The sequence below is a fragment of the Homalodisca vitripennis genome, chromosome 5 (genome assembly GCF_021130785.1).
Source record: "Homalodisca vitripennis isolate AUS2020 chromosome 5, UT_GWSS_2.1, whole genome shotgun sequence".
In the NCBI taxonomy this organism is placed as follows: domain Eukaryota; kingdom Metazoa; phylum Arthropoda; class Insecta; order Hemiptera; family Cicadellidae; genus Homalodisca; species Homalodisca vitripennis.
The window spans coordinates 149,611,106-149,683,194 of record NC_060211.1 but is presented as its reverse complement, the minus strand read 5'-3'; the positions used below and the strand labels follow the sequence as shown (position 1 = coordinate 149,683,194).

General features: G+C 34.3%; 1 protein-coding gene and 1 long non-coding RNA gene across 2 annotated transcripts; both read left to right on the top strand.

The window, feature by feature from the left end:
- The first annotated feature begins 20,332 nt into the window (after window positions 1–20,332).
- On the top strand, window positions 20,333–37,624 carry LOC124363657. The gene is made up of 6 exons (XM_046818918.1): window positions 20,333–20,506; window positions 21,614–23,518; window positions 25,540–25,729; window positions 26,144–26,298; window positions 34,404–34,511; window positions 37,304–37,624. The coding sequence occupies exons 1-6, from the start codon at window positions 20,333–20,335 to the stop codon at window positions 37,622–37,624; spliced, it is 2,853 nt and encodes a 950-aa protein (XP_046674874.1).
- A 109-nt stretch (window positions 37,625–37,733) lies between these two features.
- Window positions 37,734–38,560, top strand: LOC124363017. The gene is made up of 3 exons (XR_006922514.1): window positions 37,734–38,051; window positions 38,246–38,326; window positions 38,436–38,560. It is a non-coding gene; the product is annotated as an uncharacterized LOC124363017 (long non-coding RNA).
- Window positions 38,561–72,089: the final 33,529 nt, after the last annotated feature.

Below are 72,089 nucleotides of genomic sequence, written 5' to 3'. Positions count from 1 at the left end.
AAAGGTTTTTGAAATTAGTTCATGAAGGTGTTGATAAGCGCTATTTACATTATTAAATCTATAGATTAAGCTTAATTTCTTTAAGAACTCATCTGTGATCTTCATTCTTCGTGAGGGTTGCGATGACGTGGTTGGAGGGTGCAGAAAGGGGTCGAGTGATGAAACAAGGTGTTGCGGAGTGTTGAGGCAGTGTAGCCAGATGTTCAGAGTGTGAGGCTGCGGTTGATAACAAGTCCTTGACCGTCGGCTGCTTCAGGATGTTGCACAACACTGCAGATCACGTCATGGTGATAACACGTCCGCTGCTTCGAGATGTTGCACAACGCAGATCAGTGACTGTAGACCACATCATAGTGTCGCTTGAAGTAATGAAATAGGCATGATTAGAAAATGTCTTGATGAACTGAATGATTCACACTGTCTTGAAGGAAGAGATGTTATGATGGATGAGTCTTAAAGATGGTGTAACGTGGTTAAAATTGTAGAATATAAAGCACTGAACTTGTCACTACGGATTAATTTCACTAAGTCTTGTTCCAAATAGAGCTGAAGATGAAGAGAATGCGATATTAAACCAGTAAACAGTGAACTTTTAACATTCCTGGATCAAAAGTATAGAGTAAAATTTAAATATGACTGACTAGTGTGAGGTCTGGACGGGAAAGGCTGTTCTCCTGTGTGCCGCGCAGTGCTACCAACATTTCTCGCTCAACGGTAATGCCAACATATTCTAAATTCAACATTCGAGTATTATAAATTCCACAATTTATGTTGTCATACTGTCATGAAAAATTGCTTGAATACAGTTTACCATAGTTTATTTAAGTAAATTGTATTGTGAATTGTTTTTACATATTTATGGTGTATTGAACAGTATTTGTATTGATTTTTGGGCTGTCCCAAAAGTGGTCCAGAACCGCCATATTATTATCTTGTTTTTACATATTTATGGTGTATTGAACAGTATTTGTATTGATTTTTGGGCTGTCCCAAAAGTGGTCCAGAACCGCCATATTCATATCTACTTATATATATATATATATATATATATATATATATATATATATATAAATATATTATATATGAAATATATTTATTTAATAATATTATATATTATTAATATTTATTTATAAATATAAATAAATAAATATATATATATATATATATTTTAGGAGATCGGTCTCTCCTTTTTAAAAAAAAAATAAAATAAAATAAAAAAAAAATAGTCATGGATACGAAAGTTATTAAGACAAAAATAATTTTAATAAAGCTATATAAAATATTATGACTCGGAAAGCACAACGCTGTGTTGACAATATTACAGTAGTGTCTTGGAGGCTGTTTGATAAAATGGGCAATAAATACAGCAAACCCGCCAAGTGGACACCGGAGGATAACCGCTTGATATATGGAACAACCCTTCCTGAGACTACGACGCTTCCTATTTCACGGTTTCAGTTGCCTTTGACATTTCTGGAATAGTACTACGTTAGTATAACTATCATGGCGTACACATTAAAGTAATACCAATTTTAATAAAATTTAATGAATTTATTTCTCCACACTTTTATATACCATTTATATACAGCAAGTAACAATCTGTTTCCGCTAATATCTTGAAAACAGTTAGACATATAAAAAAACGATACATTTTGTATCCCTTAAATTTAACCAATCCCAATTTTGTATCAATGAAAACCATACTTAAATTAAAAAAGGAAAAAGAAAATAATATTTCCTTCCGTATACTTTTATTATAATTCAAATTAATTTAACATACACAAAATACAAACCAACTAGGTATACATTTAAATAAATTTAAAATGTCTCCAGACATAGTTAAAAATGAAAATAAAATTGTATGCAGTCTAAATGTTTTAACGCCAATAACTCTCTAAGATTTGGTTAAAAAATTCTTTAAAATAAAATCAACATAAAGGGAAAAATAATGGTATTGAGTTTATAATAAGTGTAAACAATGTTTAATTTAAATTATAGATTGAAGTATGTAATATAAATGCAGATAAATTCATTACAACCGTACTAGAGTTAGAATTTTTTTATAGAAATAAACGTATATTTAAATTAATTATAAGTCCTATATCAGACAAAGAAGGCAAAAGTGACTAAAAGGTTAAACAATCAAACTTTGAATAAATAAGATAAAATCTTTACATTCAAATGTTTTTAAACAATTGAATGTAATAGATTCTGCTAAGAAATACATCTGTAGTGAGTTTTCACTTATTATGAAAATATTCTAAAATGTTGTAGGCTATATAACATATATTCTTATTAATTGTAATAGATATTGACAAGGTCAAGTTCTACCTACATTCGGCTTAAAGTTTGAAACAATTGAAATAATAATTTAGATTTGGATTTAAATGATTGTCAAGCAATCAGTTCTGGGCTCAAGCCTCTGTAAAACCTGCTCCATAAAGCTACAAATTCTATTACTCTGGTAATAATTTTTCTCAGTTACATAACTATTGTGTAATGATCATATATATTCAAATTTAATTCATCCCATAAAGGTTAAATTACCAACATTTCCAACTATTCAATTTGACTGATTAGGTTGATATAAGATAACAAATTTAACAAAAGGTATAGTAACTTGTTAATACACACCATATTGCACAAAATAAGCTTTGTATGCTAGCATATTCATACAAATTGTATGCTAGCAGGTTTCTTTGCTGCAAAATTACAACTACAGGTATGTCGTTTGTGAGAGCAATTCATTGTAAATAATGAGCGCGTTGAATATAATGACGTCAGCCAACCCTCGTTATTCAAGTCTACCTCTCCTCTTTCTTTGAATATCTTCAGCCCTTCGATGTCTGATCTGATAAAGATGACGTTCTCGTCTTTAAACTCCTTTCTAAAAGAGTACGAACGTTGTAATAGCAACATTGAAAATACTTATAGATGTTAAATAATTACAATTGTTTTTATAACAATAATTTTAATGAACAGAGTTTTTAATGAATACACCACTCTGAAGTGCCTCTTGATATATCAGGTGTTTTAAGTCTATAAATTCACTAACGAAGCTGAACTATAATAAAATCCAGACTATCAAATATCTAGCAAATATAATAATTACAGCTAGAAGTAAAATTTAGCACAAAATTTCAAACAGCTATCTCAACTCGTCTTTTCAATCTACTGCCTGCAGGACTGATTGTACTGAAATACGTAGACAGGATTATTTGGAATAGTATTTAAAAATAATATGCTCGTGGTTTCCTAGTTTCTCTAAATAGATTGCGTGCATAGCTCTGGGTAACTGCTTGTTTTTATAGTGACATTAAATGAAATGAAACAACTTTAAAGATCACATCTCCCAAACCCATCTTGTAACGAGGACCCTTAAAAGTAATATTGTATGGGTTACCGCCGTGAGGGAAGAACCTGAATTAACGAGTGGAGCGAACGAAGTGAAGTAGGAACACTAGGAATGGGAATATTATGAACAAAGAAAGTACGGCCATGTAACAGGTCCTCAGAATACATTAACTTACTTATATATATATATATATATATATATATATATATATATATATATATTGAAATACTATCGGTAGATTAAATAAATGAATCAATGTACTTACAATAAACTTCCTAAAATTTTTCTAGAGAGATGGTCTATTAAAAACTGATTTAAAATTGACGTAAAGAACCAATACCTAGTAATTTTGGATTAGAAATAGCTAAAATATAACTAAATGATTACGCCTATGAGTCAAAATAAATCTAACGTGAACAGAAAATGTATCAAACTAAAGAAATACCTACTGCTTATAATGACTGACCATATGAAATTGATGAAATGAACAAGTTCTTTTCCTGAATATAATTGTATGTTGGCGTAGAACTTATTGCATTACGATGAGCACATACATTTATTAAAATACTCTCATAGTCGATCGAAAATGTATTAAGTATGTTATCACTGCTCCACACTCACTGATACTTCTTATATCTTGTTTAAGTGAATTAAATTTGAAAACTTAAAGTATCCTATACGTAGTTCATGGTTTTATGTCCAACGTATTGTACTTTCAGTACTTTGATGGTTCTGTACTTGTACGTATCTCCTAGTTGATACTTTCTGTAGATTGGTTGGTATTATTAAAATTACTGTGAAAATTTACGTGTAAATTGTTAGTATAAAAGTGAAACTTTGAAATTAAAATTTGTCTCTTTTCAAATTTTAAAATCTCTTTTTTCAAAAGATGTGAAAACCTAAAAAGTCTAGGAATGCAACCCTAAAGCGCTCTAAATTTAAAAGGTTTCCAGTCAAACTTACTTTTTACAGGACTTTTTTTAACCTGGATAAGATTCTATCCGAATAAAACTATTAGTGTTTCATTTAAACGGTAGAAAGCAATGGAACGTCACATTTCTAACACTATTAAAGCAAGCTAGTTTCTTTGATAAATTATGAAACTAATGACATCTTTTACTTTAAGTAACAGTTTCAGTTTAATAATACCATCTAAATCCAAATTAATTTTCCAGTACCTTTAATGAAAGATTTAGGATGCCTACTGATATGTATCTTTGTTTGATAGCAAGTTAGATATTGTTCAGTTGCGACAGATTAGAGCAAAATTCTCATGTTAAGTAAAATATTACCTCGTAAAGGAATATTGGATATTAGAGTTAGTTATGCAAGTATAATAAACAATGTTTTGTGATGTGAAAATTAAAAAATAAAATCTTTATTCTGGGAGGGTGACTACGGCGATGGGCAATACTCGTCATTTTTAAGAGCTAAGATAATGTTTTGTGAAGAAAATTACAAAGAATAATGATTTAAATTATCCGAGGAAATTTGTATTAGTATTGATTGGCACAATTACTTATCGCAATAGTTGACAATGGTAGTGAGTTTTCTGTAATAATTATAGCCCGTTTTTGAAAATATGAAACCACAAACAAAGCTCATGTAAAATTATTTATTCACGGCCACTAAAACATCTGTACATAAAGTAGTGTTTATTGTACACCATTGTAATTAATTTGCTGATTGTTTTCTCTCTATTGGTTTAGCTACTTTTGTACTGTGCAACTTCTCAATTTATTAATCATCTTCAATCTAAAACTTTCGCATAATATAAAAAGTGCACTTTGATCATGTCCATATTAATTTCTTTTAGAGGTGTTATTTTGTACAGCCCACAGAGTAAAAAAATGTATAAGTGCATACACGGACTTTGCACTTTATAGTTGTTGGTCAATGATTTCAGCGTTCAAACATTTAACTGAGTTTAGAGCTTAAGCATTCACGAGAGTTAATCACGTTTTCGTACGTTATATTTATAGGTCGTATAGTGTTATGCTAATAATAACGGGTTTAAAATGGCTTTTATTCCAATAATCTCTATTGAATTCAGTAGCTTTAGAACTAAGGAATTATGGATCAAACTACATTTTCGCCTTCTTTCCTCTTGCTAGCTGCGCAAAAATAAATGTTTCCTCATTTTTATCGATTGAAATGAGTAGAAGCAGAACTAGAGACCACTATGTCGAAAGAATCATGAATGAAAATTCGGCGTAGTTGTGAGGTCCTATTAGGAGAAGATTTCTCAGATATGTAGGAAACACGATAGGGGGAAAAAAAACAAGTTTATACTTGGTTCTTTCTGCCTCAAGAAAGTGTTTAAGTTATTAAAATAATTTTATTAGGTAAGTTAAATCTAGCTGTCATTAAAATAAATGGCTATAATTCTATAAGCATTGAAATAAAAAATCTATTAAAAATTCTAAGAAATTCTTATACCCAACTCGTACTCAAATTATATAAACATTATTTATTATTTTAGCAAATTTTTCGATGTGTTTTGAATATGAAAAAATAGTCATCCTCATAAAACCGGTTACACAGTCCTAAGAACTGAGATGATCAAGTATATAGATTATGACTTTAATAACTTTATCACACTGAGTATCAACTCACAAAAAATATATATTAACGTCGACATAAATACACTATGACTAATACATAGCAACTGCTATGTCTGATTAGAATGGAACAGGGTAACAGAATTTCGGACATTTGCAATTATTATGGTTACAAAAGGTATAACGCAACGTTTAGAAGATTGGAAACTATCCTCTTCGTCAGGTGGCGGAGGTATTAGTACAGGTACATAAAAAAATAATGAACATAAAAAAGAAAAGAAGGGAAAGAAAAAGGTTCAAACATAACCCAAAAGCTGCGTGGAGTCTAGTCCTGTTGTTGTCACTGCACTACTCGTGACTTTTGCTCAGAACTTGCATTCTATGCATAATAATACCTTTTGTAACCATAACGAGAGCAAATGTATAAAATCCTGTTATAATGTCAAACCCTCCATCGTCAACAACAAACTTTAAACATAGAATAGAACGTTGAAGTACTCACCAGTGGGTCTTTAGTATACGAGGCAGGAATACACCGCGTGTCGCTTAACGAGCTCTGCTTAGGTTCCATGATTTATAAGTCATTTCATTATAATAAGTAGCCTACAAGTGTCTCTAAGTCATACCTTGATAATACTGCCATAAAAACCTTTTGAGTTGGTTTACAAATTATTTCTCTGTAATTTTCTTTTTGACATCATGGTTACCCATAAGACAAATTAAAACATTTATAGTTCTTGAAATGATTTTCACGATCGTTGAACTTGATATTGCTAGGAAACATAATACATATTTTAACACTTTTGTAGTTTTGATATTTACGATGCATATTTTTTTACATTGTTTATATTAAATAGTAGAAATAGAACTTTAACGATTTTAAGATTTAACAGGTGTATTATTCAAGACTTATAATAAAAACTTTTCAAGGTTACATTAATAATATCAATACTGCTTTTATAGAATTGAATCTTTACGCTTAATTTTCGTTGGGACATACAGACAGACAGATAGACACAGAAATGAGACATTTCCAGCTTAGAAGGGGTTTTCAAATTCTAGGTAGTAAGTAAATATTTACTGAATTTTAAAAACATCTATTTCACGAGCAACTCTATGTCTCCAATAAGTAATGCCAGGGTTTTAGAATACAATGGCTTATCTAGCCAGACTCTTGGAGGTAATGGGTGTATATTGGATCTGTAGCTAATTGATGCCAGCTGTATGATCATATGTCCAACTGTAACATAAGGTGGAAGGAATAAAAAATTGACATGTGTTGACAAAATAAAAATATTACATTCTGCGCTCCTCATTCTGGTAATTTCATTGATTAATAACAGATTTACAGTTGGAATTATAATTAAAATAATTATAATTTATATAGTGTTTGGTCACACAACAATCCAGCACATTCAAAGGTGGGTAATCTACCTCAATAACAATACGGATATTATCATATAAGGTCCTGTTACAATCGATGACATTTATAAATTAATATATGCATATTTAATTGAATGCTTAACCTTTCCATGATCTGATATATTGCAATTCTGTTAACTTATAAAAATTAATATAATCTACTTTTAAAATATCGTTTTTAGATTTAATGCGAAGTAGCTTGTCATTTGATGATTGTTTAATGTGTTATTTCATAAACACAGATGAAAATGTAAAGCCGCAAATTGAAATGAAAGTGAGCTTGCTATCTCTTTTTCATGTAGGTTGTGTTTTATAAATATTTATGATGTTTGAAAAATAATGCCAAACAGAATACTCTTCTCTTTGTACTGTTTATTTAAACAAACAATACACAAAAGGGGGAGGGATGAATGTTTCCGTTGGATATATCGACTGTGTTGAACTTCCGGTTGCGGTTCAGAGATTCAGTTACAGTAACCAATGTTCCGCGTTCTCTACATAAAGACCTTTTGTATTTTTCAAACCACTATTAGCTCTTTCATTTGGAATGTGACCAATACTATAGAAACCTTCATCAGTGTTAGTAAATATGTAAATTATTGTTCAGTGGAATAGTATGATATAAAAACAAAACTATTCTACTTATGGGACAAACAGTGTAAGCTGCTTATAAAGGCTTAAACAATTTTTATTGCTATAACATCTTGTAGTCAAGACCGTGCATTCATAATTATTGAAAAATCACCTATGATGCTAAAAAGATTTAACAAAAACAAACATAAGGGTTAATTATATTTCCAAAGCAAATAAAGGCTTTTCTACCAATCTGTGTAATAAGTTATCATGTAGTATTTAAAACTGTTAACAATTAACAAAATACAAACGGCAGGACTCAGAATTACTTTCTACTCCCTATTTATAGTAAGATTTATTGTTAGTAAAATATGAAATTATCTGAAAAATACAGAATTTTAAAATGAAGTTTTTTCACTCTTTACACAAATTAAAATGATATTTTCAAAATTAGTACAGTGTAACAATTTTAAGTCCAAGACAATGTTAGTTGACTTTATATCAGTATTCTTGCGCTGGGAAGATGGCTATAACAAATAAAGCCAGGGCTGTTAAGATTGGCCAGGGGATCCCTCTTATGTCATTTTGAGAAAGAAGAATTAAGCTGTATACAATATAGTAACTTAATATTTAAGTAGTAGCTTATGTATCTAAACTATTATTTTACTAACTATTTCATGAATAAACAAGTACTTAGATAATAAATACTGCATGAGCAATATGTTTTCCATATCAATTATTCCATATGAGGCTTGCTATAAAATTCCCTGAACAACGACCTTTTAGAATAACCCCATGAATTAGAACATACAGCACAAGAGGAAAACGTATCTTCTAACATACTAGTCTTAAATATGAACTACAATATTACATAACGACCTTTACCTACAACTTAGAGAACATCTCGTAAACTCAGCTACATAGGACAACGACAATAACAACTAATAGAAAGGCAGAGTGCAATAGCCAGAGGTTAGAGTGTCGGGCGATCTCTCCCCTGAGGGATAACCTGGTCAGGGAGACCGGCAACAGGCCTACCAACTGTAGAGTGTGAAGAAGTATAGGTGAGAACACGTACATGACTAGGTGCAGGTCACTGTGTACCCCTCGATAGGTCAATGACAAGGCAAGTATTTAATAACTTAATCCGTGTATATCGCTTTGCCAATCTTGTCGTTGCAGAAGTATCTTTGCAAACCTATTTCGTTCACCAGGAACAATTTTACTTTTACGTTTGTTTGTTCTTATATGTTTTAAGTAAAGTTTTTCGTAAATGTTTCTTTCAATACCAAAAATACGTTTAACAATAATACCAACCATACCTTCAATTATCAGCTCCTGGGGTTTTTTTATCACATTAGGATTTGGGATCGAATAGACCAGTTATTCTCCGATCCTGGAGTTTTTTTGGAATAACCTGTAACAACATACCCGTTATTGTTATTGGCCACTCCTCATGCGCGTAATGTCTCATCAACCCGGATCTAACTCAAGGTAACAAAACTGATTGGACGTTCACTGTAATCTTGCAGTGATGTATTAGTTGTGTGAATGTTACAGAAGCTGTTCTACCATCTCTCTACAAGGGTAATTCTTACCTATTCATACTGAATCTCCTTACATATTCTGTAATGAGATGAATATTACGTGTGATATATCTGTTAAACTCTTTGGCAACCGTCTTTGTACCATTATTCGTCTTGTACCTGTTTCCCCAATTTTGAGTTAGATGTTTTTGAAATTTGATTATTTTTGATGATGTCACACTCTGTTAGAAACATATATGAAGAGAGAGCGTTTTTGAAGACATCATATGCTTTCGCAACTTAGATAAATTTTCTGTAACTCTTTTCATAATTTCAGAAATCAATTTTAAAATTTTAATTTTAGTGCTTTTGTATATTTCAGATGAAACCTTTGGTTTAGAAAGGCCTCGTCCAAAAAACAAACTATATTTGAAAAGTATAGTTTTAATAACATTTAGTACTATTTAAATTTTTTCAAGTTGCTCCAAGAATCTTCATGCTTAGTAATTTAACAACAAAAATTATGTAGTAATTTTTATTAATTTAAAATCCAACAATAAATAAAACAAATAGCTCTAAATAAATACAACAGGAAGAACCGACAACAATTTAACAATAATGACACGTATAAAATATAACATATAAATATTATTTAATAGTATACTGAGTTATTACTTAGTGACAAAAATGTAGTAGGAATTGACCTTTTTCAATTAATCGCAATATATAAAGCGCAGTGTTCCTTAATTGCGTTAAAAAAGTACTGATTACATAGACACTAGTACAACCTTGTTTATTTGGTATGTTAGCTGTTCTGCATTACTCACACATACATCTATTGCTTGTGCTTCATTGATTAACACGGTCTAAAATTTAATTAATTACAAGAGTTACAGATAATTAAAGTTCTGAAACACATAAAATTAATTTTAAACTACGGATCGTAGTGGACAGTGAGTCTGCAGGATAGGTCTAGGGCAGCCAACCGACAGTAACTATGGTTGTAGTAATAATTATTTAGGTTAGGCTTATTTTTTAATAAACAAGTTGGTATAAAAAATGTAATTCATGAATTAAACTAAAAGACTTATAAGTTTATCGTAACATCCAAATCCAAATTAAAGATGATTGTAGGTGATGTTGGGCGATTCATAAGACCAAGATTTCTTTCTTCCCGCCGATCCTTCTATGAGTCAACTTGGAAGAATGAAATCGTGTAGTATTGAGGAATTGTGTTTCCTGGGCAATGTTGTAACTTGATGTAGATGTTAAAGTTCTTGTAATTTGTAGGGAAATTTGGAATCAGCACTTCCAGCACAGAATCAAAGCTCAACAATAAATTATACAGCGCTAAACAGGCTTAACAGCTTCCCCGGAGTTTATGAATCGCACGCTTTCAGTTTATCAGGTTCTATGAATATTAACGTGGGATTACTCTGTTCCCGGGTTGCCTTCTCTGGCCGAGACTGTTAACTTTGCGCGTAAGTAAGATAGCGTTACTTGGATTGATTCTCATAATTTATATAAAAATAAAGCAACTCTATTTTAAGCACGGCCTAAATAATGAAGCAATTATGAATGTTTTACTTTTTAGTTATATATCTCAATTATTATTAACTAGATACGGATGTGTTAGGTGTTCCATCAAATTCATACAATACAAATACGAGCAATACAACAAAATAATGTCTTGTCTGCATTCTTATTGGAACAATAAGTCAAGAAAATCAGTTTTTTTTTATTTTGTTTTAGTTGCATGCTCTAACAAGTATTAGTTCATATTAGATTTACGTTCGAATCACGCTCAGTATATACTCTTACTAGACTCATCATTACGGCTATGGTACTTCGGCATGCATTGTGTCAGTTGGGTAGATAATTATTTACCACTTTACATCCGAATATTATTTGGATTCATGCAGGTCAGCACTATTATTATATAGCATGCCTTTTCTGTGTTTGCTAAATTTCATGCCTCAAAACTTTTTTGGCACTATAGAATGCAATTCTCGAATAGTAATGCAATATTTTGAATACAATATACAATGATGGAAATGTTTCCGAAAACCTGTTTCTCTCTTTATTTTTGATATAATCGTATAGTTGTAATAGTCTATTGGTAAGTTTTTAAACCATTCGTCTTTTAATATTCACTTTCGTATTTACTTTGTTTGTTTCAATGCTCGCTATCTTATTTCTTTAGATTCTGTATTAATATTTTTGATCAATTATGCCATTGTTATTTACTGATAAAAGATAGGCTGTCCATTTTTAAAACATAATATATCCATTCACTATAATACTATATGTCTGTGCAGGAAATTGAAAAACAAACGTGTTAAGAGGATAAACCGAATACTAAAAAGTCGTCAGTGCTAAACAAGTGATACGGATAAGGTAGGTTATAACTTGGAAGTCTAGCGTGATCTAATCAAAATAAAAAATTGATACTTTCGTCTTTAAATAAAATTGTTTATTTGAGATCCCGTTAGTTAAATAAAGTTTTTGAAAAATCCAAATTTTGTATGTTATGCGCGCGCATTTAAAAATATAATTTATGTGACCCAACAAATGAAACTAATCGTAATTGTTGTGTAGATGTACTATTTAAATACCTTAAAAATATTTATTCGTATATACATTGTCGTTAAACCTTACTTTAAAAAAGTAATAATGAATAAAAACGCAACAATTATTTTGATATAGTTCTACCATTTATAAGGTAATAAAACATTTACAATATGTCATAAACTATGTTTCATATGTGATCTATAATTGACTGGCTACTACAAGCTTTGGACTATTTATATAGTCGGGGCAGGTCTTTAGATGGCATTATAGTTCAATAATCTGGACCTATCGAACCCGTTATTTCTGAAGAATGTGATAGGATCATACTGTATAGTATTGTCCACACCCCATATGATACAACCTCTAATCAATCTGTGTGTAACTCGAGACTGATTGAACGCTCGTTCTAACCTTGCAGTAACGTATTAGTTTTATGAATTCTACAGAGGCAAGTACTGTGGTTCTATCTACTCTCAAAAAGAGCTTTTCATACAGTACTTCTCCACAGTGAAGTAAGCCTACATACTCTGAGAGGAGTTGATGTCATTTGTAGATTCAAATTTTTTTGAACTTGAGTTAAATTATTGTTATTGGACTGGTTATTTGTAGCCATTTTTTTGTTATAAATTTACTATTTAACAAGAATAATTGGACGTTCATTATATTTCATTTGTTTGTATAGTTATATAAAGCCCATTATTAACTTATTCAAAATATTATAATAGGAATATATCAAAACGAATAAAATATTTCTCAAAATACATACATGACTTTCGTAATGAGCGGAATTTAGCGCTGTCACTTTTGAGTCAGTATTTTTTATACGAGCGTACAAATTACTTACGGAACAATCAATATCGTAATAGTAGCAAGTTCCCAGTACACGGCAGCCTGAGGCGGCTACGGGGCTGTTACATTGTCAAAGTTTAAAATTGCCGTCAGCGCTTCTGTTACAGAACTTCGACTGTGGCTGTAGCCTTTATGTTGAGTACCGCGTTGCAGCACAAAGTTGTATAAAACCTTTTACAACGTCAAAGTTTTATTTATGGAAAGGTTTAAGATTTATTTGAAAATGTTCTTACAAAACGTGAACAAAAGTTGTTTTTTTTATTAAAATTAAGGGTGAAAAGGGGGAGTAAGCCGGGTGATTATGTTTGAGTAGATTTAAATAGTGATACAATACTTGAAAATACAACGTTAGCAATCGCATTAGATAAATAAAACATCTACCTTTTTCTGTGTAAACCGTTGTAAAAGAACACAGTTTTACAAATCAATTCACATAATTGATTTTCACTAAATGGTTTCCAATAGAATTCTGTTTGTTTTCAGTGTTTGAATCCAACCATACGAGATATTTCTAGTGTTTGGCAATTGCTATGAAAAGGAAATCGATTTTGTAGAAAATATACTTAACATGCTGTATTAATAAATTTTAATTAATTTATCAGTAAGGCTGATATCACTATCAACAATGTGTTTTACAATTGTTTTTATGGTATCGAGCATAGAAATGCCTGATCTAAAAATAATATTGTTGGTTATTGTTCTATCCCTAACGGAGCCCTTATATTTCAAACCCACCAAAAATATGGTGGGCAATCAAGTTCTTTCTTAGGTAAAAATCCTTTATGGGTTTCACGAAAACTAGGTCATGCGCTCATACAATGCAAATCGACTTCAGCTTCTAAACTACATAGTCTACAAAGGAACAACAAATTGTAATAGAACTGTTTCTGGTCAACGAGATGGATTTGTAAACACTCTCCTACAATGTCAAGATTGGCAATTCGATCTACATGTACCAAATGAACAAATACTTGCCTTGCCTTTGATCTGTCGAGGAATACACAGTGACCTGCACCTAGTCATGTACGTGTTCTCACCTATACTCACTCACACTCTACAGTTAGTTCACTTTTGCCATGTTTGTAGGAGCAATTTTCACTTAAAAAGAAATCGATCATCACCAATAATAGTTGTGGTGCGCGTTGAAATTGGAATTATAGGGAAAGATCAAAAGTTTTAGACCGTATGATTGCCACAATGTATTTCCAAGTAATTTATAGTAATAATGAGGACAAAACTAACCATGCCTTAGCACAGCGGCAGAGTTATTAACACAAACCAATTTGTGATTCTGGTGCCTTACTCAGAAAGGTGGTAAACATAATTTCTCTTTTGTCTGAGGGGAGAATGTTACAATTTCTTTTCTGTACCATAGTCTCTTTGTCTATCTACCCGTAGGACAAATAGAGAATAAAATGAGCTATTGACGTGAAATTTAATATGCAATCCTAGCGAAGCCTGTTACGTGATACATGGTGTGGCGTATTCCTACCTTGTGAACCTACATCGCAATTAAGATACATTGTTACGCAATCAAACATTTTTTCTAGATTATATCGGTGTTTTTTAGTTGTAAGTTTCTGGGTAAATTGAATTCAATCACTTTCAAGTGGCGAGAAAAGTCCTATGCAAGTTTTCATGAAATTGAAGTAGTGTAGATTCCGAGTAGTTTTGAGATTTCCGAGTAAGTTAAATATATTTCAAATAATTAATCAATTAGCTCACAACATATTACAACAAATTTAGTGATGTATGCGTATTTTATTATAGGCGCAAATAGTTACAACTCTGATAATATATGAGCTGATAGTAATTGATGAAGTAGCGCTACGTATCAATCAATGCGTCCAGCCAATCAATAAAGTACGAAAAAATTAGTGTTCCATCAAACAATATGATGAGCTTGAGCCCAATACTATTTAAATTTTCTGCAATTTCTGTGTTTGAATGTTTTAGATTCTGTCCAAGTTTGAGTTGTCTGGTCATAGAGGTGAAAGGGTTGATCAATATGTTTGGTTTGCTTCGGATGAATGTTGAATTGACGTTTTTTTTTTAAGAAGAAGCCTATCCCCTTTTAAGCCTTATTCTGCCCGTCCTCATGGGCCACTGGTTTGTACGAGGATCTTATCAAACAGAATAAGGGGGAGAGTCGATATAGTACAAGGTTGATGGTATTGATAAAAAGTGCAAGAGTCACAGCAGGATTCGGACCTGCGCTATCTCTAACTCAGACTCAAAGTCCAACGTCTTAGACCACTCGGCCATCGGTACTTCCAACCACCGATTCAAAATGAGAAGGTACTTTATAAAATCCCCAACTCGTATAACTATTAATTAAAATTATTATGCAATTTAAAAATTTTATTTTATATCGCATTTTTATTTATTTTTTTTTAAATAATAGACCAATAATAAGTTTCAATTAGTTTATGCTAAGGTTTAATACATTCAAGTAAAGAAACAGCAATTTTCTTAAACTCAACGCTTGTAGCAAGACTTATGATAATGCGTTATGTTAATTTACGCACGGGATTGAGCAGAATTACGGAATGCATTTTTGAGAGCCCTAGAAATTGTGTGATCAGTTTGGTACATGACTGTATTTATGACTATACCATATATAATGTCAACCTAATGACAACTACCTGCATACTATTACAATAATTGTATTGGATTAAATTTAAAACAATGAAGAACTATATTTATATCATTACAATATTGTTTAAATGAGAAGAGCAATATTTTACCTTCAATGAAGTATTATAAATAGTTTCAGAAAATGTGGGCATGTCACTGAAAACACACAGCTGTAGAGACTTTCAAACATAATAAAAAAACGTATAGATGTAAATGAAAAACAGGTATAGATGATCTATCCAAATAATGTAGTCAATCTAAAATATTTAAAATTATGATGTTTTAGATTGTGGAAGCGACGTACATTAAGTCTTTTCTTTCTTGGGTTTACCCGGCAGGTTTTATGTGATTGTTCACTAAGACGTGCACATATTTTACGTTTTATTTATACGGTGTAGACTGAGTGACACCTATATGAAACTATTTAGATTCCAAGCATGTGTAAGGGAATCGTGTCCTTTATTAGGCAATAAGGTTATGCAGGTATTAACAGGCATCGATATTGATGCCAAACAACATTAAAACAGTATATTTATCAAAGAAATATTGCTTTGATTTACTAAAATATTCTACCTATCGTATCAGTTGTTACTTGCATTTATGGAATATATACCAGATTAGGATATTATTCACTTTTACTTGATTTAATTTCTGCTTAATCAATAAATTGAAAACTTATTAGTAGGATTGAAATTAACTGAAGCACTATTTTAATCTTTCCGTTTTGGGGTTTGAATAATGGAAAACCTTGAATATTTGGTTATTATATAATTTAAATTTACATTTTATTTTAAACCTAGATTTGATATAAATGATAAATGTTTGTATACAATTATTTATTATTAATTATTTGACGTATATAATTTATTGAACGTTACTATTCCTATGCTGATACTTTTTTAATAGGGAAGTAGAATTTTTGTTTATACTCATCACCAATAGATACTTAGATAATATCAATTAGTGTTATTACATAAGACATCGAAAGACTGTAGATTTTCAGAGAATCATGAGAGATAACACAGTTGGATGACGTCGTTATATTCATCGTATATAGAGAGTTAGATGAAAAAAAATGTCATATCGTTACCAGATCAGACAGTGAAAGACAGCAAATGTTAAAGAAAAGATGGGAAATAAACTGGAATAACAAGGGATGGCTGACATAATTATATTCAACACGCTATCATTGTAAGACGTCATTATTTACATTGAGTTGCTCTTACAAATGACACAGTTATAATTCTCAGAACAAGATCGAACACATTTATATTTTACCTAACATGCATTTCAATAGAAATGGGTGTTAAAAAAACAACAAGTGTTGTAAATTCTAATCTTTATTGCTTACATTGTTTTAAATCGATCATACATTAGTATGTAGATCTTAGAACATATTTTCTTGACTCATTTATCGCTACAGGGTTTATAAGAGGATAATGACTTGTGATTAAATTTACATTGAAATTGTGTATTTCATATTAGATTAATACCACTTAAATTACATTCTTAAGCTTAGACAAAAGACTGTTTAATTGCAAAGCTTATCATTATAGACTATAAGGTATACTTGAACGTTAAGAAAGCATTATATAGCTAGTTATATAATGAAGATTATAGCTTAACGAGATGGGATACTGATATAAGGCAGTGGTGTGTATCTTACACTCTATAATTTAAACAGGTTTAACGAGAATACTGGAATTTTGCAATAACACCTGTTTTAATAATAAAATGGCATATATTTATTTAGGCTATTTTGAATTTAAAGAATACACAGTTTTCGTTTCAGAGTTTGCGTAGGGAATTGAGTACATATATTGAAGTTTAGATTTGCGAAATAATTATTTTTTTGCGTTGATAAATGCCAAACTTTCTGCCCGTTTTACAGTAAGAAAATGTTAAACAACATAGTAGTTTTAAGAATACCATAAAAAATGTTTTACAAAAATTGAATTCTTTCAACTTATTCAATAGCAAAGAAATATTTAAAAAACGAATTTATAGTTTAGTTACAACTAGTTCAATCTCTGTATTCGTTTTACATATTTTATTTACAGTATAATAGATTACCTTGGCACTTAGTTTTCTGCTTGTCGCATCAAGTATTCAACAGATCCACCTAGCTGTCAAGGATTCTTAAAACATTACGGTGTCAGTAAATAATGTTTTGGAAGATTTTATGTTCCTTATCCTATCCCAACTTACTTCTTCAAGACTGCAACCTTACAGGAATAGAGAAACAGCCTAGTCATATGGTTCCGTATCCTATTCAACGTTACTACTTCACGACTGCATGCAACTGTCAACCTTACTGGAATAAAGAAATAGCTCTAAACAGCCTTCATTTCATGGTCGTTGAGAGAAATCCTCCTTTCCATATTTTATCCCTTGTGACTGAAATACAATTAGAAACTTTACAGCATTAGCGGAGGGACCATCAGAAATCCCCTTACTTTTACAAAACATTTCAGTTATTATTTCTGAGTCAAGATGACTTACATATGAAAGTCAAGTGCCTCCAGAAAGTGGTGAAACTTCAGTACAGTATTGACATTATGGTTTATAGATAACAATACATACTATTTATACGTGTTTGTTGTATGACCATAAGAAAATCAATGGAAGTATGTACTGTTATTTAAATATGAACTTATGAACTTAATATATTATGTGTATTATATTGTGTTATAATCTGGGTAATATGTATTACCTGCCGAATTAATGGTAACATTGTAACTTGTCTTCTTAGACTAGAATACTTGCATCAAAAGTAGTGTGATAGGTTTGTAAAGGGAACATTAATTTTTTCGGACATCGCTCAGCGACACAAATTATCTGGATTGTTTGGTTTATTAATTATCCTCTTGTGGAAATATTGGATTGCAAAGGTAGAAATGTAGCGTTAATGGCTTATTATATAACTGAGCAATGGAAAATGTTTCAGTTATCCTAGCTTCTTAAAAAGTACTTACAGATACTAAATAAAGTATTGCAGCATAAAAATCATTTACTGCATATATTGCGATTGTAAAATGATGAAATTCACTAAAGATAGTGAATACGATAACGTAGACGGCAGATGGTTAGATAGTGTAATAAGGTGAACTATTGTAGTGAAACAACATGCACTGGTGTTGGGGTACTGTAGTAAAGTATACTACTGATAGTGAGGTACTTCAGTATAATAACGCGTACTACAGATATTAAAGTTGTATAACAAACTGGGAAATTTATCCAAACAAACATTCCTAAATACAATTCCACCTGTAAGTTCATGATTGAAATATAAACTAGATTTCTGAGTTTTTAAAATAAACTAGCATAATTATCATCTCGAAACTTTTTCCATAGTTTTTATTCGCATTTAATGATTCCGACTTTTACATAAATTTCGTATGATAATTATGATCATATTTAAAAATGATGTTTTATATAAATATTAGACTACAGTACTTATTTTCGTTGTCTCCGCGAAGAAATAAAATTATAGTGTGAATTATAAATTAATACAATTTTAATTTACAAAACAATCAGTAACTAACAATTTATTGTGTATTCCGTCAATCGATCAGGTAAAAGTATCTTAACTTTTTCCTATTGCTCAAAAATTCGTTAAAGTTATCTTTTGACATGCATAAGAAAAATGTACATGAACGATAAAAATTAAACTTTTACTTAAAAAATTAATTTTATATGTAGAGTCTAGGTTAATACAAAAATATAAATTTCATAGTATTCCGGCTTGTATGGCCTACATTGACTAGATTACATACTTAATAATTTTCTGAAAGGGAGTGTCATTAGGAATTCTAGAATATTATTTTACCAAATAGAAAGAATTATAAATAAATAGTAACACTGTTTAAACGTTTGGTACACATTAAAAGTGGGAGTAGTTTCAAACCTTTAAGTAGAAGTACCGCCACTATAGCCCAAGCCTCTGATTGGCCGAGAGCTCCGTGACGGCGACCAATGGGAGAGCAGCAAGCCCCCTCCCTGACTCCTCCCACACTCCAGAGCGATGGCGGATGGTGACATGTGGTGGTGGCATACGACTCCTCCCACACTCCCTTCCCTAGTAGATAAAGAGCGATGGCGGATGGTGACATGTGGTGGTGGCGTGCGGCGCGGCGCGCCATACGACTCCTCCCACACTCCCTTCCCTAGTAGAGCGATGGCGACAGTCATGACGGATAGTGACAGATGTGGTTCACTCGAAGGGTCATGGCGCGATGGCGATTAGTGACATGTGGTAGGGAGCTGCGCTCCAGATGACTCTTCCCACACTCCCCTTCCCTACTAGAGCGATGGCGGTAGTCATGGCGGATGGTGACAGATGTGGTTCCCTCGGAGGTTCATGGCGCGATGGCGGATAGTGACATGTGGCGGTGGTCTGGAAGGTAGGGACACTAAGTGACGGTAGCGATGGCCGATGGTGACATGGCGGCGGTCCGCCAGCTGGAGAGTGGATGCATTCCAAAAGAGCAGTGTGGTTGATTGCATCACCTCGTGCTATAAATAGTCATGCGTGCATTCCGGGGAGGCTTGATATAGCAGTTGCAACTGTTGGCTAGTTATATATAGATGCCAGATGGATTGATGTGGGCGATGGTATAAAAAGAGCACCACAACCTCTGTGCTGTAGCATTCTTGTTTTGGCTGCTTTTCGCATAGGTAATTTTTCTCTATCTCTAGTTGGCTAACAAATACTCACCTGCAAGCTGTATAAATACCACGGCTTCGTTAACCGCGTTAACCGGTATAGAATTGCGTTTAGTCCCAAAATAATTTAATAACATATCAGTTTTACAGAACTAAGCATTCCGGATTCCATTATGTCGGTAAATAATGTAGAGCCTGTACATATTGTAAACACCAATCAAACTTACGTCAGAAAGTTCAGGTTGTACGGCATGAAAACTACGTTCAAGTTTAACAGACCCCCTGTCGGTACGACCGAGTTAGATTGGATCAAGCGAGGGTTTGAAGAAGTTGTAGATCGTATGAAGGTGAACGCTTCAGACACAGACTATCTAGGTTTCACACTGACCAGTTTAAATTTCAAAAATAAAGAACCGGGCTATGTAGCCTTTAGACCAGCCGCTGACGTAACACTTGATATATTATGGCAGATATTTGGTGGGATAGTCCAGAGTAATGCCGAATCCATTACGTCTAGTGACACATTCCAGGTGACCTGTACTGTTGTCAGCCTTCCTATCGGTAGAGGTAGAAATAGACCCGGTAAGTACAGCAACTATAGCGAAGAATGCAAAAATCGAAAGGGTATTGTCGTTGTAGAAAATAAAGACAATCTATGTTTACCCAGAGCTCTAGTCGTAGGCAAAGCCCATGTAAAGAAGGATCCGGAGTATAAAGCTATACGTCAAGACAGACGTCAGAGGCAAACACTAAAAGCTCAAAAATTAATGGCAAAAGCTCGAGTTAATATCGCTGAAGAAGAAGGGGCTGGAATAGCAGAACTCGAAAAATTTCAAGACCACTTAAAGAAATACAAGATAACAGTTTATAGTTATAATACAAAAGGCCGTGATGTATACTTTAGTGGAAATAATAATGACGCATTGTACAACATCAACTTGTTGTTTCACGACGGTCACTACAATGTAATTACCAACTTGACCGCAGCTTTTTCATGTCATTTTTACTGTGAAGCCTGCCATGTGCCGTATGAACATAAAGGAGAACACAGATGCTCAACAATTTGCTCTGCTTGTAGCACAATCTCACCCCCCTGCAAGCTCGAGCATGCGGGAATAACTTGTCCTGAGTGTAATCGTCACTTTAAAAACCAACGCTGCTTCATCGCTCATCAAAGTGACCTATGTAGAAACGTGAAAATGTGTCTAGACTGCGGTAAACTCATAAACAAAAGACTAAGGAAAACAAGCCACGAATGCGGTGAGGTGTATTGCAGCGTTTGCACTGCTTTCAAACCCTCAAACCACCAATGTTATATGCGTCAAAATAAAGCATCCGCTAAAACCGACAATTTTTTATACATATTCTTTGACTTGGAGACTCGTCAGGATGATTGCCTCGAGAGTGACCCCAACGTCAAGGTACACAAAGTTAATTTGTGTGTCTCTGAACAGTATTGTAACCGGTGCATACACAGCAACGAGTCTTGTGACAGCTGCGTGCAGCGTAGAAAAATCTTTGAACAAGACCCAATATCTAATTTTATGCACTACGTAATGGAAGTGCGCAAACCGTACAAAGACGTTTGCGTTATTGCCCACAATGGACAAGGGTTCGACTTCCAGTTTGTCTTGAAATACGTGTTAGAACAAACAAAGTTTACTCCAGAAGTCATCACACGGGGGACTAAAGTGATATTGATGGAGCTTGACAATGTACGTTTTATAGACTCCCTCAACTACTTTCCAATGGCTTTGTCTGCCCTACCTAAAGCCTTCGACTTAGGCCCTGAAAAGAAAAAAGGCTACTTTCCGCATCTCTTCAATACACTCGCGAACCAGAACTACACAGGACCTATACCTGCAAAAGAGTACTACTGTCCTGATTCAATGTTTGAGAAAAACAACAAGGACTTTGAAAAGTGGCACAACGAGCAGGTATGCAATAACTATGTATTTGACTTCCAGAAGGAATTAATTGAATATTGTATATCTGATGTTGACATCTTGGCTAAAGCTTGTATTAAATTTAGATCACTCTTTATATCCGAATGCAATGTTGACCCATTTTTAGAGGCTGTCACTATAGCTAGCGCGTGTAACCTGGCATTTAGACGTAATTTCTTGAAGCCAGAGACAATAGGCATAATACCGAAGAAAGGATACAGGTTGGTGGATACCCAGTCGTCTGCTGCACTCCAGTGGTTAGCTTATGAGGAAGAGCAGCGGGGTGTGAGGATCCAGCATGCTGGTCGAGAGCGGGAGGTTAAAATCGAGGGGATGAAGGTGGATGGTTTTGATGGGGCGCGAATATATGAGTTTCAAGGTTGCTACTACCACGGTTGCCCAAAGTGCTTTCCGTACAAAAGAGAAGAGCCTCTGAAAGAAGACCCATCTGACACCCTCGAATTGAGATACGAGAGGACAAAAGCCAAAATGGAAAAACTCTCTCGAACCCCCTACGAACTAGTAGAGATGTGGCAATGCGGATTTAACAATCTGAAAAGAGATCGAGATCTCACACATTTGGAAAATCATCCCGTGTTGACAACCTTACCGCTCAATCCCCGAGACGCTTTCTTCGGAGGAAGGACGGGGAATGCGATGACATACCACAGGTGTACGGAAGATGAGCAAATACACTACGTAGACGTATGTTCCCTCTATCCCTACGTCTGTAAACGGGGCAAATATGCGATTTCCCATCCTACCATCTACATTGGTGACAAAGAGTGCAGGGAAAGGGGAATGCAAGCTGAGGGTCTTCTAAAGTGCAAAGTGCTTCCTCCAAAAGATCTGTACCACCCAGTGCTTCCAGCTCGAATGAATGACAAATTAATGTTCGTACTGTGCAATGATTGCGGCGAAGAGCTCAACAGCGGAGAATGTCAACATAGCGACGACGAAAGGGCGTTGATTGGCACATGGACGATGGATGAAATACGCAGAGCAGTTGAAAAAAGCTACAAAGTTGTCGAAATGTACGAGTTGTGGGAGTACAAGATGGCCACCTTCGAAGAAGGTGGACTGTTCACTGAATTTATAGATAAATTCTTAAAGATAAAACAAGAAGCATCTGGCTATCCCTCCTGGTGCGTCACAGATGAGGATAGAGAGAGGTATGTTCAAGACTACTTCGAGCACGAAGGAATCAGACTAGATCCAGTTAAAATAGAGAAAAACGAAGGTCTCCGTTCTCTCGCAAAACTAATGCTTAACTCGTTTTGGGGCAAGTTTGGTCAAAGGGAAAACCAAACAAAGACTCTCATCACAAGGGATCCTGAAGAACTCTTTAGACTATGCATGGACTCAGGAGTTATCGTCAACACAATACAGGAAGTCAGTGAAGACGTTGTTCTGGTCAGTTGGCAACATCTAGAGGAGGTTGGCGAATCATTAAGTACGGTAAACGTTGTCCTAGCAGCCTACACTACAAGTCAAGCCCGATTAAAGCTTTATGATCACCTGGAAGCACTGGGTAAACAAGTATTGTACTACGATACAGATAGCGTTGTGTACCTATACAAAAATGGTTTATACAGAGTAAATACCGGTGACTATCTAGGGCAGATGACAGACGAGCTGGCTAAAGACTACGGTCCCGGTTCATATATTATCGAATTCGTTTCCGGTGGTCCAAAGACGTACGCTTACCGTGTTTTTTCTACAAACAAAAATGATTTTGTATGTGTCTGCAAAATTAAGGGCTTGACTCTTAACTTGAAAACTTCCAAAAATTTAAATTTTGAAAAACTTAAAGAAATGGTTCTTAGTGAAACCTGGGTAACGCTTGATATTGAAGAAAACAGAATTAGGAGAACAAAGTCTAGACAGATAGTGACCGTCAAAGAAACAAAGGTTTTCAAAATTACTGGCCCAAAACGCAAGCGTGAAGGTGAATATGGTACTTTACCGTACGGTTATTGTAAAAAATCTAAAACCAGCTAGAGTTGGAATCTTCAGCTGTCTAAAGGAGGTATTTGGTGTACTAGAGACGGAAACATTATCACAGTGAAATGTAGTGATCTGTTAATGATAATCGGAGACAACAATAAAAATAACTCACCCTTTTGGAAGTCTAGTAGCCGTTATCCTAGTACTCTCTCCAGCCGTTCCAGTCACCGCCATCACGCAAATCGAATTCGTCTTCTTCTTCTTCTTCCTGTATTGAATATCCACTCTCGGATTCTGAGTCCTGAATCAAAAACTCCCATCCACTACTAACACTACCCCAGGAAACTGTTGAAGAGGTGAATGAGGACGATCTCGAAAGGGGACACGGTGGTTGTGATGGAGTCGACAACAGGTCAATAACACTTAAATACAAAGAATAAGCAGCAATAATTACTGATATCATCTCGAGTTGGCGCGAACACAGTACTGAGTGAGACGACCCACAATTATAAACACCAGCAACTGCATGTGGTCACCACATGTGGCGGTGCATCTCCTGCATAGATGCACTATCTAAATATAGACTCCAGAGCCGGGGTGATGAGGAGGTTGGTCTAAACACTGTAGAAACAAACTTTTCCTTCGGTCTCTGTGAGATGTGACCATATAAGGTGGGAGGACTCACGCATGTAGATGTGTGAAAACTTCACTGGACGGTTATCTCGAGTGACCACCACCTCTTAAAAGTGCTCCGGTAGATCTAGATGTGGGGAATTATTATTATTATTGTACATGTGTTCACGTCAGTATATGTTTCAAAAGCATTGTTTCATCCTGCAGTCGTATCTCGACTCGCAGTCTTCAGAATATGCAATAGTTTTGTCCATGGACACGTATTTAAGACCCTGCTGAATCCAACCTTACCCAAGCTCTGCAGTGTAAAAACTGCATCCTAATCGTTCTCAGCTACTACTTCCACGAGGGAAATGAAGTAATTCAAACCGTTGAGCTTTTCCAAATTCTAATGTCATCTCCTGTCACGCTATCTAGTACTTCAATATCGGTCATGTTCCGTACCTGATTGAAGGTGTAAATGTGATGAAATACCCTTGTAACACGGTAGCAACCGTGATGCAAGGAAGGGAGGTGGGAACTCGGCTGCCCACCACAGCATACAGCGTTGGATGGAGCTGTATGGGTATTTCCGGTCGAATTGTTTACAGTCTATATGCTGATTGTGAACAACCGAAACGGTAATACTAGGGGGATAAATCGGAGGCATGAACTAGCGTCTTTTGGAGCATGCCACGGTCTACAGCGGTGGAGGGGCTGTAGAATTTGGGGGTTAAATATAAAAGTCCTGCCACATTCTTCTCATTTTCAAAATGGAGAGACGTCAAGCAATAGCTAACGAGCTACATAGGCCAGTTCGTCGTAATTTCAGGAGACGAAGTGTCACTCTGAAAGGTAAGGACGATCTTTACCAGGCAGATCTCGTGGAGATGATACCGTACGCTGGTGAAAACAAGGGGATGAAGTATATACTGACAATTATAAACTGTCTGACAAAATTCGCAATAGCTGTACCGTTAAAAAGTAAAGCAGCAGTGGAGGTAGCTAAAGCGCTGGAACCCATTCTACAAAAACACAAGATGAAGAACTTCCAGACTGATCAGGGTAAAGAATGGTTCAACGGTCACATTAATAAATTGATGATGCATTACGGGATCAATCACTTCAATACATATTCCGAACTCAAGGCTAGCATAGTTGAACGCCTCAACCGAACATTAAAAGAGAAAATGTGGAAAATATTCACTGCTCGAGGTAGTTACGAATGGGTTAGTCTTTTGCCGAAAATAGTTAAGGGTTACAATGCTACTATTCACAGAACCATCGGTATGAAACCGAAAGATGTACGACAAAAACATGTGAAAACCATTCTGGAGCGCATAAATCGTGCAAAAAAACCCAGAGAACAAGAACACCTAAAGGCCAAATTTAGTGTGAACGATAAAGTGAGAATAAGTAAGTACAAACGTGTTTTTCAAAAAGGTTATTTACCTAATTGGACAAATGAAATATTTACAGTGTACGCTGTAAAACCGACAAATCCCAAGACTTATATCCTGCAAGACTCACAAGGAACCATCTTGAAAGGTGGATTTTATGAGCCTGAACTGGCCAAGGCGAACACGGGAAACGTTTATTTAATTGAAAAAGTGTTGAGAAGAAAGAAAGACAAGGTACTAGTTAGATGGGCAGGATTTGATAAAACAAGTGACACATGGATTGACAGAAAGGACATTCTTTGAGAGAGAGAGAGAGAGAGAGAGCGGTGACTATATTTAAATTTAGCCATTCCTGTGATGCATTCAGTATCTGTTGCAATGCGTGTAGTAAAACAATCCGTGGAGCTTCCCGTGTCTAATTTTGATCGGTTTGTTACTGGGGGAGGTGACATGACCAAAATAGGTAGTAAGCACGGTCCCCTGTTGCCAAACTCGATACGATGTATTATTGCCGGACCTTCCAACTGTGGCAAAACTAACGTGCTGTTCAACCTCTTGTTTGATCCCAATGGATTGGTTTATGAGAACATATACGTTTTTTCTAAATCACTGTATCAGCCTAAATATAAATTCCTTGCAAAAGTGTTACCTAAAGAGATCGGGTACTTTCCATCGGACGATAACAGCACTGTGATAAACCCTAGTGACGCCAAAAAAAACTCAATCATGGTGTTTGATGACATAGCCTGTGAAAAGCATGACAACATTAGAGCCTATTTCACTATGGGCAGACACAACAATATTGATGTGTTCTATCTCGGTCAGACCTACAGTCGTATTCCTAAGCAGTTGATACGTGATAACACTAATTTTATAATTATATTTAAGCAGGACGATATGAATCTGAAACATGTTTACGCCGATCACGTCAATACAGATATGCCTTTCGACTCATTTAAAAAGGTGTGCGCTAAAGCTTGGAACGACAGTAACCACGGGTTTCTAGTCATTGACAAAGACCGTGACATTTATAAAGGGCGGTACCGTATTGGTGTTGACACTTTTCTTGAGTCACTATGAGTGCGCGGATCTATTATTACAATGATATTGGAAAATATACAGGCGTCAATAGCGACGGAGTCAGGAGACCGGCAAAAGTCCGCTCGAATCTCTGTACATGGTATTATGAGGATAAGAAAGGATTTTGCGGGAACTATTGCAGTAGACGTGGTAAACACGGTGATGCTTATAACAGGAGGTGTTGGCGTCACAAGAGACAGGGTGTCTACAGTCGCAGTTTACCACCGATAGTATTGTTAATGATTTCGTCGGACGAGCGTATATACAACCGTGAAAAATGGATATCGTTCATCGTCGAATGTCAGGAGAGGGGTGTTCCAATAGAATTAGTAATTTACCACGAAGACATGCTAAACGGTACTGTGCGTGAACCCATGAACTTATTGTCTCGGTTCAGACCGTTTCCAGACCTATTTGGCAAACCGATATTGAAACTTAGTAACGCTCACGGTAGTTTAAACTTTACTCAGATATACTTGAGAATGTTGAAGTATGGGTGTAGTATTCCTTACGCAGCCAAGTGTATAGTGTTAACGGGTCGCAGCATTCCGATTAGATCACCTGTAACAGTGTACAGACGCGCGCTACGTTCACAGTGTTACATAGACGTTAGCTACAACGTACACTACGGGCCAACTCCTGGTAGTATACAGGGAAAACGGGGGAAGACGTTTGCTGCAGTGAATAACTTATGTCAAGGACTGTACACAACAGAGTTCATAAGACGTGCTCTACCCACGGTACCTTTGGAGTGTAAAAAATTCGGTCTCTCTCTAGTAGAGGGATCCGGTGAGTACAGAATAACACGACCAGAACTATTTAGTAGTTGGCACGAATTTACCGGTGCAAACTCAGATGAGTTTCTGCTCCTAAATTCATACCTATTGCACAATACTGACGTGGAAAGACCTATTCAGGATCTGAAGAGGTATATGGACAAAACGATAGCGAACGACCAGTACACTGTTGCTGAAATACCCCAATGGCGAGGCGGTATAAAAAGGACTTTTATCTTCAAAGACCTATCACGACGTGAACGTATTCCTAGATTCAGTCGTGAAAGTGACAGATACTATTCTGGCCTACCACTGTCCTCAGGTGTTTCACTTAAAGAAGTGATTCGTTACATTAGAAAACACAAGAAGCGGGCATTATTTTTTAGACAGGTAGAACTACCATGAAGAGACTAGAGTGCAGATTGATCGATACTTCTCATTATTTGCATATGAGGAAATCCTATATAAATAAACAGATAACAGGCTGTGGGTTCAGTGTCAATCATGACGCGAAACAAGAAGCAGCTTATGACGGAGATATCAAAATTAAAGAAATCTATAAAACAAAAGTATAATCGGTTTAAGCGGGGTGAATTGGAGTCCGAGGAGATGTTTGAAAAGCAATACCAGCCGTTGATCAAGGAATTGCGTGACACCAAGGAGACACGCACTTTACACACCGATGTCAAGAAGGAAATCAAGAAAGAGGAAGATAATGCAGATGATGACGATGATGAAAACTCAGAGTTTCTACCAAATGTATTTTCTTCGCCTAATCTTCCTCATTTAAAACCATCGGTCTCCACTAGACTTGATTCTGGAGCAGAAGAAGTGTTTGAGACAGACGACAAAGGTGATGGTGGAAACAACGAAATTACAAAAATGCTTTCAACACCTACGGGTCTACAGACGGCGTCCCAATATATCGCTGATAGCTTTGCTCATCCGTTGACCAGAAAGTACATGCAAGAGCTTATGAAGGATTTGGGTGGGCGTTCATCTAAAATTGACCATCTTTACGGTCCTCGTTACGAAAAAAATACTTTAATGGTTGGCAATAAGGAATTGCAGTTTGATGAGGACGGTAGTATTCGAATAGATGATGTGGCGTATAAGCCACAAGAGGGTCTGTACGAGTTGATTTTCAAGCGAATACCGGATGATGAAATCTACAATGACGAAGACAAAATCGCTTACAAAGATATACTGAAGAAAACTAGCGCTCATAAAAGAAACTATAACCCAAATGGAGTTATCAATCGCAACACGTCGCTAAAGTATAAGTATGTAATTTCAGACTTATTTCCAAAAGTAGTTAAGGGTTCTGGAGCTGACAGGAAAGCTCATAGTGTGACTAAATCACTATCAGATCCCGATACGGTTTACTGGAACGATCCAAATGAGTTGTGCGACCGTCTTAGGCTGTTGGTGGCATCCGCTGAAGCTGGAAACACGAACCACAAGAACGAGATTATAAATATCCTTGAAGAATTGAAAGAATCAAAGACTATATCAGGTGATGGTAACGCGAGATTCAGATCATTGATGAGATGACCGTCAATAAGTTTGGTCAGAGACCACAATATCTGAAGAAGCAAGACATCCAGAGAGTTATGAATACTGTAAACAAAAAGCTAAAGAAAGATGTAAGAAGACTGTACTCTCAAATTTCAACCCTTCAAAATCAAGCGCTTATTCAGCAGGATCAAATAAACAGCTTACAAAATAGAAATGAAGAAGCTATAAGACGTCTAGCAGTTCAACTATTTCACTGGATCAACAAGATACACACTACCGTACCTCCAGCTCGCTTCCACACCGCCTTAGATGCTGATGAAAACACATATATTGACTGGGATAAGATATTTATAAAGAGCAATGTACAGGAAGAGTCTTCATCACTTGTAAAATGAGTGTGGACAAGTTTGGACGACGCTTCAAGCGTACAAAGGCTAAACAAGGTCCGAAAGGCGAGGGATTCAATGTGACTGCCGAAGGTGACTATGACGTGCAGAGAAAACGTCTAAGAAATCTAGGGAACCCGGAAAATGAACTAGACGCTGTTAATCTACAGACGTTGATCAGTAAGTTAGGAGCTCTGCAAACCGAAATGATTACTTTAACCGACAAGTTAAACAGCTTGAAAGATTCACAAGAAAATTCTATGAAACTTTTAGCGGTTCAATTGTTCCATTGGATCAATAGAGTACACAGTACCGTAGCTGTTGGTAGGTTTCAAGCACACTTTAACGTTGATGCACATACATATATCGACTGGGATAAGATATTTATAAAGAGTAAAATTCGTGACTCGTCATCACTTGCACAATGAGTGTTGACAAGTTTGGACGGCGATCCAGGCAGTTTGGAAAAGGCGGGTTAAGAGGACCGAAAGGAGATGGATTCAAGCTGACGACCGAAGGTGACTACGACATTAACGGGAAGCGGCTAAGACATGTAAAAAGTCCAGAAGATGATCTCGACGCCGTAAATCTACAAACGCTGACCAGTAAATCGGTGATAATCGGGAAAGATGGAATTGACTGTCGGAAACAGAGATTGAGCAATATAAGTAAAGCTACAAGGCCATATGACGCTCTACCACTCGCTCAACTGGCCGAACACATACCGTCAAAAGATTTAAAGGATAAATCTTACAAGTTTCATCGCTTTAGATTACATCAAATTGGGGAGCCTAAACAAAACGATGACGCGTTAACACTCGGTTACTTCAAAAATAACACAATAAAAAAAAAGCAGGATGGTTGGGAGCTTGGAAACAAAAGGCTAAAGCTAGTGGCCGATCCTGTCGAGCTTCGTGACGCTGTGACGCTCAACTATTTCAACGCAAACACAGTTACAAAGAAGCAAGACGGTTGGGAGTTTGCAAACAAAAAGTTAGGGTTAGTTGCAGACCCTACCGAAATGCAAGATGCTGTGACAATGAACTATCTCGTTCGTGTCTTAAGTGAAGTGTTTTACAGTTTCTATATACGTCTCGCTCCTCCTGGTGATAGTGTTAGATCGGTCGCTAAAGACCAGTGGATTCGTTCAAACGTTGTTGATGATCCGTTTTTCTTAAACTCCAAAACGAAAATAATGAGATCGGAAGACTAATTATATAAACTGTGATTGCAAGGCATACACTGCAGTCTGGTTTTAGCCACGGCGCGGATAAAATGGCAAAGCGCAAGGGGTCGTCCGTCAGACGAAAGCGAACCATCGGAGGAGCAGGAGGTGTTATCTCTAGTGTTATTAACAAGGCGATTGACCTTCTACCTTTTGAAGCACACATCCCCAGCTATTCCTTCTGCGGACCTGGCACATTTTTGAAAAAAAGAATCGCTAGGGGTGAGAAGGGGGTGAATTTATTGGATGATGCCTGCCGTATTCACGATATAGCTTACGATAAATACAGTGACTCGGAGCATCGCAATCAAGCAGACAAAGAGTTGGCAAAGCGGGCTTGGGATAGAGTAAAATCGTCAGACGCGACTTTAGGTGAAAGAGCAGCTGCTTTAGCTGTAACTGGTGCGATGAAAGCTAAAACGGCTTTCGGTGGTGGAAAAAGACGAAGGAAAGTTGTTAAGAAGAGCGGAAAGACGAAAGGTAGGGGCCTTTACCTAAAACCGTATCCAAAGAGGGGGGCTGGTGTTAGAAAAAAGAAGAGGAGTTGTTGTAAAAAAAAAATCTCGATCCCGATAAGACCGTTGACAAATTTCGAGTTGATCCACTACGCTAAACAACTAAGCATTCCCAATTTTAGAGGGGTGTTTATGCGTGACACGTTACCTCAAACAGGGCCTAGAAAATACGAGTCAGCTATAGTTAATCTGGACTCAAGTTACGGTGACGGTACTCATTGGGTTTGCTACAGAAAACGCCGGCATAACGTGAGCTATTTTGACAGTTTCGGAAATCTTCGCCCTCCTTGGGAACTCATATACTATTTCGGACCCACCGCTGATATACAGTATAATTATCAAAGTCGTCAGGGGATTGATTCAGTTGTATGTGGACATCTGTGCTTAGAGTTTCTCAGCGGAAAGAATGTTTTGCCTGAGCGGGAAAGGTTCAAGAATAACTTGTGACGTATTTCCTCCATACGACACCAGTGATGGCGATTACGTAATTGGATTGATAGATCTGAGCACATTCAATTCCATTCCCAATATTGAAAAGAATGTAAACGATAAATTTTATTACGGAAACCATGATGAAGTGATAATGTTTGAGGAAGGTTCTTACGAAGTAGAAGATATTGCGAATTATATACAGGGGAGACTACCGGAGGGGATCACAGTCCGCTTGAATGCAAATAACAATACTCTTAAGACCGAGATTAAAAGCAACGTGCAGATTGATTTCAGCAAGAAAGGCACAATTGCATCGATATTGGGCTTCAGCAAAAAGGTGCTGCAAGCTAATAAAGTACACACTTCAGACCTGCCTGTGAATATTCTCAAGGTGAACAGCATAAGAGTTGAGTGCAACGTTGTTCGCGGCTCGTTTGATAACGGTGTAGAGAGTCACGTTATTCACGAGTTCTTTCCACAAGTAGAGCCGGGGTATAAAATAGTCGAGACACCTGGTACAGTGATTTATTTACCACTCAACGTTCAGAAGGTGCACACCATAACTGTCGAGCTTAAAGATCAAGACAACAATCCTGTGAATCTCAGAGGTGAAACGTTATCTTTGAGGTTGCATGTAAAGAAAGTGGGTGCTCATGGGTCTAGTATTTAAGGAGGGTGTGAACATAATTAAGGTCATTAGACCGCCGCGCCTGATAGTGGTAACTTCTGCTAACGCAAATTTATTGCGCTCTCTTGGCTTTAAAGTTAACACCGGCGCAATTCGTGGAAATGCTCGATATAGAGAGTCCCGCTGAGTACAATGAAATCATTACCGGACTGGAATATCACACACATAATCCGTATGCTTCAACCACGTTTAATAATAACGATGAAATACGGATACCAATCAGTTATCAGGACTTAATAACAGCTCCTTTCGAAAGTACACTACACGTTATGGGTACAGTAAGCGGTAAGAAAGCAGACGGTACAACAGATGCTAAAGTGTCTTTGGTTAACAATGCTATCGCTTTTCTCTTTGATGATATCCGATACGAGATTGGCGGTGTGGAAATTGATCGCACAAAGAATTTAGGTATAGCCAGTTCCTTAAAAAATATATTATCAGCTCGTGCAGAAGACGAAAAGAATCTGGAAAATGCATGCTGGTTCGGCCCCGGTGGAAAGAGAGAAATGGACAAATTCTCGTTTTCTGTACCTTTAAGATTGTTGTTGGGATTCGCAGAGGATTACAAGCGAATAATTGTGAATGTAAAACAAGAGTTGATACTGCTGCGGTCGGCGACAGATGCCAACGCTATTATTAGCGAGGATGCAGTGACTCACGCGTTGAAGATCACCAATCTGTACTGGCGGGTGCCTCACATCTCTGTATCCGACTTGTTTCGTGCTAAAATCCTACATCTAGTTGAAAAAGATACTCCAATACATATACCGTTTAGATCGTGGGAGTTGCATGAATACCCTGTACTGCCGCAAACTGAACGTCAATCATGGACTATAAAAACCTCTTCTCAATTGGAGAAACCACGATACGTGATTGTAGCTTTCCAGACAGAAAGGAAAAACAACTTAAAGAAAGACATGTCATGTTTTGACAGTTGTAAGTTATCGAACATCCGTCTATATTTAAATACACAATATTTCCCTTATGACAACATTCACGGAGACGCAGCTATATTCTACGAAATGTTTGTAAGATTTCAAAACTCCTATTATGGCGATTTAGGTGGTCGTCGGTGGCCTGACGTCAGTCTGGACACGTTTAAAAATAAAACACCTCTGTATGTGATTGATTGTTCACGCCAAAATGATTCGGTCAAGTCTGGACCTGTCGATGTGCGGATAGAATTTGAGGCTACGGAAGCGTTCAAGGCCAACACCACAGCCTACTGTCTACTGCTTCATGACTCGTATTTCGTTTACACAATGCTCAAGGGCACGGTAAAGAAGATGATGTAACGTGAATAAAACACGATTCAAATGACAGAATCTTTCAGTTTCAAATTGGACGCCACGATGGAAGGTTCACGGAAGATAAATATCGTCCTTGATTTGGTCGGTGAAATCCGTAGACTAATCCAGAATCACCAGTTAACAACAATGAAACGAACAAGTGACGGCTACATGCATTATTGCGAATGTGCATATACCACACCGGATTGTCAAGATGTACCAGACACTTGTGTATGTGTAATGATTGACAGGCGGAAAGATGAAATATTCAGACTGTTAAATGAAATTTACGATAACACTGTGCAAAACGACGACGATGTCATAGAAGATGATAGTGACTATACGGTATCGTCTATGGAAGAGGGAGAGGGGGAGAAGGAGGAGATATGTAATTGTATAAGTCAGTGACTAATACGTCAGGTACTTAAAGGTTTGCTCAAAGTGTACAGAGTCATTCGTGATCATGGAGCGAAAGAGTGAAGACATACAGGCTACTGTCGCTGCTGCTGTGTTGAAGGAGGAGGAGGAGAAGCAGCTGGTGAGTCAACCGATGGAAATAGACAAGATTAAATCAATCCGTAAAAGCTCAAAACGAAATCTCCCGAATCTAGTTACCGGAGTGTTTCTAAAGTCTCTTTACTTTTTGAATCCTGATTGTTCCAAATACTTGATTGTAGGATTGTTTGTTGATCACGACAATGGTGTCGGTATCTTGATGAAGGGTAAAAGGGGAACGTTTGCGTTTTGGAAACCGGAAATGTTCAACATTTTATTAGGGTGCGCGAACCAAATCACTGGTCTCTTGGAATCGACAGGCGTGCATAGATTCAGGAGTTCTAAAAGCGAAAGTGGAGAAAATATGGTAGTACGCAGGGTGTTTGGTCAGCAGTACGTTGTACTGTACGACGGAAAGAATACATTAACTCTGTCCGTAGACGAGTGGACACAGTTCACCAACTGTCTGCCCTGCATAACACGTCAAATCAACGAGCTGTTTTTAACGGAGGATCTATTGAGATCTTACGTCAGTGATGTGTTAGCTCTGACTAGTAACGGAAGTCCGGACGAGGGTTACGTTGATCCGCCTGAGGCTTTACCACGTCACCTTTGCGATAGACTTTTTGATGACGTCCAGTGCTACAAACGTTGGCCAAATCCCAGAGGTAATGAATGCGGCAGTAGTTGAATTTCAAGCTTTTCAAGGTAATAAAAAGCAGTTTATAATAAAAGAATTTGCAATTGTGTCTAATTCATTGCAATGTCAAATTGTTTTCAAACCTCCATTTCCGCGGGAGAAATTAAACAAGAAAATGCGAAAGACAGCTCTGTGGTTAGAAAAGAACTACCACAAGATCTTGTGGGAAGAAGGTGATTTCCCTTACTGCGGTCGTGTCATTCGCAATTTGTGCAAGCCTTTTACTATAATTTATACACGCGGACACGAGAAGGTGAAATTTTTAAGACAATTTCACAATAACGTTTACGAGCTAGATAACTTGACATGTGACGAAAATAGTACGTTGTGCAGTCGTAAAGGAACGCATCGATTTTCCTGCTCCTTACCGCAACATAATGACCGTGATGAAGATGTACGGTGTGCAATGCACGCTGCTAAATGTAGTTTTGAAATCCTGATTAAAAACAGGTTCACCAGTCCACTTAGTAGTCATTCTGTTAACGGTCACTGTTGAGATTACATCGTGCTAGCATGGGGAGTACGGCTGCTGCTACCGCTGATGTTTGGGACCTAATTTCTCGAGAGCCAAAAGCTCCTGTCGGTGTGCTCACTGATGCCTTCATTTTGAAATTTAGTCGCTTTCTAAATTGGAGGCTTTTATCGGCAAACTATACTTTTTCCTTTGACATGTTGAGAATATTTCAGCATAAAGTAATTTGGACCATGGTTTTAGAGAATGCTCGCCTTCCTGAATTCTTTTTGCGTGAAATGGTACCGAACTTTGACACCTACTGTTGGATAGTAATAAGTCGTCACCAGGTTCTTTCAGAACAGTTTATACACGATTTTGCTGAACAGTTGGACTGGGATTACATACTATTGTACCAACAACTTAGTGGAAAGTTTCTTCAGGACCATAGTAGTTATTATGGTGATGAAGCGTGATATGTTCCGTAGAAACTCCAGCTAGAAGAATTAGACCACATTGAAAGGCTTCACCGAGTAAAGTGGTCTATAACCGATTCTTTGTAAGTGTTTGATGAGTCACATTGAAAGGCTTCACCGAGTAAAGTGGCTTCTGGGTAACTTGCTGAGAATCTGAATCCGCTAATGGGACATCCTATGTAAGTTTACAACGAGTCACATTGAAAGGTTTCTCCAAGTAAAGTGGCTTGTATGAAACTTGCTGAGAGATTGTTTCAGCTTCACCTGGATGAGACAAGTCATATTGAAAGGCTTCACCAAGTAAAGTGACTTGTCGCGTCCGCCTTAGACGATGTAGTATATTGTAGGTTAGTAAAGAAAAACCCTTCTCGGAAGGAGGAGGGGTTCGGCATTAAGTTGAGGACTACTCCTGACACGTGGAAGAGGAAAAGCCATTTGCGAGAGCAGAGGAGTTTGGCATTAAGTTGAAAACTTCAAAGTTCACGTGGGCTAAAAAAAAATTTGCAAAATATAAAAGTTTTTGCGAGTACTTGACAGTGAGACGGAAAGGTTCGGCATTTAGTTGAGAACTTAAACGAACTCGCTGAACGGTCTCGCAAGGACACAAAAAAAGTTTATTTTTTTCGGAGGTGGCAAATTTGTTATGGAGTGGCCATCACGACAGAGTGGGCGATGGTTGGGGCCCACTCCCAAGACAAAGAGAGGTGACACGGAGAGGTTCGGCATTGAGTTGAGAACTTGAACGTGTTCAGTGTTCTTTGTTAAGTGAGATTAGGCCTCCTGGGGAAACTCACTATAATAAAAAACGCGCCGAGACCCCTACGGCCTGGCTCAATGCCTACCGTGGTGATGGAAACGTGGGTCAACCTGATACACCGCATTCCAGTCTAAATATGACAGCGATTACCATATATGGGTGTTGCATGGCACAAAGCCTACAGGGGTGACGGAGTAGTTGGCCAATTTTACACGCTGCATTCCAGTCTAAATGTGACACCTATTACCATACATGGTATTGCACCTTGGATACCTCCCACCTTTCCAATCAGGTATAAAATATCGCGAGAAAAGCTGACAGTCACAGTCAATCTCTACGTATCGTGATCATCGTATCCGTTACAGGTAAGTGACCATGTCTTTACTTTGTATTTTTAGCTAACAGAGGCTCTGTGACGGATTATTGTTATAGTTTGGAATTTGTTTTACAGGAAATCATGGATCTTTCGTCAAAACTGACATCCCTCGAAAAGCAGGGTGAAATTCAACCAAAGATTTCAATAAAGGAATTAACGCGGAAATCAGGATACAAGATTCTTGAGGCGAGGAAGGTTCACACCAAATTTGACAGGATGGCTGTCATGCTGGTGATAGAACAGGATGGATCGAAGACGGCTGTAACATTTTTGCCTGCTAGGTTCGAGAGATGCCTTAACGAGGAAGATCTGCAAGAGATGACAACGTCAAAAAAGTTTAGAGTTCGGTGTAGCGGATCTAATGGACTTTCAGCGGACGTAAGGATATGGAAGTAATTACTTTGCATGTGGTTTGTACAACAGCTGTAGTGAGTTTAAAATAAACAGTACGAAGTCAAACAAAGTGTTTTATTTTTTGCAACTCCTTCACCCCACGCTGTGCTTAGTATATGAGCGCTCAGTCGCTCAATCGCTCAGTCTGAGTTTCCAACATGTACTGTTCAGTGTTATTGTTGTTGTTCTTTGCTATACTGCCTGGAGTCATCGGATCACCGCCGACTCCTCCTCCTCCTATCGGTCAGCGGCAGCGAGAAGCACAACAGGTTGGTTTTTTATCGTTTGTATTGTTATCCGATTACTAAACTGAAGATTTTTACTATAATATTATCTTTGTGGTTTTTACCATCAGATACCCGATTCACCTGATTCTCCTGACGCCCAGCATGCTGAGGACTTTTTAGAGGCTTTAATAGCAGAAGAACAGGTTAGTAGACTCGCACACATGTTATGGTTTTGAGTGAAAGTAATTTAACAATATTGTTCTTTTTGCAATGTATTTAGATTGTAACGTTTTATTACTATGGAACAACAAGTTGGTTTTTTATCGATTGTATTGTTATCCGATTGCTAAACTGAAGATCTTTACTATAATATTATCTTTGTGGTTTTCACCACCAGATACCCGATTCACCCGATTCTCCAGGAGCCCAGCACGATGAGGACTTTTTTGAGGCTTTATTAGAAGAAGAAGAAGAACAGGTTAGTAGACTCGCACACATGTTATTGTTTTGAATGAAAGTAATTTAACTATATAGTATTTTTTTTTTTGCAATATCTTTAGATTGTAACGTTTTATTACTATTTACAGCAGTCATCTGACCCTTGGGAATTCCCATCACGCGGTAGCTGCAGACGCAGAACTCCTCCTCCTTCGAGTTCTTCAGATTCGGTTAGTGGAATTTTTGTGTGTGTGTGTGTGTGTGTGTGTGTGTGTGTGTGTGTGTGTTCAGTGATCTAGTTTCCGTAATCTACAGAATCACACAATTTTACAGGCAGTCCACGTTGCACTGATAGACGGACCCCCTCAGGATGAACCTATAGATTTGACTAATCCATCTCACCGAGATCCCATACCACCATCACCCGCTGGCGACGGTCCTTGTTCCCGTCATTGTACCGTATGTCTTGAAGAAGATAGGCAGAGACGTCGTATCGCTAGATTTTTTCAGGTTGGAAAATTAGTCTTTATTGACGCTTTTGCGATTTGACCGATTGGTGTGCAATTGTCCATGAAAGACTTCTTTTTCTACAGGAGAACCGTGGACAGTGCAATGGGTTAAGGGTTTCATCCCACGCTCTCTTCGCGGTGGTACGGGTCCAGAACGATCTCACGAATCTGACACGCTACGTGGACCGGTTTCTGCAATCAGACATGGATTTGTTGTTCCTTCATGCAGAGCGGATGTGGGATGTACTGCGTTCATTCCTGGAAACACTACTCGTGGAAGCTACCGAAAGGGTCCAAACGGAGTTGCAGAGGATCAGATTGCAAAGGACTGAAAGGGAACAGGAGTCTGCTAGACTGGTCGTTTGCGTGGTGTGCCAAACTGCACTTCCCACCGTAGCCCTGAGAACTTGCGGCCACGTACTGTGTCCATCGTGCAGTCACCGCCTCTTCAGGTGTCCTGTATGCAGGGTTCCAATTGTCGGTATCCTGGATCTCTTCTTCCTGTAGGTGGACCGTTCTTCCCACTAAATAAGGGAGGGGGGTATTACATAGTACACGAGGTGACAACCAGTATCTCTGGACTGACCATGCGTACTATGTAATACCTTAACCTGGGGGCGTTTCTTTTAACGTCTGGACAGTCCCAAGCCCCTGTCCATGTGGGATAACGGTCGTGTAAACCCTGTGTTAGGAAAATGTGTTTCTTAAAGAGAGAGAACATTTACGGTCGCACTGTCGCCATCGCTCTACTAGGGAAGGGAGTGTGGGAGGAGTCGTATGGCGCGCCGCGCCGCACGCCACCACCACATGTCACCATCCGCCATCGCTCTTTATCTACTAGGGAAGGGAGTGTGGGAGGAGTCGTATGCCACCACCACATGTCACCATCCGCCATCGCTCTGGAGTGTGGGAGGAGTCAGGGAGGGGGCTTGCTGCTCTCCCATTGGTCGCCGTCACGGAGCTCTCGGCCAATCAGAGGCTTGGGCTATAGTGGCGGTACTTCTACTCCTTTACTTTACAAATAATAGGAGTTTGTTTTTGACGAAGGAAGGATTGTGAATGAAGCAGGTTTTTCCGGACAATTGGAAGACAAAAAATAAGTAACACTGCGTTTCGAGATCTGCCATCTGATTTCTTCTTCAGTTAAATAACTAACCTAACACATAATTACAAACTAGGTTAAAATAAAAAAATCGTACCAGAGCGCAGAGGCAAGCATAAGTTCGGAATCACGACCCCCACGCTGTGTGTCAACTTCCATAACTCTAAACCAAGCACTTAATAAAAAACTAAAAACACCACTAATTACTACAGCTGAACTACAGAATACAGGTTTGCATTCGCTAACCGTGTTGGCAAACGACGGCAAACAAGAGGGAACAGAAGTGAGCCTTTTGTAAATTTTTATTATTTTTTTATTATTGGTTCATGACACGTAAACTTCTTAAAACCATACTGAATCTCCGCATTGGTTTTCAAATATTAATTTGTTTGATACATTTGGTTTTATTTTTAGTTAATTTTTCAGAATTAGCAACCAAAGTGGCCTAATCTCGACTGATGGTTGACTGATTGGTTGGTATAAAGAAAGGAAAGGTTTTTGCAGTTTCATCACCATGACCTTGCCAAGAACACTCCGTATTAGCCCTGGACTGAACTCACCAGCCATAGTCATAAGCAAGTATTTTAAAAATACATCAAACACCAGACCTGCTTTAACAATTTCAAATTAACTTAAGTATTCATCAAGAATGAAAGAGGGGAAGTTATTTCATTCCTTGTTAAGTAAGGGTAACAAACGAGTAACTAATTCAATCTCCCAGTTTTCGTCGAGGAGTATGATCGATTACTCGGGGGCGAGCCGCTGTCAGAGCATTGTTAAATATTACCTGTCTCAGGATTAAAAATTGTACGTATTTCCTAATAACATTGTATTACCTTAAAAAATATTGGAAATACACTCCAACGTTTTAGTTTCCTAACTTGTGTACTATAAGTATCGAAAAAAATACACAGATCTGCAACTAAAAATTTCATATAAGTTTTGTACGTTTTCTTATAAATTTAAACTTGACCAACATCAAAAGTACAAAAAGGTTTTATTATATCGTATTCTTATGCTATACTGCAGTTTGGATTGCGTAAACTTCTTAAAACTTATAATGTAGCATTTATGCTTAAATAAAAATTACCATTGCTCACACGAAATTCCATAAATAAAAGCTGAACGTGGTAATAAATTGTCGTTAAAGACATTAGTGGTAGGATTTGATATGTAAAACCCTGTAACTCTTTTACAAATGTAGAGCGTAAGTTTGTAAAATATAGAGAAAAGTACTGGTATAGAGTTTTGTACCATTATTTAACATATGTTGGAAGCAAATGAAACTATGCTTGCAATGCAAACTATGCTATGTTGCATGCAGGGTGGGCTTAAAAGTTCATTCCTTACACTACCATATTAACTGCTTCCTGAAGAACACACAGTTAAGAAGGGGTGAAATATTTAACTAGGACGTCCATGACTTTAAGAGATGGTAGAAAGGAAGTTGGAATATCAATATATTAGCCGACTACTGTTGAACGCTCATTTGAAAACCAAAGAAGTAAATTTAAAATGAGTTAGATGAGCACCAAACAGAAAAATAAATTAGTAAACAAAAAAAGAAATACACCTAAAATTTTCTTACACTAATATAATAAATAACTTTTAATTAATTTTTAAAATTTTAGTTAATAAAAAACTATGAGGAGTAATGCATATGATGTCATTTTCAGAATCTGTCACTTTTAAAACATATAATTCCGAAAAATATTCCATACAGAAGAGAGAAATATTTTTTGCAGACTCCTGTTATAACAGTATGTATCGACAGATTCCTGTGTCGTCTACAGACCAGTGCAGCACATACATGTTTATTTTCATGTAATAACTTTGTCAATCTTAAGTCACGTAATAATTTTGTAAATATTTAGAAGAAGACTTCCCATTTTACTTCAAGTATTTGGAAGACTTAAGTTACTATTTATCTACAGTTAAAACTACCTCTAATACCGATATAGTTAGGAACTAAAATAGGCGATCCAGTGAAACATGGATACAGGACTCGTCTGATATTCTGTGATATTTTAAATACATTCTAGAAGCTAGTACATGTTTTCAATAAAACTAAGAAAAAGAAGAAGAAATAAATTTATTTCCAGCCATAAACAACACATTAAACATCCATACTAACTAAGTATAGAAATAAGATCCTCGCATGGCCATGGGTCGTAACCTGTGCGCGAGAATCGAGTCCAATCAGTCCAAATTCAGTTAACTAAGTGATATATTTAAAATTAGCAGCAATTTTACACATTCTTTGTTTTTGAAGTGGAAATAACAGAAACAATATATCTGGCCGCACAAACTGTGGCTCTAACTATAGCAAGGTACAAATATGTAGTAAAATTACAATCCATTACGGGCATAAATAGTTTTGTCCGGCGTAACTCATTTCCAAATAGCAAACATTCCACGCATGATTGATTTCAGAAACAGACACAATCACAAGGTTTTCAATTTTTGTGAACTAGTATTAGCTTACAAAAATTAAAGGTTTAGTTTTTTAGAATCTGTATTGAACTACTTTCACAATTTGCTTTATTTAGAGTGCATTAATGATTAATAAATGCAGTTTAATAGTAACAGGAAATGTTTAAATGAATTGAATTAAGATAATAATTTGAATACCAAATGCTTCTATAGAACGCCAGATTGCAGTGTTTATGGGCGTTTACAAAGACGATTATGGACTGTATTGTTTAGATTAATACAGCAGAGGGGAGGGAAACGCTATCATAAAAATGCAGATCACCCTCGCGTGTATAAACACTCAGACCCGTGTGTCCTGATCTTAGTTGTGTGGTAGACTTTGCCAATTACCAGAAGTTTATAAACAATATCAGTACAAGGAAGGCACTACGATATTCTGCAGATAATCATCCCAGCAGCATCTCACGTAAACAGTTGTGTGTACGTGGTTATATTTATTTATAGCCAAATAACATGCCAAACTTCCAAATGAAGGGATTAAAAGAATAAAAATGTCACGCATCAGCTGGTGGTCGCATTTAACATTAAATTTTTGACTTTATCTGTGCATACACAGCTGTTACTCACAGATAACGTTGTTGCGAGACAAGTTATTTCTTTGTGTGTGTGTGTGTGTGTGTATAAATAAATAAATAAATATATATGCAGGGTTAATAAAAAGTCTGGAGACCCCCGACTAATATTGTAACGGCTCACACGAGAAAAACTAAACTCGCCACACATTTATGTTATATTATGAGGTACTTTTTGGGCATAATTACTGCTTCATTCACAAACCCACAATGGGGGAATTTGGGGGCAGATCAAAAACTTTTAATGTAAAGCCCCATTAAGTGATCTGTCATTTTCAAGCCCCTGATAAAAGAAAACAAACAACGCAAACTAGAGGTCTCTATCTCAACCCAGTAAAAAATGACTGCCATTTGAAAATTGTATAAGCCAGAATAAACTACTTACAGCATAGGAATAACTAACTTTTTGGGCAGGTAAAAACTGTCACTTTTAAGCTTAAACAATATTATACATTTGAAATAACAGTTCTTAAACTATTTTCAATGTAGTTACCGTTCAGACTTAATAACTTATCGCATATAGATACAAACTTTTAAATATTTATTAAAAGAAATTCTGCTCCCTACACATGTACTCGTAACAGACCGTGAAGTCTTTCACGACGTCAAGGTGTGACCCCACTTCATTTATACCCTAGTTTGTTTAACATTGACATTGTTTTCATTACCAGTGACTATGCAGTTAGGAGATGCGTTACATTATTCATGCCACAGGGTAAGAAACTTTATTCTATTTGTTTTGAGTTCATTATTTAAGAGTTTGGGTACTCATCGGGCAAAATATTTAATATATCAAAGTGTCTTGATTATGTAAGACATGTTTTCAAAGGTCTGTGATTGTAAATTTTAGACTTTCCCTAACCTAAAGATTGATTTGTTCGACCAGGCAATCGGTAGATGACCAACCTATTCGCTTTCCGGTTTGAATATTTTAAACTGCAGTATAGCACACAATGTCTTCTCCTTGCATATAAAACAATTCACGATGAATTCCTTCAGTTGCATTTTCTTTACCAAAAGTTGCGTAGCTACAAAACACCACCGAGATCGCGTCGCTACCCCACCATTCACCTATCAGATGGCACGAGCATCTTCCTTTGAACAATAAATTCTACAGTGATTCAATAGACACGTGCTGCATTAAAAATATTAGTGTGGTAAAGATAATAAAATATCAGTCTAATGGTAAGCAACAAAAAACTAGTGCAAATTATTTAATTTTGCAAAAGTATTTATTTAAGTGGCCTTCCAAATTTATAAACTCTTTAAAGAAGTACATTTGTTTTTGCAAATATAAAATTATGTTTTACTGTGTAGCCAAATGCCAAAAATAGGACATAATCTTTTTTGTTATATAAAGCTCATAAAATAAGAAAACTCCAACAAGACCAGGAAGTCCTTACAGGAAAGCGATCGAGGCTCCGTAATTGCGAGGGTGGCATCCCCCGTTAATCCTGCCCGAGATTGTCAATGTTATCCGTTTCCAAAGATTTGTCCTTCTTGTTACCTCATCCCACGTGACGCTATCTGGCTTTTGTTAGGCCTTGAGATTCCCTTGGTTCTAATATAATATAAAGTATATTTATTATTAAAACTTTATTTTAATTTCGAAGTCATGAACAGTATAAATAAAATATAAACAGGAACTGTTTTGATAATTTATTCTTTTACTTCAGGGCATTTACAATGACTTCATTTCAAACGTTTTTCTGGTGAGTTAATAAATTACGATTTCTCGAAAGTACGCTTTCTCGTACTTTATTATCCAGCAAAAATAAGAGTGCTGCATTATTTACTCGTATACTTGTCAGTTACAATCACGGGAAATTAAATAAAGCTAATTACAAATGCAGTGCAAAGTAGAGTTCTTAAAAGTTTATTATTCTAAGTAACTATAATTCTAAGTGACAACTTGAAGTTTATAAAGTTTGTCGTAACAATATTCAGGGAAAAGAGCTCATAATTTACATAAGTTAATAAACCTCCTTGGAAACAGACGTACTTCTATGTTACTTACATTTACAGTTTACTTATATAAGTTTGTATATAGACCTTTGGGTTAAGTTAGATTTGTACACGGTAACTAGGGTACTTTTCATGGGGTTTATTGTAATGATTATAGATACATATTTTTATTAAGCTTTCATGAGATTGTTCCATTTGATCAAAAGTTTCAAGGTGATCAATTGCAGTTTAAAATACAAAAGTCTATTATTTGTATAAAACAAATTTATCTGTTCTATAATATGTTCTTAATTATAATTATATATATTTATATATATTGTATAATTGTATATATATATGGCATATAGCCTAATTTAATTTCAATATATACATTGAATCACATATATATATATATTTTCCCCGCCGGAACAAATACTTTTCGTGATTCAATTTTATAAGTGAAATTATAGCCTATATATATATTAAAGAACATTGAATCACAAAAAAGTATTTTGCTCCGCCGGAATTGAGTCCATTAATAGTATATTTATACATCTCTTTATTATTTCTCTTATAGTTCGATTCCTTTTAAATAATGAATACTACCACATATTTCTCCATATAAAATTTTTTTGCATGTACGATCAAGTAATAATGTATAGTATTGTTATAAAGAAAGTAGTTTTCTATTGTTTTGTACTTCTACATAGAATAAAAAATGTTTCTACTGAGTTTTTAAGATATCACTTCGATAACGTATATAAGGTCATATTAAAAAACCATACTTATTCATTTTATAAGCTTATTAATAAATAAAAAGCTCCAGTAAAAGTTAAACAGAAAGAAGTCATTCTCGAAGATATGTAGAATACTCGTAGAAGAATAAAAAGGCTATAACATTAGTTTTCAGTCGAACGTAATATTTTTTATAGAATCTTGTATTTGAAAACAAGGAGATTTATTGTGCTTTAGCATTGATCCCACATGATTTAAGAAAGCATTGTATTAATATGTCTTATGATATTAAACAAAACGAATTAAAAGCTATTTATATTATTATATTATGTTACAATATATCTGTGTCACTAATTTTAACTTACTCCTAAGAGAAATAAGTTAGCTGCGTAAAGAACAAAACTTATCCTTTAACATTCAACGCAAGAATGTCAGTGGAGACCTGAAACTGTGTTATCAGCAACAGTTGCATCAGAAGAGAGGGAGCAAACTCAGCAGCCAGGAAACTTTTGTAATAACAGTCCGAGATAACTGTCTCACAGAACAAAGACCCTCCTTAAACACAGAGTAAGTTGCATCTAAACTTTTACTTTTACATCTTTACATCACCTTTGTAGAAATAAAAGACAATGAAACTTTAGTGCCTATACTTAGGCACCACGAAGACTTTGTATAATGTTCAGTTTTAAATTAAATAAAGTTTAGTTTCAGGAACTGAGAGTTTAAGCGAATTCACTTTTAATATTTATACAGTGATGAGTAAATTCGTCAATAAAACTTACATTAAAAGTATTGTAACTTTAGTTGTACTAGGTTTCAAAAAAGAATATTATGGAGTCAAAATGGGGTAGAGAATTCAATTGGTGAGCCACCGTATATTGTATGGAAAATTGATAACGATCATTAAAGTAAGTCTCACAAATTTCATGAAGCTTTACAGATTGTTTTACAAAAGTAAATCCTGAGCTTAAAACTGAACAATTCTTGGGTTACTGTGAATTAGGAGTACTTTTAGGATTACAGAAAAAAACCGTTCCAGACATTATAATCCCGTTACTTCAAACTGTCCTCAAGATTCCTCTTTTAGGGATACTGTAAACATATTTTAGGGATCAGTCTCATTCAGTATACAAAGTAATAACATAATTACTATAAATTAAACTTGAAATTACCCTTCATATAATCATAGAATTTCGAAATTATAATTGTTTTAACTTATACAATGTATAAAGCAATATCAATCCTTCTTCGCCAAGTTGATTTAAATAATTTATGAAGATTTCAAGCTAACGAAAACGTCAAAAGGCCATTTGCACTTCACGCAACAATCTCAAACAAAGAAGCGAAAACTAATCATGTGGTCAAAAATAACCCTTAGATGATTTGATATATGAACTGAAAGTATCCTAAGAAGGATAAGCTAACTTCAGAGAGAGAAAAGTACAAAATTCAAGGCCAGTAAGAATATGTGTAAACCTACCCTAGTATTTACGGAGCTGTATGTCTTGACCTGTTTTTCACCTGTACCGGAATATATCTGTAGTTTTTTCTAAATACGTGTTAATCTAAGCAAAGAGCATCCGTCATTATTGAATAATAAGAGGCAGGAATAATGATAGCAGAATAACAAATAGCACCATTTAAACAGCTGCCAAAACTACAAGTTCGTGCTAGGATAATAAATGGAGTTCATACGATATTTGAGATTATTCCTTTCTATAAAAATAAAAATCGCCGATAAAATGTACAGTATTTTATAGGTAAAGAACTTCATGTGAGATTATATCTAAATTTAAATCCACAGGTCATTAAGTTTATGATAGCTATTATTCCTTCATATTATCATAATAATGCTTTAAACCTGTATATGTGAAAATGTTTATTATTAAGATATTTTCCAACCGTCAAATACATTTCCATATGGGAAGTCTAAATAACGAATTGAACTTATATGTTTATATTAACTATTATATCCTTAGCAGCTAGCCAGCTGAATATCTCGATGTTCGTTAGTAAAAATTCTACTTTAAACTACTTTAAAATCAAATCGTTTGCTTTTCTCTTCTGTTGAACATAATTACATAATCTTCGTTCAATGGAAATCAAAGTCAGAGTTGTTATTCATCATTAAAAGCAGAAGTAATGTATTATTCATAAACTTGATCCTTTACTGATGGAATAACATAGGTCTTTGAATTAAACACTGGTTAAATATTCCTGAATATGTTTAGCATTTTAATTTAAATACAACACTCTCGAGATTGGTTATATCAGTCTTTTACTGAAATTTAAAATATTCATAAAACTTCAATTTCTCAAGAGTCAACATTAAATATTTCTTAATTTTGTTGTCAGGGTTTAAAGAAGTACTCAAGAATTCATTTTCAATTTATCGATAAAAGAAATAACGAGAATATACGTTAAAAAAAGATTGTATTATGTAATACATGGCTATTAATATTTGTTGGTATCTACTTAATTTTCATTTATCTCACTTAAACAGACTACAGAAAAATAAATCAATAGTACCATAAAAGTGTAGACGTTTTTCTCTTACTATTAAACATTATTTATCAAGTTTCTACGTAACTAAACAGTTCCAAAAAATCTAGGGTCTTCACATAGGTGTTTAATGATTCCACTCACATCTATTACACGATTTAAAAAATGTTAAAAGTGATGCATTTATTAAAGAGATTGTTAAGAAGTGTTGTAAATCACCTGAGCCTAAATTTAATTCACCTTCTAATTGAATAATAGATTTTATCTGACAGTCTTAATTTGTTGAACTTAAAACGTTTTAAAAGTTTAAATAAATATAGAATAGAATAGAAATATAAATTTTAGAATTAAATTGACAACTAAGTAGACAACTACGTCAAATTAAAAAACAACTGTTTGGTACTGTCAAATATTACATGTTTCGGTCATCCCTCCATCATCAGACTACAGGATGAAATGGGATGAGCAAAATAGCTTTGTTTTGTAATTAAAATCGAATAAAAAAATAGAAAAAACACCCATTAAATACGTATTAAAAGTTTGTTTGGCTTATATACACTAACCAAAACAGCAGACCGTGACATGAACAGTTCAACAGTTTGTATTATACACATTGCACTAAATGTGGTAAACCACGCGACTATATACGTAACTATTCTCATAGTTTCAATTGAATTCTATTCCAATTGAAATATGAATATATATGAATTGTAATTCATTCATAACAATTGTTGGACGATGTATTATGTTGGGTATCTAATGAGATGCAACAACATACGGGGAGTAACCTGGAATAATTTATTAACTGAAAAACCAACAGTCCTTCTTTTATAAGATATGCCTAGTAAAAAGAAGATGAGACAAAAAATGAAAATATCCCTTCCGTCACAATAAGATGAAGATAAAATTTCAAACTGGATGCAAAATCAGGTGTTGGAAATATCAAGTATAAAAAGCACGAATGATTAAAAAGGTCTATATACTAACAAAGTTCTTACTCTTTGATAATTTGAAAATAGATATCTCAAGATATCTTACAAAATGATACATTAACACATTTTCACTAAATTTGGGGTTTATATCAGCTTATAAATAAGTCTATACAACATAGTCCTCATAAAATTATATTCTATGTGTTGGGATATTTATTCAACATGTGTGAATATGTCAAATGTTACACTCTCTTATGAATTCACAGAGTTTGTTTATTAATTAATTTACTCTGCCATTTTCTCGTTGCAAAGATGGTTAGCCATAAGACCATGTGAAAATACTCTCTAACGCTAGGCCAAATCACATGGAGTGGCAAGAGACAATCAAATTCTCTGTTCCTCATATAAAAATGAAATTTCATAAAAAAATCTCAAGCATATAGGTAATTTGTTTTTGAGATATCGTGCTGGCAGACAGACAGACAGACAGAAATAAAATTGTTCCATACCCTCTAGTGACAATTTTCGCTAACGATCAGCCAATTATAGTTTTAGATTTATAAAGACATTAATCTCATAGAAGATTTACAACAAATAGTTTTTTGATACATATTAGTGAACTCGTAGTGATATTACAGTAGAATTTGCAAAGTACAAATACATTTCAAAACTCTTTTCTGATTTTATATAGTTTATAGCTTATAATTTCTTTGGTTAAACCTTTTTTACTGCATTGCGAGATATTGTTGTTCCTCACCTTTGTAGCAAACAAAGTTTTGAACTGATTACTCCTCCTCTTTTACAACACAAATTCAGATATAAATTTCGTTAAATATTAAAAAAATAATGTCGGAACCTAATTTAATAAAATATTATAAAAAATGCTTGGTAGATTAGTAATAATTTTATTAGTAAGAAATTTTTATTACTAGGAGCAAAAGTGTTGTTTTCGGTGCGCATCCTAGTTTGATGGATTAGGTGAAGCCTAGCCTTCTAAAGACAATGGTTAAACAATGGTTTTTATAAAAAATAAACATTTCATAACATTCTAAATATATTCCTAAATTATTTTGTATTACATATCAACTGAATTATTGATATTGTCTAGTTATCATATGAAACACAGTTGTTTTGGTTTTTGCATTGAATTCTACTGGAACATTAACACAGTTTGAGATTAGCACACAAAAAAACTTGAATGTGTGCGCAAGTTGATTTTCAGATATCTCTTTATGAAGTAGCGAAAAAGAACCACTATATAAACCAACATTAGTGTCAAAAAGAGCAGTTATTCGTGTAGAAGGATAAAAAATAAATGTTTTAATCTCCCTTGCAGAAAAAATATAAACTGTGAAAGCCTACTGAGTGATTTTGTTAACGCCCAGCGAAATCCCAAGAATGTATTCGTACTCAGTTTGCTTACAAATTTATTAATTCTACGATAAACGGTTTATCGTCAATGTACAACAGTTACATAGCTCGAGAACGTCTCCCCATGCAGGGATGTGTGAACTGTCAGATGTTTGTGTTTTGTTGTGGCTCAAACAACTTCCCCACCAAATCGTGGTGAGGGGAGAAGAAGGGAAGTTGTTTTATCTTCTTCGATAATTTCATAAATGTCTCTCATTTTGACAGTTCTAAATGTTCAACAAAGTTTGCTTGGATATGACGGCTTTTCAAACACTCCATATGCTAACATTCGTTTAAACAGAATAGAATGATAAATTATACATGTAGTCAAAGGAATAAGTCAAATACAACTTCATTAGACGATAACCTGTTCTTATGATACGAAAGTCACTCAATTCATGGTTACACCCATTACCGTACGAGCTTATGTAACCAATGTGAACATACTGATACAATTGTTATCACATTGACGAACCGGTCTAAGTCCAACTTTTAGTGTATTTTATAACTGTATAGTCTTAATCAAGAATAAATTGGTTCACATTGATAGTTTTCCCTAATTTTTTAATTTAGTGACTTTTTCTTTCTTCTCAAAGCTTTTTGCTTATTGGAAAATTTCGTTTTACCTTGTATTTACATGTACACTTTACGTAAACCAGAAACCTTGAAATTACTGGATACCTGAAAACCTCTGGCGTTTGAGGCTTTATCCTTATTAGACCAAATTTACAAGTCTGTGACCCATTACAGACTAATACCTTCTGGTTTCTCGGATTACCCAAGTTTGTTTCAACATAGTACCTTCACAATCATTCCATCGTCAAAAATAACCTTCAAACAAAGAACAGTACCTTCAAGCTGCAAAGATATAAGATCAACATAGCCTCTAGGAATCAAAATCTTCTATGATACCATTTTCAGATCAAAAAATCCCTCAAACTGGAACAGACTATACTTTGGTTATTTTAAAGTTGTTGTGTGTCTGTACTGCCTACGAGGTGGATATACGATGAATAAAAAAGGGTTTTTTAATGATCTATACAAAACTCTTATTGCTCAAAAATATCCTAAGGGATCATTAATTTGTGCCTCTAAAGCCTGGTAAATCAATGGACTAGTAAAGATAGGGATGTCTAGATGTCTCGTGGTCTTCGAGAGCGGAGGTACCTATATCAACAAATCTAATAACGAATTGATAATTGATCATATGTTACTCCTCATTAATACGATGGGCTATTTTACTTAATTAGTTCTACGTATTAGAAAAGATTAAAATATAACTGTAGAAATATTTTGAGCAAATTTTGATAATCACCGATTAATATTGTTTAACCTTATTTAAATTGTAAAGAATTTAGGTATTGCTTGAACATTATTTTAATTGATTGACCATTAAATTATGAATATTTTTGAGCTACAAACGATATCACTTTTGTAGCCTTGGGTTAGTATATAACACCCAAACAGGACATGGCGCAGGTGAAGGATTATCCTGTCTTGTAACCTCCTAAATCCTCTGGAAGCTTTCTAAATCAATTTGTACAGTAAATCTAGACACATATTGTAACTGCTACAATTGAAAGCCTAAATTTAAGAAATTTCTTCGCTACAGGAGAAGAAGGTTTTAATGAAAAAACTATTTTAAAGAATGTTAATAAGAGTTTAAAATTAATAATTAATTTAATATATTTTATTATAATTTTGGTGAGTATAAAGTACAGACGAGGAATTTCAAACATGGTATTATATTAAGCAAAGTTATATAAAAAAATTATATAATTAATCAAATTTTATTATAAAGACAGATATATAAATTAAATGCATAATAATTTATTGTATTGTTTGATTTATACAAATCGATATTTTTAATCTGTAACATATATTCATAAGGAATGTATGAATATAAAACTGTATTTTATGGTTTTAAAACCAAATTAATTAATTCTTGTATTTTTTCCAACCTATACTGGGTACTGCCAAAATCAATAATTAGTTATCGGGGTAAAATAATTGATATGTTTAGTTTATTACTACGGAGGATTAATATTGGAGTGAGTGGAGCTCCCTTAATGTTTAACGTGTAAGTAAATAAAAACGTGAAGAAATAACCCCCCCCCCCCCACCTGCTTTGCTTGGAAGAGGCTGGAACTGAGGTAGCCTCCAAATGGCATGCTTGAGATGTAGAGCCCAATATTCCTCATCTCCTTATGGATCGTCGCAATAGGCAGCCTATACTCCCAACGCTGCCTGTCCTGCCACTTCGGAAGATGTCCTTTTAGAATTAGATTAAATTTTGCCTCAAATTCTTGTTCTAATTGATCCATTCATTGTTAATTTATACTGTTGTTTTTGGTAGTAGTGACTTACTCTCCAAAATAACGTCTAATATTTATGATTGAATATAATTTTTACGCTCTAAATTCAATGAGTTCATGGAATATTAGAGTGAAGAAACAACGCGCATTAAAAAAATGTTTTTATCTCAACTCAATTTACGTTTTAAGTATGTAATCAAATCTAGTTTATTCAGGGTGTCAGCTAAAATGAAGAAGCATTCTTCAGAAGTTAAATTTACATTATACACAAGTTCTATAATAAAGACGCAGTCTTTGCATTACGAGCCAGTTGTTTCGGACAGTTATGACAAAAATTGCTGAGAACCGCGTATTCAGCCGCTGATAACGCGACCTCAGCCTCAGCCTCAGCACTCTGCTGACGTACTGGTAGGGGTGGCGAGGCGTCTCGGTACGGAAAGTCGTAAAACTTAGAACAATCATCAATTTCCTCTTACTTTATTATTCATAATCTTACTTCTCCCAAGACACCTCCCATTGCTACTTCAGGGTAATAAGTAAAGTTTAGAAATTCAAACAGACCGACTTTAAAAGTGAATACTTTTAATATTATTGAACTTAATAAAACAATTCAATAAAATGTAAATATATTAACCAATGTTTATTATTGGTTAACTAATGACCTCTATTGTATATGCAATGATGAAGATTACTATGAGTTTTATCATATACAGTTTATCTCAATTAACACAAGCCAGGGATGGTAACAAAATTGTAGAAACATTAATTTCACACAAATTTTCGCTAGACATCTGTAATAACATTTTCTCATCACGATTACATCGATAAGTTATGTTAAAGTTCAGTTTTCATTCAATTCACTTGGTCCAAAGCAAGGGGAAGCATTAATTTCACAAGACTGCAAGTGGGGGAATAATCTAATTTATATCGGCCGTCTTAGTGTCTCAAGTTGGTGTGAAGTTATCACTCTGTTTACAATTAACTTTCCTTCAAGCCTCATATAATAGAGTGCTCCAGAATGTTCAACTAAACTCTCAAGAATTTGTAATTTTTTGTTTCATTATCAGTTTTGTAAATTATCTATCTCTTAAGGTTCCGTTCAGGTACAAGCATAAAAACAGTAGTGTCTGTATTACAACAGAATCATTTTGTAGCCTTTGAGGGCAAGTATGACATCGAGCATTTGTTTAACCATCAAAAAGTTATTAGGAAATAAATCATAATTTTGTTTTTTGGTGTACAGAGTTTTGCTTTTTTATATACTTAATTACAGTACCCAATTTTGTGAGTTCTTCCCAGATTTTTTACTTTTATAAATATTGTTATTTTTTAATTTTCTAATTTTCTCGATACGTACCATAAAGCTTTATTGTTCGCTCTGTATGTATTTAATGTGATAATTGAGTAATTCGTTTTTCAACTAGCTTTGTTAATATAGATGATTTCAGTTGTATAACTATAATATAAAAGATAAATAAAGGCGTAAGCGGTTAGTCATATGGATAGGCAACTTATACAAAATTAAAGAGCAGGTCAATAGCAATTTTTAGTCCATCTTCGACTGTAGGCTGTTCCTAAAGGCATCTTTTACAATTGAAATAAAGTTTTAGATTTAAAATTACCAAGTACCACTCAATATTTGAAAAAAGGTAAGTGATCCTTTTTTTGTTCAACAATTTTTCCTGAATTTTTGATATAGCAATACAAATTACTAAACTAATAAGTTTTATAAGGAAAATGTTCAAGAATTCGTAAAGTACACCCTAACGCTTTAATGGATCTAAGCCTTTGTAGATGTGAAAGGGCTGGAGGATATATTGGAAATCCTGTAAACGAGATTCTTTGAATTCTTCCCTTACAATAAGCTTACAATAAGTGCCACTTTGTCATGAATGTAATATCCGCGGTAATAGGGGAGTAAATCTTACAATATTTACTTTTAAGCTGTCAAGTAATTTACATCACACAATGTTCTATTACTCGTCTATGTGTTATAGTGAATGAAAATGTTCATCTAATTCATCTTACCAATTAAAAACTTATTTTGGTTTGTGCTTACCAATTTATGGTATCTATAAAATTATTAGCCTAATTTTAATTTGAGAATACTTGGAACGCCACAAAACTTTTTCATAAAATGTTCAAAACTTGATCTAGCAAGTTACAAATAAAATGTAAATCGTTTCATTATGTGTACCCTAAACTTGTTTTGTACTCGTAACCGGTAAATGTTACCAACAAATAAAAATACACATGTCAGTCAACATTTTATAGAGTTATGTTAGTAAGTTTGTTTACGGAAATAACAGATTATTAAAACAATAATAAGTAACAACCCTACTATCTTAAAGTTTGCAAATATAATATGCTTTCTCGGCCGGAAACGGATGCAGGATTAACATTGTTTGAACTCCAAACAACCTCCCCTTCTCGTGAACTTCTGTTGCAAACAACATGTGCCTTTTCTTGAGCATCGATACTTCGGCCTTTCAAAGTTAAAATGTTATGAAATACCAAATTCTAGCTCTGCCGGATGAAGTAATACCAAAGATTGTTGAGGGAAATGCATGCAAAATACTGTTCGGTAAAATGTTATTAACATATTGTGGGTTAGTCTGTAAATAATATTTCATACATAAACTCGCTGATTGCTGTTAGATCGGTTCATGGTTTAGGTCTCAACTATAACAATAAATCTCAATTAGTATATACTCTCATTGAATGTGTTTATCTGTTCTTTAACGAATGCTTTAAAATAATAGAATATAAAAATATAAATGAATTTATGTATGTGTTGATAAGGAAACCATTTTAATTGTAATACATATGGAAAGGTTTATCTCTAAAATGTTTTAAAAAACTTCTTTCCTAAATGATTGTAATTTCATAGAAATTATTTCACTAAATTTAATTTTAATGTTGTGGCAAAATATACCATATGTGTTTATTTAAAAAACTAAGTAATATAATAACCATAAAGTTATCAGTTTAGGTATTGCACTTAAATTTAACTTTCTTTTAAATGTGTCAAGTTAATAAATTTATTATGATGTTAATACAGTTCTGTTCTTAAATTATGGCGTTAGCTTCAAGGAATGAAAGTAATTACTCGAAGTCTTGAATTAACATTTACTGCTGTAATCTGTTATAAAAGAAGATTAATAAGAAAATATTGCATAGGAAAAAAGAGGTTTGTGGAAAAATTTTCCATCATAAACAAAATTGCTTAATTGCTCAAGTCGTTAAATAACGAATCTCGTTCCAAGGTGCTTAGAAACTGTTTCTTAACGAGAGTTATCAGCGGCCTCGTTTGATAGCTTCTTTAAATCTTGCCGGAGGATGTAAATGAATAATTATTGGCAGATCTGCAAAAAATATTACATTTTTCATTTGGCTTTGATTACAAAGTGTCTTAAATTACCTTCTTTAAATACCTTTTATTTTACTTTAAGTGATCAAACAGTTTTCCGTGTTTTAATCTTTTGGATACAATTTTAATTTATTTTAAACAATGTATAAAATATTGTTCCAACCTAAAAGTCGATTGCAAGCCTTAAAAGCTAGGTATGTGATAATTTGTTAACTGCTAATTGTATTTTTTTGTTTTCTAGTGCACGAATTTAACTGCAAGATAGGTTTCATTAGGTAGATTTAATTTTATACTGTGGTACAATGATGGAATGTTACCTTGAAACCGATAACTAGCAACAAAAATCTCATAACTATTTATACATATGACTATATGCTACTTATGTTGGAAAATCATGAAATACTAATTGATTTTATTGATTAATTGATCTTTTACACCTCATTTCTTGACTTTTGAATTAATTCGTTATTGTTTTGTGAATGTTACTTTTATATTAAATACAAAAATATGCCAAAAACCCTATGATACTTGCTATTACTTACAAAAAATTTAACAAAATGTATACAGAGTTATCTAAAGAATTCTACAGGGAGCACAGTGTCTTGAATTTTCCCAGTATTTATATACTGAGTACCGTCACTTTCTGTCTGGTAGAGTGTATAGATACTCGGGGCCGTAAAAGTTACAAGTACAACATAAGAGCTTCATATATCTGTAGAATTCCATCAAACATTCTTAAAATTAGTTATCGGCACCCACCTCTGACATAATGAAGCTTTAAATTGGGTATCTGACAGCATCAAATCAATTGGAATTCTGAAACAATTTAAACAGCTCTTTAACGCCTTGTAATTGGAGCCATTTTACGCAATGGAAACAGTTCCTGGAAACTGCGTAATATAACCTGACACGAGGGACAAGGAATTAACGTGATTCTATTGGTGGAATCTCATTTATATGACATAATATTACAGTTTCAAGATCTTTATTAGGTACTTTATTTTGGTTAAAATGATCCTAATGCAGATAAATATATTGGTGTAAAGAACAATATATCAGAATTATTACTATTGTAGTATGAAGATGGAGTGACCACTGACATTCAATAAGTGGTATTAGGTAAATATACAAGTAGATTAATATATTCATATGTATTTAAAGTTTTTTTTACAATTTATTGACTGAGCTTTATTAAATTCAAGAGACTGGAACATTTTCATTTCTATGTGCCTGATGTGTGTCTGCCTATATACATGCACACGATATCTCGAAAACGGAATGACCTTTAACTCTACATAAGCAGTACTGAGTTCGATAATAGAGCATGTGACATGGGATTTGGATGAGCTTTAGCAAATATTTTTCCATTGCTCTCATGGGTAACCACAATAACAACTGGATAATAGAAGAATAAATAATCAGTAAACAAATTGAGTACAATCATATGAGATTTGAAAGTTTTATTCATAGAGTAAAACAAAAAAATAATGGAGTGGAAAGTCAATACTACAAGTGGGTGACAAGATTTGATTGCTGCTTACTCTTGCGTTGTAGTACCCTCCGTAGCTCACTAGAAATTTTACTACTGCCATGCGACCTAACTTAATAAAAAGAAACTGAATGTAAAAGGTGACAAGATATACCGAGAAAGATATCATTCGTTGACTTGAAATTGTGGATGTAACTTTATTTCTAAATAGAAAAAATGTGTTCTATGATGGTGTATGTCCAACAAGGGGATTTTCCTAAGCGTAATATTGTTCTGCAAATCTTTCCTATATTTTGAATGTCTGTCTATATGCAACCTCAGGGAAGCCTGTTACGTGACACATGGCGTAGCATACTCCTTCCTTTTAGTAATACAATGACCTGTTGTAACAAAAATACAATAAACTATGCTTTCCTAATGAGCTAGTTAGCTAACAATGAAATTTTAGTCACATGCACATATTTTATATTGTTATGTCATGATAAAATGAAAACACTTTTAAAAATATAAAGTTAAGTAACATAAAATACAAGAGACTTCAGCTACATATTATATTTTACTGTGTTCCAAAGCCATACTTATTATTATAATCATCAAATATCTGACATTTTCTAAATTTAGTAATTTTCAATGCTTAAAATCATGAATCCCCAAGTAAAATGCCTCATAACAGTGTTTATAATATAAAGGGTGGGTTGCTTAAGAACCTTGTCCGATAAAATCTTAATTTGGGGCCATACTTGTATTCTATGGCTACTCAATTGCGGAAATAGTTTGCACAAAATCAAGAGTACATGTCTTAATGAGATTTATCAAAGCGAAAATATATTATTTTGGGGTTGACCCTGTTAGGTCCCCTCAAAAAAGGTCCCGAGCAATAACGTTTTAAATTTATTATCATGACGTAATTATGTATTTATCAGCAAGAATAATTTTAGCATTCTATTGGAAATTGACGTTAAAACTGATACATAGGCTCCCTAAGGAGACCACGCGACAAAATAATTAATACAAAGCTCAACTTTGTGACACGATTATAAGTATATTTAATGTAAGTAATTTAAGTATTGTTTTAAGTGTGACTTGGCATTCGAGTAATAATTCCAAATGATAGAAAGTACACATAATTCCTCAGTCAGAGAATGATCGATTCATCCCATTCATTAAGCTACGCGCATATTTAATCAGAAATGCCGAATTATAATGAACCGGAATAATTTACGGATTAAAATTCCAATTGACATGCCCACGCCTACTCGTCAGCACAGAATTAAAGGAGAATTCAATAAAGGTTGTAAATTCCGAATTAGATTAATAGCCTTGTTTACAGTTGTAGTCGAATTAAATACACGAAAGGTTTAAGTGATAGTACAGTCTATAGTACTGTAATGTGAGGGTTATTAATAACTAAAGTTCCATTTTATCCTTTATATTAATTAATTGTAGCTGTTTATTTTGAATATCAATAATATTATTGGTCAGTAAATCCTATTATGTACCACAATATCAGATTGGGTGAAGGTAATACTAACCTATAAAGTATGAAAATACCTTAATGTATAAAAAAATACTGCAATAAATAGTGACATGTGAGCATGCATGTTTCTGTTAGTGCAAAAAACCGACGACATATTTTCATACTGCCAAAAAAATTTAAAATATCACATCCCAAAATCCATCTTTTTGAAGATAATCTGGCCACTGAGATATTTTCAAGGGACCGTCCAGAGGAATACGGTCTCGGCTCTGGAGGTTTCGTGACGTTATTAGTTATTTTGATGAATTGAATTGCTGAAAATTTTAACTCAATCCTGCCAACCGTCTTTAGATCTGGACACATCACTATTAGGTCTTCAAGAAGCACCTTCATCAGGTGGACTAATGGACGGTATTTGCTTGCACCTTTTATTCTTTAACGTTGGCTATACACTACAAACTTAACACCCTCAAACGATTATTTTGTTCAAAGGGAGTTCAAAATGGTATAAAGTTCACGTTGCATCATAGATGCCACTACGGTTATTTGATAGTGTTAGACACTATAATATTTTCTGTCGAATTAAGAGTGCTGCTTAGTTTTAGAGAATAGTACATTATGAGATGTAATGAGTGGAGTTTTAGGATGTTTGAAGTAACAGATGAGAATTTGTGGATGCATTAAGTGAATGGCAGGGTAACAATATTTGCTTTTGTATAGCTATAAATGTACTTTTATGTGAAACCCCCAGATTGGTTCTATTGCCTGACAACCAACGGGTCAATTCTTTGGCTTTTAGCGATTATCTATCATCTTAACTTCATAAAACTATACATCATGGTGTTATAACTGGAGCTTGGCTATTTTACTCGTATTATTAAAAATATGTGTAAATTGATGGTTTTTTTTCTTAAAGATGTGATAAAAAATAGAGACAGGAAAAGGAAATAATAATATTATAAATTATGTATTACAAATGTTGTCAAAATTATACTCGCTCAAATATAACATAGACCTATTTTGTTAACTAGCATTAAAATGTATTAGCAATATATTATTTAGCATTCTACAGCTATTTTTTGAATAGTTCTAAAACATCAAGAGCATATGCAATAAGATTAATGCATATTTAAATTGTCCCTTACGAGTCAAAGACTCCCAGTAGGGGAGTCTCCACGTATTACTTAGAGCGATAACCGAGGACTCGGAGATTAGTCGCTCATTAGCTACTCTTGCTTGCTTAATGACATGTTATGTAACTATACCTACTTTTATGCGATTTTCATGACCTAAAAACCAATTTCTGAAGGTAAATAAAAGACAATGCATTGAAAAAAAAAACAGCATTATTACCTGTTGAAAAATACATCACAATATAATTATTCACTTTTCCTAGAAACTACTCGATATTAAAAGAAATGGAATTTAAATTATTACATAACTGATGTTACAATAAATTAGTATTCCCATATTGGATTCGAAAGTGTTTTTTTCCATGATTGATAGTTTTCAACTATATATCATAGACAGTAAGACTCCACCTTCAGATATCAGGGTGTGGGAGATTATCCTACTTTATAAAAAATCGCACAAAACGCTAAACCACAAGTTTGCTCGTTATTTCCAGCTTAATGCTAGAGTGTATGTTCATACATACTTCTGTTATATTATTGTATTTCATAATCACAGGTTAGAAAAGGTATACCAAAACTTTTCGAGGATTGGCATCTATCGTTTTCGTCAGGTGGGGGACGTATAAGTACATGCAAAAATAGAGAACAGAAGGAAAACGAAATGGGTTCAAAAATACTCAAAACCTGCTTTGAGTGTTATTCATCAATACATTACCCTTTAGAAAAATTATATATACGGAATCTTTCTCACAGATATGGCTTCGTTACATTTTGAGTTGTTAATCTCAAATACCTAAGTCGATTAAAAATTTGTTAGTAGAAAATTGTTAATTGTTTTGTAGTTAACTTAACTAAACTTACTTTATTTTCTACTAACAAAATTGCTTGTTTTGATAGGTAACAAAAATATAATAGAAAAAAAATCATTAATCAATTAAAAGTTTTGTAACGTCATTGTTTATAAAATTTGAAAACCATCGATAGTACCCGCAAGCTTTTTTATTCCATATCTTCTGAATCATTAAATTACGAAGAGGAAGATTTAGGTGCTTTGTTACTTTTCAGCAAGACGTGTAGGAACTCCTATTTATATAATTATATATATTTATATAAGAGATTTGTTTTGGATCGCTTGAAATCAAATCAAAATGTTTATTTGCTAATAACATATAAATACAAAATGTAAATGAAACAGAAATTGAAAGTCACTTACGCATTACTTAATGGCCCAGATTTAGTCTTCCGTTCATTGCCCATCAACGGAATAAAACGCATTTTTTTTATCAAATACTCTTAACATTCTTTTTAAAACGTGCATTTTTTGAAGAAGTCTTCAAACAATGCGGCAGAACATTGAATATGTGTGCTCAACATATGACATTGACTATTTGAAGATGGTGCTGTGGTGTTTCGTAATGATGATTATATCTCTGTTTCTGGTGAAATACATGCGAAATATTTCTTATAAAAGGAAATAACGGGCAAACCTAAATAAAAAAAAATCGTTGTGGTAAATCTAACGTTTTAAATGAGATTTGAATAAGAGTTTACCATATACGTATAATATTTTGTTTAAATATAACATTGTAACTAAAATGTATTATATATAACGGAACTTTGTTTTCAATCAATGATAACAGTGGTTATAGGATACCAAAAATCTTCTTTCGGCCAGTATTACAAATTGAGATCTCTATCAAAATAACAGTAATAAAATATATAAATATTATGAACTGCATTGTTAAATTCTAAGCTAAGAACTTTGATCCGTTTGTTCCAATGCAAATACGATATACCCTGATTAACTCGCACAAACAACCATCATTACTATAATAGTTTGAAAACAAGTGAACCCAAACCACTGACTACACCACAAAACAAAAGCAGAGCCCTGATGTAGTCCCGATTATGAGAGTATTGTTGTGATGTCAGTTTCACACTGATGACGTCATTGTTTGTGACCAAATATAACAGTGTTATGTTTATGGGTTGGTATTGGGTTTTACTGAAAGTAAAATCAAGCAGATAATACCGTTGCTTAGGCTTCGTTGTGATTTGTATATTACCAATAAACATTTCACATTAAATGTTTGTCTTTATCTTAACGAAATGCTACAATGAATACCTCAGAATACTAATATATATATAAAAATATATAACAACTACTAATATATATACTAAAATTTTGACTAGAGGACATAATTTTGCACGTACCACAACGTGGTTTTTACAGGGTTTACAACCGTTAAAAATTAAAAACTTTTTAATATATATATACCGTATATATATTACAAAAGTTTTTAATTTTTAACGGTTGTAAACCCTGTAAAAACCACGTTGTGGTACGTGCAAAATTATGTCCTCTAGTCCAAAATTTTAGTAGTAACATAACCAATAAAACGTATCCAATTAAAGGAACAATTTATTGTAATTCAAGTAACATAATATATCAACTAAATTGTAATTTTTGTAATAAACAATATATTGGCCAAACCTCTAACCCTCTTCGTATCAGAATGACAGGTCACCGTTACAGTATTGTTCATGGAGATGACAAGCCCCTCGCTGTACATTCCAGGGAACACAATCAGGACAAAATTTAAAACTGTTATAAATTAAAAGGCATAAATAATGTTCCATTGCATGCCAACGAAAATATAAATAGGTTTAATTTGAGAAGGAGCGAAACTTCTCATCGATTTGTTTTTAGATCAAAATTTCCTTTAGGTTAGAACATTCGTTAATTTCTAAATTTTTTTACTCTTTGGTATTTCTGATGAAACATCAGCTGTGACGTATTTTCCCCTGTTTATTATTATATTTCAGTTCTTTTTCTTGTTTATATTTAGTTAGTTTAATTATTTAGTTTCATAAATATTTATACACTATTTGTTATATGAAGAAGTATGCTAACATACGAAAATTCATATAAAGAGTTTACCAATATTTGGTTTTTTATTTTTACATGGAGAATACATATATATATATATATATATATATATATATATATATATATATATTATATATATATAAAAGACAAAATCTGATTAACGTGTTCTCATAATTGTGGAAATTGTGGAAGTCGCAGTTAACCGTGGAAGAGATCTAGTACACCGTGGACATTACCTCGTACAGTTACCCACCTAGCACAAATCCTAATGATCATCTGGCGTTAGAAAATTAATATTGGTTAGTCTTACTGTATTTATACTTTAATGGCACATTTAATACAAACTTTAACACATGTCTTTACATTACATTCTTGAAACTTTTACAGTACTTGTATTTGGTTTACTAAGTAATGGAAATTAGAATTGAACAAGTTTATTTTTTATAAAATTTAGTGTTGCAGACAGTAATAAGAAGTGATTTTAGTTTTTTGTAAGATAAATAGGCAAGTACTAGGTAAATACTAAAAAGGCAAGTACTATTGGTCAAATACGTAGGAGAAACACCTGTAATTTCTAGTTTCTTCAGGACACCCAACAATAGTGAAGAAATTATTTACAATTTATTTGCAGTAAACATAATTTCCTACACTTTGAGTTTAATCTTTTTTATTTCATAAAATCATAACTGATTATCAAGCAAAAATATCCAGAAAGAAAGCAAACCTTACCTATGAAAAGATAGGATTTGGGAATGATACAAGAGAAATAGAGATAAATAAACTGCTTTGGTCATTCTAGTTATAGGTAACAATAAAAAAGTGAAATGAACTAATTTATGTTGCAAAGAGGTTAATAAAAATGCCAATATGATCGATTTAAATTGAATTTCTTGTGTGAATTGAAGTAATTGTAATACTCGAGCTCAATCTGTAATGTACTATTAAATGCACTCATTTATTTGTAAAATCTTAATTAATTATATAATTTGTCTACAATGTATTCTGATTGTCCTATTAGTTTATTTACAGGATAAAACACCTTCATCTCTTTCAGCTGTCGTTGCTTATATTTATTTGAATTTTTCTTGCTATCTGAACTATGCGGGGCCATCTTTATACTTGCGGGCTTGACTATGTAACTGCCCTTTGAAGATTAAATCATAAGACATGACTGTACTTGGCTATTGATATAGCGATTATTTGGATTAACTGTCAGAGGTGGTAAGCTACAATCTGGAGGGATAAAAATGTGAAGATCAATACCACGGTATGTTTTATAGACTTGTCTGTTCCCTTCGAACGGGTTTTAATATTCCTACAGAGAGGAGGGAAAGTTTTAAGAGATGTGCTCATTTCCATTTACAAAAAATATTCTGTACATTTCCGCCAAGTTACAATATTTTCTCGAATAGGGATTTATACGTGATATATACAAGCTAACGTTGAAGTAGTAACGTATCTCGTATCTAAAAAAACTAAGTATTCCACATAACAACAAAACTTAAGTAACATAACTTATTCTCCTAAAATATATCACAGAAAAGTTTCAAATCTAAATTAAACGTTTTTATACGCACCAATGAAATTCACACCTTTATTTAGGTCATTTCATAATATTTAAATGAATTACTTGAAAAATTTCAGTAAACCTTAAATATTTATAGCAAAAGTAGACGATGAGTGTTATGAAGGACCTTTCGTTTGAATTAATAATATTACGCACGCCATAGTAGTTTACTTTGTTGGCTGAATCAGAAAGAAATACATACTCGGATTGAGAAACATACTTTACATACTTTAGACAAAATGTGTCTACTTTCAGCCTTTGTAATCTTCTTACGATCTCAGTTATTTCCAATTCCCTAGTAGTATTTACCTTGTTGCCTTTAACAATAAAGTATATACACAGGTATGAAATTTTTCTTGGATTATAAATTATACTAAGAGTAATCTACATCCGTTCTAAGGTATTTCTGGTGGCGTAGTAGGGTTTGGCTAGTTGTGTCAATAAGTAAAGTATATAGTCTGAAAATATACTTCTACTTCCCTCATTTGTAATCTATTTTCAGTGTGATATATTTCCGTTGCCGGTAGTTTATTGTGAGCGAAATACACATTTGTTAAATTTCACCTTTCTAGGACAGCGAAATTTGCAACCCTTTACCAACACTTATGATTGGGTTATCTCCATTAAAAATCTTGAATTTGTCTTGTTGACAGCAAGAGGCAAGTTTATTTAAAATTTCCAGGCAATTTGAAAAACTCATATATGTTCTAGAGGTTTTAACGTCATTTAAACATTTCCGTGTGGTTATTCTTCATGAAAATGCTTTTATTTTTATGTTGAGAACATTAAGCACATAATGTAAATAAAATCTTTCAAGGTCAGTGAAAAGTTGAAAATATATAGGGCTTCTAAGGGCGAGACCCTTTTTAGTCTCATGTAGGTGGTCGAACTTCAAGAAAAAGGTTTCCTTGTCAAGTTTCATCGTTTTAGGCCATCAGAAAATTGAAAAACACAAATAGGTATTTCAACCCTACGTGAACCCCTATTGGTGGTTGATGTTTATTGTATGAATTTTTTTATTGAGAACAGAGGCACAATTGAAAAAATAAATTATCGCTGTAAGACATAAAACAAAAATATAGAACTTCTAGGGTTGCATTCCTATTTCAACCCTATTGGTGGTTTATGATGGTCTTTTTCACGTATTTTTTGTAAAAATAAGACACATATGCAACATATGCATCTAATTCCGTCATTTTAAGACATCGATAATTTAAACATTAAATTAAATTCTCCCAGGGTATGCAGCCCCATTTCAACCGCAGTGAATTTTTAGGATCTTTATGAGATTTCTTTAATTTTTCTATTAAAGTTATGACGTATACCTGTGTCAAATTGCGACTTTCTGGGGTATCGATATGTTGCAGAATTTTAACCGATTTCCATAATGTTACATCGAAACAAACATGAATATTTTTTTAATTACTTTCTAAATGGAGCGTACTAATCACAATATAAAATGCACAGTTGCATATATGGGTTTTACGAGGATCTTTGTAGTACATAACCATACAGAAATAATTGAACATTAGAATAAAATTACAATTGCAAACATTTTATGATACAAAATGTTGATTCCCAAGTCTAAACATCAGACGTAATCAACAATTGCAGAGACGCGTCACGATGTCAAACGAACTAAATCTTTCCTGACGTCACGACGGGTCGTCCCACAATCACCGTCCTTAAGGTTCTTAGCATTGTTGTCAACAAACATTTGTCTTTGTTTGGAATGCGTAAAACAATTTAGTATCTCGGAGACAAAGTGAAAGTTCCTTTACATGAAAACTTAATTCATCTTCTTTTCTTTTCTTATAAATAAAAATAAATCACCAATCTCGAGAACGGCTAGTACAATTCGGTTAATTCTTTTTGTAAAATGATGGTTGAAACCTTCAAGGTTTGAAAGAAGAGAAATATCTTAAAAGTTTCCCAAAATATTTTAAAGTTCTAAAAAAATTGTAGTTTAGTATTTGGTTTTTTTTATGTTCCATAATCCAAATTTAACTGAAACTGAACAGCTGTTGACAGGCTGAAACAGCTTAAATAGGCTGAAACATCTGTTTACAGTTACATTTTATAAAATATTAATTGTTCAGTGCTTGCACCAATGACAAACTAAATACATCTGATACATTGTAAATATTATTTAGACCTCGTTATAAAATTAACCTTAATAAAATAATCTGCAAAGGCGAGTAAAATTCATTAAAACTAAGTCGTGTAAATTCGAGGATAACAGCTACTCTTGCAAGTGGAAAAGAGTGCCTAAATGTGTTACTAATCAAAAATTTTGAGAATAGCTGAACCAATTTGACAAATTCTTATGGTAAAATATTCATTACAATCCGAAGTTTAACCTAGTAAGTAATTTAGTATGCATAGATGAAAATAACAAATCCTACATGTAGTTGTAGTCAGAGAATGGTGAATTTATATAAAGAAGAATATGTAGACGTGCTAAACCACTAAAATGAGACATTAAAGGACATCAATTAAGTTACCACTAAACAAATCTGTACTGAATAACAAAAACATCATCGCAACTCCAAAAGCAGGTGTACATGCTCCGCTTCATATATTTTGCTTACAGTAATAAAAACAGTGTTATGGCATATATTGTGTTCCTGAATACTTATTAACCTTAGGTCAAGAAGAAAATATATGTGAAATTTTGTATGTTAGTTCGAAATTGGTTATATTGTTAGTAAAAAACCCCTCAATGGGAAATGTAGTAGGTTTTATGGAATACTTCATAAAACCTATCTGAAATATCTTTTGAGATTCATCAATGTATTGTATATAAAAATATGTAAACGTATTTTAGAATCAAAGAGAGATTAATTTTAATTTATTAATAACTCATTACTATGTTGTTCTTAGTTGACAAAGCATTGATGAAGAATGATATTTAGTGGGATTATTGATGTGCCAAAGATTACATAGATTAATTAAGAGCATGTTACATCTGATATGCGACATTTAGAAAACTATTCATCATCTTGTACAGTTGTCAAAACTTATATCATAAAGGTAAGCAAGGGTTACGGTACAAAAATGGCGATGAAAACATCAAATTGACAGTTAACTAAAAATATTATGCGTCGAAAACAAAAACACATAACTGAGATCTTCCACCAAAGTGAAAAGATGAACAGAAGAGAAACCACGACACAACAAAGTATCATGAACTTTCCACTTACCACGACAATGCATCATTAATTTTACAGGTTCTCTTTTTCCTTGGATAATAGTTGAGACTAGTGTATTCGTCAATGTCAAATCTTGCTTTCGAGTGTGTTAAAATTTTCAAGCCCGAGATAAATGAATTAAAAAATTTATTTTATTCGACAACAACGTATAATACGACTAAATCTCTTCATCTAAAATTAATTATTAATAAAAACTCTAGTGGTTAAGTTTGTGTATGATATATATATATATATATATATATATATATATATACATTTTTTTCTTTGGGAAAAAGAGTTGTCCAGTGGCTGTAAATGTATTCTTGTTCGTCGACGCCACAGTGTGTAAAGTTACCACATGTTACCTACACCGGAAGGGACAGCTGTGGATATTAACATATCGCGTTATGGTTATTCATGTGTATGCAGTTATTATATTAGATATTTCAATATAAACCAAAAACTCCTAATTGTTTTGTTTTAATAATTAATTGTTATATTTTTGTCGTTATTTTGATGTAATTTATAAGAAGGAGCATCATCTAGAACGCGTAGCTTAGAGTCTCGGCCAGAGAAGGCAACCCGAGAAGAGACAGTAATCCCACGTTAATATTCATGGAACCTGATAAACTGTAAGCGTGCGATTCATAAACTCCGGGAAAGCTGTTAAGCCTGTGTAATGTTGTATAATTTATTGTTCTGTTTTGTTGGCCCTGATTGCAAATTCCCTTACAAACTGTAAGAGCTGAAATATCCATAGAAAATTAGGAAATTTCTCAGAAGGCACAGTTTTCCAGTATTGGAACGATTTCTTACTTCCAGTCGTCTCATGGATAGATGGGTAGGAAGAGTGGAACGTACTACGATTCACCCAAAATGGCTTATTCTCATCATTTTTATTTTAAACCATTTATACTTGTGTTTTTAAAGTGTATTATTGAGGAAGGTTTTAAATCACTTCTGTGCGACCTGGTTTATAATTAGAGAAACCAGATATGTCCGTTTGTGTATTTCTATATGCTCGCATGTTTATCCATCATTCCTTGTAGCCTAGCTAATGACCTAGACCAAAAGTTGTGTGCAGATATACTATTTCAATGCCATAATAAGTTATTTTTGTTTAGTTGAAAACAATTATTAAAAGAAAAACAAAAATATATTTGATTAAATATTTATAACGTAATTTAAAACTGACAATCAACAATATAAAAGATACGTTGGTTAAAATGTTATAAAACTGATATATAATTCGATTTTATTTGGTATCACTGAGTAATGCCATGGTTAAAAAAGCCAGTGTCTTAAACATAAAAATTTAATTTTAAATTATATTATTTCTATCGTTGCGCGCAGCTAATTGTTCATACCTTAACATTCGTTTCTGCAGCTATGCTTGTATGTAAACCTGACACAATACAGTAATCTCTTACTTCCCAATCCCTGTTCGCTATATCCTCCTATTTCATAGTTTCCGTTTATGAATTACATATAAGTATCGCTGGTTTCGTGATTCCATTTGCTACGGCACGGACTCTCGCAGCGCGTAGCGAATGATTCATTAAATCACGTTAGTTCCTTCAGCTACTGCTATAAATGTACCGCCCACACCACCTGGAATAACCATCAACAAAAACCTGGGATGGGCTGATCAGGTGTCACTAATGTGTAATAGGGTTTTTGCCTGTAACAATGGCCTCAAGCGATTTGCACAATACTTGCCGTTGGATGTTAGAGTGATGTTGGTGAAAACTCTAGTTTTACCTCACTTCAATTACTGTGACGTGGTGATCAATGACATGACTGTTGACCTTTCCAATAAAATTCAGCTTGCACAGAATTATTGTATTCGGTTTATTTTCAACTTACGACGTGATGATCACGTATCTCCTTATTTTGAGCAATTATCCCTTAAAATCCAAAGAACTTAGAGATCTTCATGTACTTAGTCTGTTGCACGCACTAATCCACAATGGTTGTCCAAGTTATTTGGCCCAAAGTTTAGTTTTTATGTCTGATATTAGTACACGTAGAACTCGTAGGGGTGCATCTTTATTATCAACTTCAATTCATAGGACAGTCTTATATAATAAATCTTTCACTCTTTCCGCATGTCGATTGTGGAACGCTCTCCCATACAACATCAGAAGTATTGACAAGCGCGATCGCTTTGGGGCGGAGGTTAGGGCCTTTCTGCTGCGGACTCGGCGGGAGTGACGGTCGGTGGTTCTTGTGGTCACACTTGTGGTAACTGTATGTAAGTTGCGTGGATGGGGAATGAAAGCTGATTAGGATAGGATAGTTTTATTAGTTGCCTGTCGTATTAAAGAGATTTATGTTAGAGTTTAATCGAAATGATTAATTTTAATTATAATTGATATTATAATTATTATTATGTCATTATTATGTTACATCCAATATGTAATTAATTATTAAAGTGATTTAGTTTACGTGTCAGTTACAATGTTGTAATAGGTATGATTATATTTTACTTTGTTTTGTTTGGAGGTTAAGTGGTAGAGAGGACTTTTATGTCCTAACTTCGCCTCTGTAAATAAAGACATTTTTCATTTAATTTAATTTCATTTCACACCATGTTCTTGTATAAAATATATAAACAGTCTCAATTAATTTGTCCATTAAGTAAAACTAGTAAACCAATAGACTAAACTAATTGGTTTAAATTATTCACGGCTTTTATCTATAATAAAAGCTAGATTAAGCTATCAATGCAAATGCAAAGTACTGGGAAATTGCATGTAATGTATCGTCTGTGACTTTACGATCCTTACAGTAAAAATATTTACTGGGTAAGGAGCCTGCTGCTGGGGGGCCTGTGGGTGTGAGGGTGCTGCTGCTAGTTTTACAGTCATGTGGTCAGAGAGAGGGTTTTAACTCTATTTACTGTTATCTAATTTTCGTTATCTATTTACTAAAACAGTTTGTTAACAAATTTATTAATGTTTAGCAAATTTGTAAATTAAATTTTTAACAGGCTGCAATTTTTACTGGATTTAGATTAGAAGTTAGGCAAACAACTTTGTTGATTAATTTTGATAAGATGATTATAATGTTTAAATATTCCTTAATATTCAAACTTATTATATATATATATATATATATATATATATATATATATATGTGTGTGTGTGTGTGTGTGTGTGTGTGTGTGTGTGTGTGTGTGTGTGTGTGTGTGTGTGTGTGTGTGTGTGTGTGTGTGTGTGTGTGTGTGTGTGTGTGTGTGTGTGTGTGTGTGTGTGTGTGTGTGTGTGTGTGTGTATGCAATTTATTTTGATTTTATATTTTAAGATAAATTATAAACTTGTTTTACACAGATACTAACTATGAAAAACCAAAACATAAATTCAAGCAACCCGTAAAGAAAAATGTAAATTAAGTACGATTATCTTCATTTGAATATTATATATAGCTTCGAATCTTTTACAAGTCGGAATTTATAAAGAGGACATTAAATACTGGAGACTGGACGGACAGCGGCGGGGATAAACTGTTTGATATATGAGACAACCCTTTGTAGGGCCCAGTCTTAGGATGGTAATCTATACATAGAATGTATGCTGTAGTTTGCTAACGTTCTGAATATTCTTATCCATGTTCACTGGACTGCCAGTGCCGTATAGGACATTGGGTATAAGACACAAAATGACGGAAGGCATTCTTTGCATTCTTCTAGGGCAATAAATGTTATTGTCACTCTGTACGCAATAAATGTAATATTCTCGACATACAGCCGTTAGTTATATGTTCCAATGTCAGCAGTATTTGGTCTTTACCTGTATTTGTACTGTGTCATATTGTAAAGAGGAAAGAAGAAAATTGTTTTTATAAAAAATAAATTGAAGTAAGCTTTTAAGTATATATGACAGTTTGTGCTCAAGGTATATTGCGGACGACAGTCAAAAATAAAACTTTTGTAGGTCATCGATTATTAGGCTTCGGTTACAGCGAGCCAATAATGGAAATTAAATTAAGAAGAAATTACCCCTGTTTTTGAATTTTTATTGCCACACAGATGTTATGGTTGTAACAATCTCTTCTTGATAAAATATTACAATAAACGTAATTTGTGTATTTTTACGTTTATCAATCAAGTTAAAAAGTATGAAAAATAAAACGGTGCTATCTTTGCTTGTACTTAAATGGGACGATTGCGT

Excerpts from the sequence above, each read along its gene's own strand:
- LOC124363657 (XM_046818918.1), top strand. The coding sequence starts at position 20,333 with ATGTCGGTAAATAATGTAGAGCCTGTACATATTGTAAACACCAATCAA. Across the intron at positions 26,299-34,403 it reads TGAGAAGAAAGAAAGACAAG|GTTTGCTCAAAGTGTACAGA; the intron begins GTACTAGTTAGA and ends AGGTACTTAAAG. Across the intron at positions 34,512-37,303 it reads AGGAGGAGGAGAAGCAGCTG|GAAATCATGGATCTTTCGTC; the intron begins GTGAGTCAACCG and ends TTTGTTTTACAG.